This window comes from Pristis pectinata, chromosome 2, assembly GCF_009764475.1.
Source record: "Pristis pectinata isolate sPriPec2 chromosome 2, sPriPec2.1.pri, whole genome shotgun sequence".
Taxonomy (NCBI): Eukaryota; Metazoa; Chordata; class Chondrichthyes; order Rhinopristiformes; family Pristidae; genus Pristis; species Pristis pectinata.
This window is the reverse complement of record NC_067406.1, coordinates 100,043,597-100,101,016: the sequence shown is the minus strand read 5'-3', so window position 1 is coordinate 100,101,016 and position 57,420 is coordinate 100,043,597. Positions and strand designations below refer to the sequence as shown.

General features: G+C 42.0%; 1 protein-coding gene across 1 annotated transcript; it reads right to left on the bottom strand.

Annotated features, from left to right (window-relative positions):
- Positions 1 to 11,488: 11,488 nt before the first annotated feature.
- msmo1 (methylsterol monooxygenase 1) lies at positions 11,489 to 57,181 on the bottom strand. The gene is made up of 5 exons (XM_052043803.1): positions 56,805 to 57,181; positions 33,774 to 33,922; positions 26,700 to 26,826; positions 24,223 to 24,377; positions 11,489 to 12,725 (listed from the first exon to the last, which is right to left on the bottom strand). Exons 1-5 carry the CDS (start codon positions 57,054 to 57,056, stop codon positions 12,518 to 12,520), a joined length of 891 nt encoding a protein of 296 aa, XP_051899763.1. The 5' UTR covers positions 57,057 to 57,181; the 3' UTR covers positions 11,489 to 12,517.
- Positions 57,182 to 57,420: the final 239 nt, after the last annotated feature.

Sequence of the window (57,420 nt, the reverse complement as noted above, 5' to 3'; positions counted from 1 at the left end):
CTTTTCATATTACTTCCTTGTTCGTGAGAAATTTAGGTGGAGTATACATTCGTGCATGTAAAAATACTAGTGCACTTCAACCCATGCAAATTGCTTTTGCATTCATTCAATATACATATTTTTCTCCTTTATTTTCAACTTTAAACAATGAATTCCAGGTCAAAAACTAAATAGGGACTGAACCTGTTGGAACAGATTACACTGGTTCCCACTGTCTGCCTTGCTCAAGACATTATGCCTCCGAAGCACCAGCAGGAACCTCTCCATGGACCAGGAAAATAGACTCCAAGTGGAACTGAACCATCTTCCTGATACTTGTGGATCTTTGTCGCTCCATGTTTTTGCCTTTCCACTATTAAATTACATTTAATTTCAGCGATGGGGACATAAGAAGGATACAGTGACCTTGCGGTGTGTGTGCACTGGTGCATTAGTTTATATCCCAGATGCGGAAATGAATCCTTCCCTGCTGACGTGCGGTCATAAGATCACTTTGTTTACACACAGTATAAAGCCAAACACTTCAATTACTCAAAATGCTGCATTGGAGGAAATTTTGTAACATAATCACAAATAAATCTGATCCATATACCTGTGCTCCAACCTTCTTCATTTATTTCAGGTCGGTGACACAAACCACAGTCTGAGGCTCGCCCAGTCCGCTTCCCCCTCACCCTATAACCTTCTTATTCTCAATGATAGGTATAAAACTAGAGAGGATTGACTTAACATGGGGCTCAAATACCAAAATGTCTCATGATATTTTCCTGCTTTATGTCATTTATATCTGGTGAAATGCCATAAACATACAAGATATTCTCCCACAAACTCTGTTCTTGGTCTTGTTGGATCTGTGATGCTGCATTGATCAATTCCTGACTACCTACATTATTTGGTGGAAAGCCTTTGAGCAATCAGACCATGGAAAATAGAATTATTTGCTTAATATAGTTTTAGCTAATCATTCAGAATTGACTTAAATCTTTTAGAATTAAAACATTCTTCTACAGATACTAGTTAAGCAGCCTGAGAAACAACTATCACTGGCTATTTAGAAAGAACTTTAACTTTATCTTTTAATTTATTATTAATAAACTATTAGGAAAGGGAAAAGAGCTCTTTAACATCCAGTTGGGTAATTAAGGAGCTATTCTCTTGGCAATTACTATCGGAGGGGAGGCAGAACAGGAGGAGGCCATTTGGCCATCTAACTGTAGAACTGGAGTCTTCCCCTGCCTACCTATATTTACAACAGGACCAGAAGTGAATTACCACCACCTCCTGTGCAAAAGTCCTGACAAACGATAACAAAAGACCAAAATTCCCCTTTCTATGGTGAAGAACTTTTATTCAAGATTGAAAGGTTACAATAAGTTTAATGTAATAGCTGACACTACGATTCCTTTCCTTTTTCCTTCTATGCTACGAGGTCACAACTCTTGAGATCGGTCTGCTGACAATCCAATGAAACATGACTTCTCGTGACCGGCCATATCACCTTTCCCCAATCACTGGTATCCTGGTGGCTGACAGGTCTTATCTTAAGGTAAAACACCATGAGCCATAAACAATTCTTATTGCAACTTCCTCTTTGATCTAACACAAAGTTTTTTACCCCCACCTTCTCTCTTGGCTCTAGCAAATTTGCTTCAGCTCTTTTCACCTCACATGTTTGGTCTCTGTATAAGCTATTTAATACAATTTTGAATATATTTTAAAAAATCACAAATATTAAATGCATTCCAATTGATCAAAGACAAGTTCTATAGTTACAATAGTGTTACACATGCAGTGAATTTTAGGTGGTAAGTCAGTTTGAATGGATTACATATTCACAATGGGACTGCATTTCAGGTGGGAAAATACAAATTTCAAAACTTCTCCGTTGTCTTTCAGTTGTCAAAACCAGCTAACCATATTGACATGAAATGCTATGTATAAACGAACAAGTCCTTCAGACTGACTCTAGCACGTTTCTAAAGTTTTATAACTCAATGATTTCTAACAATGGAACCTTTTTTTAGCATTTATGAATACTATAGCCCTGTGGGAGAGTCAAGAACTACAGGAGCTCAGGAATATATCTCCCCTCTCTCACTGTTCTTAAAACTTGTACAATCACAGAGCCCATTGTTCCCCAGAGATAAGATTTCTTTATTAGTCATGTGCATCAAAACACACAGTGAAATGCATCTTTGCGTAGTGTTCTGGGGCAGCCCGCAAGTGTTGCCATGCTTCCAGCGCCAACATAGCACACCCACAACTTCCTAACCCATATGTCTTTGGAATGTCATTATTGGTCAATTTCTGGGGTTTGTGTCACAAACCACTTAGACAGCCGACAGCCTGTTAATGTTGGTACAATTAGGTGCTCCCCTTCAGGTACTATTGTCAAAACCTGTGCTGGCTTTCTATGAGCTATCCAGTTAGACCCAATCTCCAGTTCCTTCTCTGTAATCCCAAGAAATTGTGGAAAATTTATGGCACTGAAGGAGGCCTTTTGCCCATTGAGACCATGCAAGTCCAGTCAAAGAAGACCCAGACACAACAGGAATTCTGCAAATGCTGGAATCTGGAGCAATACACAAGAAGTGCTGGAGGAACTCAGCAGGTCAGGCAGCATCCATGAAGGGAAATAAACAGTCAATGTTTTGGGCCAAAACCCTTCATCAGGACTGGAAAGGAAGAGGGCAGAAGCCAGAATAAGAAGGTGGGGGGAGGGGAAGGAACACACGCAGGCAGGGAATAGGTGAGTTCAGGTGATAAGTGAGTCCAGGTGAGAGGGGAGAGGTAGGCTGGTGGGGGAGGGGGAAGATGTAATAAACTGAGAGATGATAGGTAGAAGAGGCAAAGGGCTGAAGGAGAAGGAGGAATCCAGTAGGAGGAGTCAGTGGACCATGGAATAAAGAATGGAGGAGGGAAGGAGATGAGATTGGCAGCTCATCAAGGTGGGGAAAGGAGCCACAGGAATAAGGAACAACAAAGGAGTGGGGGGGGGGGGGGGGGGGGAGGGGGGAAGAAAAAGTGGTGGGGTTACTGGAAGTTAGACAAATCGATGTTGAGGCCATCAGGTTGGAAACTCCCAAAGGCGGAATACGAGGTGTTGTACCCGGCCTTCTAGCATTAGACCAAAGTCCTGTTGCTCAAAGCTCTTCAAGTGCACGTCCATGTACTTCTATAATGAAGCTTTCTACCTCTACCACATTCGAGGCTTTCTACCTCTACCACATTCAAGGCAAAAAACAGTTTTCTTCATCGCCCGTCTACTCTTTCTACCAATTACTTTAAACCCAAGCCCCCTGGTTTTTTGGCTTTTCAGTTACGAGAAATAGCTCCCTACTTAGTGTATCTAGGTTCCACGTAATTTAATACACCTCAAGTAAGTCGCCACTTAGCCTCCTCTCTTCCAAAGAAAACAATTACATTCAGGTCCCAACTTTCCACATAGCTACGATTTTCTAGTCATTGCAACATTCTCTTTAAGCTCCTCTGTGCCCTCTCCAGTGCAATCACATCTTTCATGTAATATAGTGACCAGAACTGTTCATTGTATACAAGCTGTTGTCCAACTCATGTTGCATACAGTTCTTGCAAAATCTCCCTGATTTTATATTCTAAACTTCAGCTGATAAGGAAAGCATCATGTATGCCTTTTTCAATCACCTTATCAATTTGCCCTGCTAAATTTAGGGACCTGTGGACAGATACCCTAAAGTCCCATTGTTCCTCTGCACCTCTCAGTCTCTTCACAATTATTTTTCATTCCTATGCCTCATTGCTCTTCCCCAAATGCACCACTTGAAGGAACTCTGGATTAAATACCATTTAACTCTTCTTCACTTGACTGACCAGACTATCTACAGTATGTCAGTCTAAAGCTTTCCTCCTCATTGCTAACCTCATAGGCACTTTTTGTACCATCTGCAAACTTCTTTTTCATACCCTTGGCACGTCTAACACTTCGACATATTTTACAGAATGCAAGAGAGCAATCATTGAGTGCTGTGGAACCCTGCCAGTCACGCGGTTACAAAAGCATCACCACCCTTTGCTTCTTGCTGCTGAACCAATTTTCCATCAAGTACTCATCAAATGCCTTTTCAAAATAGAAATTTGAATTTGGTTCAACCGGTCTGCTGACAATGACTTCTCGGCACGCACTGAATGAAAAATTTTTCCTCATCATGTCATCTTTTGTTTTCTACCCATCACTTTATACCTGTGCTGGGCTGCAGCCAACGAATGTGAAGGATAAGCAAGCCAGGTGAACAATGTCAGGAACATGAAAGTGGGTGGAAAATCATGAGATAAAAATCTCCTGGAATTTGTCCAGTCAGAGTTAGCAACCACTTAGGTATTAGACAAATACTCGTGAACAGTTCCTGCCATCACCATACAATATTATGTGGTTTAGTAACAAAAGGATGAACCCACGACAACTTTCATTTATTTTGTGCCCTTATGTATTTCACAAAGGTTGTTAAGTGAAATCTGACACCAAGTCATATAAATATTAACAGGACAGATGATGAAAAATTTGAAATAGGATGGTTTTAAGGATGCCTTAAAAGGAAGCAAAGAAATTTGGAGTGGAGGGGATGAGGAATTCTGGAGGTGAAGCGGCTGGGTTGCTGAAACACTGCCATGGGTGAAGAATGAGGTGGGTGCTGTCCATGTAAATGCGGAACCTAAATTTGTGTTTTCAGATGGCATTGTTGAGAGTACTGAGTTTGGTGAAAACCCAGCAGGTCACGGATAGATTCTTGAGGGACATCAGAGGCAGTGGCAGGAATGGAAGAGAAGCAATTATGGATTATTCTTTGAGAGTGATTGGATAAGTAAGAATGGAATCACACAAGAAAGATTCATCTAATCTGGATGATGGAGACAGCCATTGCAGAAGGACAGTGCAGTCAATCATAACAAAGGCTGTAGAAAAAAAATAAGGAGGACATGGAGGGATAGTTTGTCACTGAATCAGAGAAGCCATTTCATTAATATGATGGATCAGAAATCTGATTGGAGAACTTTAAACAAGCTACTCTGGAAAACATGGGCACAGAATTGGTAGGCAAGAGCAGACTAATGGACTTTAGAGTGAAAGGAGAGATTGGAAATGTCAATATTTTTCCAGAGTAGAAGGATCAAACATTTTTTTTTCAGGGAAAGCTGATAATAGCAGTTCTTAATGGTGACAAGAAAACAGTTTCTGAGGGAAGGACATGAAATTTTCTCTGATTACTTGCTATGGCCCTCATGACTGATGGTCAGTTAGTGGTCTCCACAAGATGCTACCTGGGTGACCCTATGAATCCAGAGCGAGCACAGTCAGAGACAGAGGTATTTCAGCCTCAATTGTTCTGATCAAAGGTTGTTGACCTGAACTGTTAACTCTGTTTCTCTCTCACTATCTGACCTGCATTTTCTATTTTTATTTCAGCATCAGCAGTGTGAGCCCATGTCATCTGTTCCAAGGTCAGCTCCAGTTCTGTGAAAAGCTATCGATCATTGTGCTCAGGGTTCTCGTATAATTAGCAAAGGGGTTCACCCAAATAAGGTGTCTGAATGAGCAAGGACATCCAACACTGACCAATTTAATAAATGCCAGAATGCTGTAAATCCACATCTGTGACATACACATCTTCTCCACACTAATGTCCTCTATCAACCCACCTTCAGAGCACCACATTGCCCCCTGACAACAGAGATCCAAGGCATACCCTGGAAAATATGGATCACTTTCCATATCTCAGGAGTCACCTTTAAGTGAACATACATACTAATGCCAAAATTCACCACCACCTGCACAGTAGTCTTTGACCATCTGAGGAAAGGATAAGTTGAAGACTAAGACATCAAACACAACACATGGTCTGTCAGATAGTGGTGATCCCGACTCTCTTGAACCTTCAGACACATGGACTACCTACCACAGTTACCTCAAAGCACTGAGGAGAGGTGCCACCTATGCTGTCTCTGTGAATGCCTCCAAATCCTTTGGTTGAATATGTGAATCAACATCAGTGTCTCTCCCAAGCCAACGTCAAGGCTGCCAGCCAACTTCAACAACGTTTGCAGGCCTGGCACCATTCTACCAAGGTACTCTACTCCAAGCTCCATCATTGCATACGTTTTTTCAGGACAGAGGAAGCACTTCAAGGATGTTCTCAAAGCCTCCTTGAAAAAAAATGTAACATCATCATCATCAATTTGTAGGAATCATTGAGCCACAGCAACACAAAATATAAGATCACCTGGGGACTCAGTAAGTTTGTTCAGCAGGAGGACACAGCCAAAATGGTGGAGGGTGTACAAAACCTCCCAAACAACTCACCTGCCCTGTCAACCACCCACTGCCCCATCTGTGGTAGTCTGCTGATCCTACATAGTGCTCTTCAGCCACCTCACAGCCAAAGAACTAGAGTGAAAGCAAGTCACCCTCAACTCATGGGACTGCTTCGGAGGTAGAGAAGACAACTGGGCTGGGATCCAAGGTGAACTCTAAAAATAACTGAATGGAATAAATGTTCAGTTAGGATCAGGCAGTTATGAGATTTAAAAACTTAACATCCCACCAATCACAATTACAAATTAATACTCCCACATCATGTCACATTCAAATCAAATTTAAGCAAACTCACTAGAGCAGAGCCACCTCATGGCCAGAGCATGAATTCAAATGTTTGGTATAAAATCTCAATTTTAGTAGCGGTTAGCATAACGCCATTACAGCCCCAACGACCCAGGTTCAATTCTGGCCGCTGTCTGTAAAGAGGTTGTACGTTCTCCCCGTGACTGTGTGGGTTTCCTCCAGGTGCTCCGGTTTCCTCCCACGTTCCAAAGACATATGGGTTAGGAAGTTGAGGGCACGTTAAGTTGGCGCCGGAAGCGTGGCGACACTTGCGGGCTGCCTCCAGAACACACTACGCAAAAGATGTATTTCACTGTGTGTTTCAACGTACATGTGACTAATAAAAGATATCTTATCTTAGGCAACTAATGTCGAATGACATTTAACACTGCCACCTACTGGTGCTGTGAGAAATGTATGCCTGTCGACATGAGGTTTTCAATATATTTTCAAAAGGAATATGGTAACTGTCTAATACAATAGACAAAATCAATGTAGAAGTCAAGACTGCACTAAAACCCCTGTCCCTTTACTACATTATTGCTATGTGGTTGAAAGGGACTAGGCTGAATTTACAATCTCCAGTCATGAATTAAACTGGAATTTTGTGTCCTTAGAGTATTTTAACAAATATTTAAATACTGTGTAATCATATCAACTCATTGACTAAATATTCAGAAACTGGTGAAACTCTTGATCAATAAAACCTTACAAAAAGGAGGAATTTTGCAACATGTTTGCCAATGACTTCTCTGTGTTGGAGTCACTGCATGATCGATACTGATCATGCACGATCGATACTGATCATGCACAAAAAAATTACAGCTGGTACGAAAACAGAAGACAAACAGCCCAAATGAATTTAAGAATAGAATTATACAGCACAGAAACAGGCCCTTCAGCCCAACCCGTTCGTGTTGACCAAGATGCTCATCTAATCTATTCCCATTTGCTCGCATTTGACCCATATTCCTCTAAACCTCCACGTACCTGTCTAAATGTCTTTTAAATGTTGTTGTTCTACCTGCCTCAACTACTTCCTCTGGCAGCACATTCCACATACATACCACCCTTTGTGTGAAAAAGTTGTCCCTCAGGTTTCTATTTAATCCTTCCCTTCTTGCCTTAAAACCTATGGCATCTAGTTCTTGATTCCTCAACCCTGGGAAAAAGACTGTGCGCATTCACCCTATCTATGCCCCTCATGATTTTATACACCTCTATAAAATCACCCCTTATTCTCCTATACTCCAATGAATAAAGACCCAGCCTGCTCAACCTCCCTCCAAAACTCAGTCCCTCGAGTCCTGGCAACATCCTTGTAAATCTTTTCTGCATTCTTTCCAGCATGATCGAGGAAAAGTGGATTGGGATAAGTTGTTTTCTGGCAAGGATATGTTCAGTAAGTGGAAGGCCTTCAAAGGCGAAATTTTGAGAGTGCAGAGTTTGCATGCTCCTGCCAGGATTAAAGGCAAAGTTAAAAAGCATAGGGAACCTTGGTTTTCAAAAGATTTATAGGCAACTAGGAACAAATGAGGTACTCAAAGAGTATAGAAAATGTAAGAAAATACTAAAAAAAGGAAATCAGGAAGGCAGATAATGTGAAGGTAAACCTAAAGGGTTTCTACAAGTATATTAAGAGTAAAAGGATAGTAAGGGACAAAATTGGTCCCCTAGAAGATCAGAGTGGTCATCTATGTGTGGAGCCTCAGGAGATGGGGGAAATCTTAAGCAATGTTTTTTGCATCAGTATTTACTCAGGAAACGGGCATAGAGGATATGGAAGGAAGGGAAACAAGCAGTAGGGTCATGGAACATATAGAGATTAAAGAGGAGGAGGTGCTTGCTGCTTTACAGCGAATAAAGGTAGATAAATCCTCCAGGCCTGACAAGATATTTCCTCGGACATTGAGAGAGACTAGTGTAGAAATTGCAGGGGCCCTGGCAGATATACTTAAAATGTCCTTAGCCACGGGTGCGGTGCGGGAGGACTGCAAGGTAGCTCATGTTGTTCCGTTGTTTAAAAAAGGCTCTAAAAGTAAACCAGGTAATTACAGGCTGGTGAGCCTGACATCAGTAGTAGGTAAATTATTGGAAGGTATTCTTTGGACAGCCAAGGGCTGATTAAGGATAGTCAGCATGGCTTTGTGCGTGGTAGATCATGTTTAACGAATCTTGTAGAGTTTTTCAAGGAGGTTACCAAGAAAGTAGATGAAGGCTGTGGATGTTGTCTATGTGGACTTTAGTAAGGCCTTTGACAAGGTCCCACATGGGAAGTTAGTTCAGAAGGTTCAGTCAATAGGTAACCATGGAAAGGTTGTAAATTGGATTTGAAATTGGCTGTGTGGGAGAAGACAGAGAGTGGTAGTGGATGATTGTTTCTCAGACTGGAGGTCTGTGACTAGTGGTGTGCCTCAGGGATCTGTGCTGGGGCCATTGTTGTTTGTTGTCTATATCAATGATCTAGATGATAATGTGGTAAATTGGATCAGCAAGTTTGCTGATGACACTAAGATTGGAGGCGTAGTGGACAGCGAGGAAGGCTTTCAAAGCTTGCAGAGGGATCTGAACCAACTGGAAGAATGGGCCAGAAAATGGCAGATAGAATTTAATGCAGACAAGTGTGAGGTGTTGCATTTTGGAAGGACAAATTAAGGTAGGACATACACAGTAAATGGTAGGGTACTGAGGAGTGCGGAGGAACAAAGGGATCTGGGAGTTCAGATACATAATTCAATGAAAGTGGCATCACAGGTAGACAGGGTTGTAAAAAAGGCTTTTGGCATCCTGGCATTCATAAATCAAAGTATTGAGTATAGGAGTTGGGATGTTATGGTGAGGTTGTACAAGTCATTGGTGAGGGCAAATTTGGAGTATTGTGTGCAGTTCTGGTCACCTAACTATAGGAAGGATATCAGTAAGATTGAAAGAGTGCAGAGAAGATTTACTAGACTGTTGCCGGGTCTTCAGGAATTGAGTTACAGAGAAAGATTGAACAGGTTAGGACTTTATTCCTTGGAGCGTAGAAGAATGAGGGGAGATTTGATAGAGGTTTACAAAATTATGAGGGGCACAGACAGAGTTAATGCGAGTAGGCTCTTTCCACCTAGATTAGGAGAGATAAGTACGAGAGGACATGGCTTTAGGGTGAAAGGGAAAAGGTTTAGGGGGAACATTAGGGGGAACTTAGAGAGTGGTGGGAGTGTGGAATGGGCTGCCATCTGATGTAGTAAATGTGGGCTCACTCTTGAGTTTTAAGAATAAATTGGATAGATACATGGACGGGAGAGGTCTGGAGGGTTATGGACTGGGTGCAGGTAAGTGGGACTAGCAGAATAACGTTTCGGCACAGACTAGAAGGGTCAAATGGCCTGTTTTCTGTGCTGGAGTGTTCTATGGTTCTATGATGGTATCTTTCCTGCAGCAGGGCAACAAAAACTTAACACAATACTCCAAGTGCAGCCTCACCAATGTCTTGTACAACTGCAACATGACAACCGAACTTCTATACTCATTGCTCTGACTGATGAAGGCCAACGTGCCAAAAGCCACCTTCACCACCCTGGCTACCTGTGACACTACATTCAAGGAACTTTGTACCTTGTAATCTTGGGTCCCCCAGGGACCTACTGTTTAATGTGAAAGTCCTGTCCTGGTTTGACTTCCCAAAAATGCAATACCTTGCACTTATCTGAATTAAAGGTTATTTGCTATTCCTCGGCCCACTTACCCAGCTGATTAAGATCCCGCTGTAATTCTTGATAACCTTCCTTTTTGTTTATGATACCACTTTAGTGTATAACTTATAAACCATGCCTTGTACATTCTCATCCAAATCATTGATATATGACAAATAACAATAGGCCCAGCACCAACCCGAGGCACACCACTAGTCACGGACCTCCAGTCTGAAAAACAACCTTCCAACATCGCCCTTTGCTTCCTACTATCAAGCCAATTCTACAACCAGTTAGCTAGCTCTCCCTGGATCCCATCCAATCTAACCTTCCAGAGCAGCCTACCACGTGGCCTTGCTGAATTCCATATAGACTACATCTACTATCTTGCCCTCATTGACCTTCTTGGTTACTTCTTCAAAAGCTCAATCAAATTCATGAGACATAATCTCCCACACACAATGCCATGCTATCCCTAATCAAGCCCTGCCTTTCCAAATGCATGTATATTTTATCTCTCAGAATCCCCACCAATAACTAGCCGACCACAGATGTTAGATTTAATGGTCTACAGATCCCAGTTTTTTCTTTGCAGCCCTTCTTAGATAAAGGCACAATATCAGCCACCCTCCAGTCTTCTGGCACCTCACCGTCACTAAAAATGATGCATATATCTAAGCCAGGGCCCCCACAATTTCTTCTCTAGCCACCTGTGTTCTTGGATAGACCTGATCGGGTCCCGGAGATTGTGTACATCGATAACATCCAATGACACCCAGCACCTCCTCTCATAGTGTTCGCCCATCTCCTGTGGCTCCACATATAAATGTCCACTTCAGTTTTTGAGGGGCCCTGTTCTTTTTCCCTTAATATAAAATCTCTTTGTATTCTCCTTAATCTTCTCTGCCAGTTATTTCATGTCCCCTTTTTGTCCTCCTGATTTCCTTCTTAAGTATACTCCTCCATCTTCCATACTTCTCCAGGGATTCACTGCCTGTACCTGATTTTATGGTGCAAAATTAAACCTCTTAGGTTTATTGCCAATCGACTGCATACCATTTGTATATTACTATTTAGGAATTACAGATGATTACCATGTCCATACATATCATGTACATAAAGTGATTGGGAATTCCCTTAATTATTCATTCTGGTTTAACATTGTTTTAAACCTGTCACTGTTGCAATGGAGAGAAGGCTTTATTGGAGGTTTAATGCAAATTAAATACAAATAGACTTTTCAACATATTCATGTTCAAATATTAATCTAAGGACCACAGAATATAATACTAAACCATCTAGAAGCTCTAAATAATAAATACATTTTTATATTTATGAAGAAAATCAGCAGGATTGAACAAAATTCAAACTACTTTTAGATAATAAAAACTGAATGAGACGTTTTTGTAACAATTCATGTTTTACACTCCCCCCCCCCACCCCCCCACAACTAGTGGGCACAAATGAGGAAAGGACAAAACAATTGCAAATCCCAGTGATATAATCTCTGAATTTCAATGTATTCTAGTTTTATCATTCAAGCACTTACGCAAAGATATCATGGATAAATGATACATTTAACGAGAACGCAACTATCCCATTTTAAAAAATGTGTAAGTTTGACCAGTTTAAGACACATTCTTTCTCACTATATTCACATCCAAGAGTTCAAAGTGATTATTAGTTGTGGTCCAAGATAATGCAACTGCTGATTTAAAATGTAAGTACCTGTTTTTGGACACATCAGGTTGCATTGTGTCATTGAGATTTGGAGCAATCAGTACACAAAAATGCAATTCACAATTCAGTAGTTTGAATAATTAGACAGTGTATCATTTTAGACTTTCTATTTTATATTTTATTTAGTAAATTTATTCTAAAACAATAGCAGTGATTCAAGTATGAAGGTTTCAGTTCCTTGGGCCTCAGGATGTGGAATTTGTATCTCCAGATCTCAAAGACTCCTGGAGACATACAAGAGATATAAACTGGCAATATAGTGCAGCAAAGAGCTCCAACACTGCCTAAATAATACCTTTCATGGCAGGAGTGGACTTAGGGAAACCTTGGTGGATGTCTAGGGCATTACATTCCTCCCAGTTTCACTTGTAAAACATTTTCATTTTCAAAGAATGGTTATAAATGCTTCTGAATGGAAATGGAAATTTGGAAAGAAACTGCTGAACAATGAGTTACATGCTGATGGACTTCACTGTGTTTTCTTATCTTCTAGTTTTCCTTTGTTTGCCACCTTTGTGTAGTAAGCGTTGAACTGTGAGTCAGTGCCAAAGATTTTGTCCCAGTAGGTGAAAGTTGAAGCATAGTTTCCAACAAAGTTCATGTGGTGAAAATCATGAAACCGGGCTCCAGCATAAAAGGGGATCAGATGCAATGGATTTATAGGGATGTCGTAACCACTGAAGATAGAAACAAAAAGTAATATGTTAAAATAACACCACACAAGAATGGCACAGAACCAAATTAACTACATTAACTAAAATATCCATTTCTCTCTTCCCACTGTTTAACTTGATAAGCATCTCTGGCATTTTCTGTCTTTGTTTCACATTTCCAGCAGCTGGAGAATGTGGGATTTTATAGCTGTATTATTTAATACTGAAAGAATGACAAGTTTTCAGAGAAGATCCAACTGTCTCTCCTCTTGCTCAAGTTATGCATGTGAAAGGAGAAATACAGGAACAGTGGGAGACCTACACAGAGAGTAATCAAATTTTATGTAATAAGGTGAAAGAAGAAGAATTTTAGACAGTTTTCTAGATCATTATGTTGAGGAACCAACTAGGGAAAACATTATTAATGATCTTGTTTTGTGCAGTGAGAAGGGTTTAATTGATAATCTTGTTGTCAAGGAGTCTCTTGGAATTTTACAATGAGTTTTAAATTGATGTAGTTCAGTACAAAACTGGGGTCTTACACCTAAATAAAAGAAACTATTAGAATGCGTGAGGAGAGTTAGCTATGGTTAATTGGTAGAACACACTGAACATGACAGTGGACGGGCAATGATTTGCCGCTAAGGAAGTAATACACAAGAAAAATATTCCTTTCAGGCACAAAACCCCAGAAAGAAAGTTGATTCATCTCTGGCTGATCAGAAAAATTAAAGGGTAGTATTAAATCAAAAGAATTGGCTAAATAAATTTGCTGGAAATAGCAGGGGCCTGAGAATTGTATTACGGATTAAGTTACTATTGGTGAATGTCCTTTTAAGACATAGTATAGTAGTGTGTGTGTGGGGCGTGATTATGACAACAACAGGAGATAAGGACGTGCTGACGTTTTTTTTGGAAGAGAGAGAGCGAGAGAGCAAGCTAGAGAGAGTACTGCCTGCTAGTCTCTGTATCGATGGAGGAAAAACAATAAGTGTCTGTCACTACAATCCACGTATGGATTTTTGGAATAATCCAGTGGAGTCCACTTTGTCGTTAACCTGTAGAAGGAAACAGGTATTTGTGTGGATAGCCACGATTCGAATGCCTTTCGGGGTGGCAGATACTTCGGCAGAACAAAGGAATGGAGATCAGTGATTGAGGTGTCGTATGGGTTCCATCGTGGAACATTTGGATTTCGTAATTACTCTATTTTCTCTCTACATTTCCTCTTCAGTCAACGATGGTTGTTGAAGAAGCCTTTGCTCACGTTTCACCTTATGGCTTGCTGAACTGAACTTTGAGAACTATTCGTGGACTTGGAGTTTGGGAATTTGCCACACATACACTTTGAGTTTAGTTTTGGGGTTAATGTTTAAGATCTAACATTTTTACTTTTATTTTTCTTATTATCATAAGTAGTTATTAATTAAATAGTTTTAACACTTGTACATGACTGTGTGTTTCTTTTGTTGCTGGTACGTGACAATTGTGTGCATTTAGAACTCAGCAAAGGAGGACCAAGAAATTGATAAAGAAAGGCAAGACAGAACATGAGAGAAGACTGGTAAGAAATATTAAATAGACTGTAGAGCTTTTAGAAGCATGATAAATGGAAAAGACTAGCAAGGGCAAATGTCAGCCCCAGTGACAGACACAGGAGTATTTTTAAATGGGGAATAAGGAAATGCACAAGAATTAAACAATCACCTGTGTCTGTCTTCATAGAAGAAGACACACAAACCTGCCATATATATCAGAGAATATACATTAGGAGCTGAAGCAAATAGATATTAGTCAAAAAAAAAGTAGGTGAGCTTGAGGGCTAATAAGTCCCAAAAACCTAATGATGGACATCCCAGAGATTTGAAGCAAGGTGGCTTTTGAGAGTGCGAATCCTCTGGTTATCACCTTCCAAGATTCTTCAGATTCTGAAATTGTTTCCCTGGTTTGAAAGGTAGCAAGTATGACCCCACTCTTTAGGAAAGGAGGGAGGATGAATACAGGGAGCTCCTGACTTGTTAGCCTAGTATCTGGAAAATACTGGAAATTATAATGAAGTAATAAATATTATTCTTGATATTATTCAATGACAGGACTGAGCAAAGACAACATAGATCTATGAAAGGAAAATCACATTTGACTAATTTGTTGTATGTTATTAACGATGTGACTAATATAATAGAAAAGGCAGAAACAGTGAATATGGTGTATTTACATTTGCAGTAGGCTTTCAGTAAGCTCCCACGCAGGAGGTTAGTTAACAGGGTTAGAGCACATGGAACTGTGGGTAACGTACTTAAATGGATTGAAAATTGGTCACTGGACAGGCAACCAGTTTCAGATAGGCCATTGTTACTTGTGAGGTAACACAGGGATCAGAGCTTAAGCTCCAACTATTCATGATCTATATGAATAATTTGGCCGAGGGGATAAAATGACATATTTCCAAATTTGCTGATAATACTAAACTAGGTGGTATTGTGAATACAGAGGAGGGTGTAGAGACTTCAAGAGGACATGACAAGTGGGTGAGTGGTCAATAACATGTTAGATGGAATATAATGTGGAAAAATGTCAGGTCATCCCCTTTGGTGCACATAACAGAGAAGTGGAGTGTTTCTATATGGTTTGAGAACTGTCGATGTTCAAACAGACCTGGATATGCTTGTTTGTTTTACCAGTGGCTTAAAGCCAAAACATAAGAGAAGTATGTGCGTAGGAGGATAAATGCTACATTGGCCTTTATTATAAGAAGGTTTGATTCTAGGAGTGAGGAAGTCTTACTGCAATTATATAAGGCCTTCGCGAAGCAGCACCTGGTGTACATCAGTACCACACCTGGCTCTGATGCACAGCCGAGGAAGGTGGAGTCTTAGGAGAACCGTATTGATGGGAGACTCGATAGTTAGGGGGACAAACAGGAGATTCTGTGGATGTGAACGAGATTCCAGGATGGTGTGTTGCCTCCCAGGTACCAGGGTCAAAAATGTCTCAGAGCAGTTGCAGAATATTCTCAAAGGGGAGGACAAGCAGCCAGAAGTCGTGCACATCGACAACATAGATAGAAAAAGGCACGAGGTGCTGCAGAGTGAATATACAGAGTTAGCCAGAAGGTAAAAAGAAAAGACCTCTGGGGTTGTAAGCTCTGGATTACCCCATGCCATGCACCAGAGAATAGGAGGATAGGAAAATGCATGCATGGCTGAAGAGCTAGTACAGGAAGGAGGGATTCAGTTTCTTGGACCATTGGGATCTCTTCCGAGGCAAAGGTGACCTGTACTAAATGGACAGGTTGAACCTGAACTAGAGGGGGAACCGATATCCTGGTGGGGAGATTTGCTAGAACTACTCGGGAGGGTTTAAACTAGTCTGGTGGGGGTGTGGGTGGAAACCAAAGTAGTAGTGTAACAGGTGAGGAAGAAGTTGAAGCAAATATAGAGAATAAAGCGAGCAAGTCCAGTAGGCAGGCCAGGCGGGAACAGGACAGGTCCAATAAACTAAGCTGCATTTATTTTAATACAACAAGCTTGACAGGAAAGGGAGATCAACTCAGGGCATGGATCGGCACATGGGACTGTGATATAACAGCTATTACAGGAAAATGGCTGAAGGATGGGCAGGACTGGCAGCTCAATGCCCTGGGGTACTGATGCCTCCAGCGTGATAGAGGTGGAAGTAAGAGAGGAAAGGGTGTTACCAAATCACAGCAGTACTGAGAGGGGATATTTCAGGGGGGGAGGGGGAGGTGGTGGGATGACATCCAGCCAGGTTATATGGGTAGAACTTAGAAATAAGAACATTATATTATAGTGAGAGGGAATTAGAGGAGTAAATATATAGGGAAATCACAGATAGGTGGAGGAATAACAGGGTTGTGATAGTAGGTGATTCTAACTTCCCTATTATTGGCTGGGACTATCATAGTGCCAAGGGATTAGATGAGGCAGAATTTGTTATCTGTGTCCGGGGATGTTTTCCGAAGCAATACAAAGATGGACCTATTAGCGAAGGGACTAGACTTGACCTCCTCTTAGGAAATGAGGCTGGGAAAGTGGCTGATGTGTCAGTGGGGGAGCACCTTGGGACCAGTGACCATAATTTTATTACATTTAAATTTGTTTTGGAAAATGATAGGACTGGTCCACGAGTTACAGTCCCAAGCAAAAAACAAACTGCTGGAAGAACTCAGCAGGTTGGGCAGCATCTGTGGAGGGAAATGGATAGTCAACATTTCATCTGGACTGAAAGAGTATAGGGGAGAAAGCCAGTATAAAAAGGTGAGAGGAAGGGCTGGAGCAAGAACTGGCAAGTGATAGGCAGATCTGGGTGAGGAGGGGTTAAAGGCAGATGGAGGAGGGAAGAGTGGAAAGAGTGACAGAGCTTGGGAGGTAATAGGTGGAGGCAACAAAGGGCTGCAGATTATGGAATTGGATAGGAAAGGAAGCAGCGGCTTCGTAGCAGATAAGGGAGGTGGGGTGGGCAGATAGAAACAGTGGGAAAAGTCCTATATTGGAGCAAGCTAATTTTGATGGCATTAGACAGGAATTTGCAAAGGTTGATTGGGATAGGATGTTTCTAGGTAAAGTAACATCTGGCAAGTGGTAGGCTTTTAAAAGTGAGATAGGAAGGGTTCAGAGACAGCATGTTCCTGTTAGAGTGGAAGACAAAGCTGGCAGGATTAGGGAACGCCATTTGACGAGGGATACTGAGGCTCTGGTCAGGAAAAATAAGGAAGCATGTGTCACATATAGGCAGTTTGGATTAAGCAATTCCCTTGAGGAGTATAAAGGGACATAGGAGTACCCTTAAGGAGGAAATTAGGAGGACAAAAAGAGTACACGAGATATCCCTGGTAGATAAAGTAAAGGATAATCCCAAAAGATTCTGCAAGTATATTAAGAGGACAAAAGTAAGTAATCCCCTTAAGGATCAGCATAGTCATCTTTTTGTGGACTCTCGGGAGATGGGCAAGGTCTTAAATATGCCTCTCATCAGTATTTACCATAGAGAAGAACCTGAAAGCTAGTGAGTTCGAGGAAGAGAACATTGTTATCCTGAAATATATCAACATTATGAAAGAGGTATTGATGGTACTGAAGCACACAAAGGTGAATAGATGCTTGGGGCCTGACCAGATGTATTCTAGGACATTGTTAAGGCCCTGGCAGAGACTTATGTATCTTAAGTTAGCCAAGAATAAGGTACCAGAAGACTGGAGGATAGCTAATGTTGCGCCTTTACTTAAGGAGGACTGCGAGGCCAAGCCAGGGAACTAAAGTCAGTGAGCCTTACACTGGCAGTGGGAAAGCTGCTGTTGGGGATTCTGAGAGACAGGATATATTTGCATTTGGAAAGGTAAGGACTGATTAAGGATAGTCAGCATAGCTTTGCGTGTGTAAATTTGTCTTCTGAATTTGATTTGAGGTTTTGTTTGAAGAGGTTACTAAGAGGATTGAGGAGGGGAGCATAGTAGATGTTGTCTACATGGACTTTAGTGAGGCCTTTGACAAGGTCATCTGGATGACGTGGAATCCAGAGTAAGCTAGCTAACTGGATATAAAATTATCTTGGTGTTAGGAAGCAGAAGGCGGTACTGGAGGGTTGCTTTTTCAGGTTGGATGCCTGTGACCAGTGGTGTGCTGCAGGGATCAGTGCTCAGTCCCCTGTTGTTTGTCATATCTATTAATGATTTGGTCAAGAATGTCGGCAGCATTATTAGTAAGTTTGCAGATGACACCAAAATTAGTGGTATAATGGACAGTGAAGAAGGTTATCTAAGGTTACAACAGGATCTAGATCAACTGGGAACATCTGAGTTATATTCCATCTGCCAAGTGCAAGGTTATGCATTTTGGGAAGTTAAACCAGACTGGGACACACACAATGAATGGCAGGGCCCTGAAGAGTGTCATTGGACAATTTGACCCAAGGGTACAAGCACATAGTTCACCGAAAGTGGCAACACAGGTAGACAGGGTGATGAACAACGGGTACGACATGCTTGCCATTATCAGCCATGGAATTGAGTACAAGAGTTGGGACATCACGTTACAGTTGTACAAAACGTTCATTAGACCATACTTGGAGTACTGTGTGCAATTCTGGCCACCATGCTACAGGAAGGATGCAATTAAGCCAGAGAGGGTGCAGAATAGATTCATAAGAATGCTGCCTGGACTGGAGGGCTTTGCTTTATAAGGAGAGACTGGATAGGCTGGGACCACTTTCTAAGGAGCGAAGGAGGCTGAGGGGTGACCTTGTAGAGGTTTGTAAAATCAGGAGGGGCAGAGATAAGGTGGATAATCACAGTCTTCTTCCCCAAGGTAGGGGAGTCTAAAGCTAGAGGGCAGAGGATGAGAGAGGAAAGATTTAATGGGGATCTGAGAGGCAAGTTTTTCCACAAAGAGGGTGGTGAGTATATGAAACAAACTGTCAGAGGAAGTGGTAGAGACAGGTACAATTACAACATTTAAAAGACTTTGGACAGGAACATGGACAGGAAAGGTTTAGAGGGATATGCGCCAAACACAAGCAAATGGGACAACCTTACATAGGCACTTTGGTTGGCAAGAAAGAGTTGAGCCTGTTTCTGTGCTGTTGGTGCAGGCCGTTTCTGTACAACTTTTGTAGACAGCATGCAATGAAGACTGGTTCCAGGGATGGCAAGTTTGCCATATGAAGAAAAATTGAATTGAATGGGATTATATTCTCTAGAGTTTAGAAGATTGAGAAGGGATTTCATTGAAATTTACAAAATTCTTCAAGGGCTTGAACAAGCTAGATGTAGGGTGGACATTTGTCCTGGCCAAGGAATCTAAGACCAGGAGGAATCAGTTTGAGTTTTAGGACTGAGATGAGAAGAAATTTCTTCACTCAGAGGGTTGGAATTCTCTACCCTGGATTAATGTGGAAGTTTGGTCATTGTGTTCATTCAAAATGGAGACTGATAGATTTCGGGACATTAAGGGAATTAATGGATGGAGGGACAGTTCGAAAATGGTGTTGAGGTAGAAGATCAGCTGTGATTGTGATAAATTAAAGAATAGGCTTGAATGGCCTACTCCTGCTCCTATTCTTATGTTCTTAAGTAAATTAACTCTTTTAAAGAAAGGGCAGTTCAGGCCAATGTCTAGCAAACACTAAGTCCCTTACTACTTTCCTAGACATGGTGTTAATATATTAATGTACATTGAGAGCAAGAGTAAATAGGTCATTTTCTGAACGGCAGGGTGCCTCAAGAATCAGTGCTTGGGCTCTGCTATTTACAAGATAAGAGGACTAAAGGTAATTTATCCAAATTCGCTGATGATACAAAGACTGGTGGGGAAAGTACACTGTGAGGAGGTGCACAGGGCTTTAGACCTGTTTACATGACTGAATAAGAACGAGGCAGATGGAGAATAATATGTGGAGATGTGAAGTTATTTTTTTAGGAAGAATGGAAAAACATATTGAAAGAAAGTGGTAAATGCAAGGATTTAGAAGAGTCTGGATAACCCTATAACAAAATCACAGAAAATATACAGATGCAGCAGACAAATGGGAAGATGACTATGGTACCAAAATAAGGAACTCATGTTGTGATCACACCTGCACACCAGCAATTTAGGTCTTTTTTTTGTCAAGGAGGGATACCTATGTCTTAGAAGCATCCCAACAATGATTCAAGATAGATTTCTGATATAGGAAGGCTGTCTTATGGTAGCTGTTGAGTGGATGGGCCTATAGTTTCAGAAGAATGAGAGGTGATCTCAATGAAAACACACACAATTCTTAAGATGGTGCAAGGTGTTTTTCTCCTAACTGAAGGGTGTCAAATTAAAAGATTTGTGTTGGCTATTTAGAACTTGGGTGAGAAGAAACTTCTCTGAGAGTTCACAATTTACTCAGAGGAACAAGACGAAAATCAAAAGATTTGTTGCACTGGGAAATCGAGGAACATGAGAATCAGGTGAAAAAAATGTTGATGTGGGCAAGCTGACATTCATTTTTTTTTAAGATTACAGATCACATCAAATATGCCAGTAAAATAACTTATTAAAATGGATCTATGCAAGCAAAGACCCTCCCTAATGTGCAATATGAATATTACAAAAAGGTCTCCCAAAATATACACATGTGGTCATCAACATCTTTGAAAGCAGGTTTGCTTTACTATCCCACAGTCACAGATTGAAAGTTCTGGGTTGAGTCAATGGTTTGGTATGCTTACTTTTACTTGCACCAGCCTATTTTACATGATCATATTGGGAATTAAAACTGAAAATCACAAATTACAGGGCACACAACTTTAAAATTAGGAAGAGCATGAAACAATGGGGAGGGTTTAAACTAATATGGCAGGGGGATGGGAATCCATGCAGAAAGACAGAGGGAAGCAGAGCAGAGACCAGAGCAAAGGTTAGGAAAAAGGAGTGGAGTACAGAAAGGTCAAACGCAAAGGACACAAAGGTTACGAGATTCTAAAAGGACAAGTGTGTAAGGGCACTTTATCTGAATGCCCATAGCATTCAAAACAAGGTCAGTGAACTAGTGGCACAAATCAGTACAAAGGGGTATGATTTAGTGGCCATTACAGAAATGTGGTTGCAGGGTGGAGATAATTGGGAATTAAAGGGTATCAGGTAATACGGAAGGATAGGCAGGAAGGTAGGGGAGGTTGGGTAGCGCTCTTAATTAAGAATGAGATCAGGGTGATTAGTAAGAGACAATACAAGATCTAAGGAGCAGGATGTTGAGTCCATCTGGGTAGAGATTAGGAATAGTAAAGGGAAAAAAAAAGTCACTGACGGGAGTTGTCTATAGACCACTGAATAACAACATTACAGTGGCACAGGGAATAAACTAAGAAATATTTGATGCATATAAGAATGGAACGGCAATTGTCATTGGGGACTTTAATTTCCATGTAGATTGGGTGAATCATGTTGGTTGAGGCAGTCTTGAGGAGGACGTCATAGAATGCATCATGATAGCTTTCTAGAACAGCATGTTACTGAACCTACTAGGGAAAATGCTACCTTAGATCTGGACCTTTGCAATGAGACAGGTAAAATTAACGGTATTGTAGTTAGGAATCCTCTTGGAAAGAGTGATCATAGTATGATTGAATTTCTCATACAAATGGAGGGTGCAATAGTTCAATCTAAGAACCACTGTATTATGCCTAAACAAGGGAGACTACAACGGGATGAGGGAGGAATGGTTAGCGTAGACTGGAAACACAGGCTATATGGTGGGACAGTTGAGGAACAGTGGAAGACTTTCAAAGAGATTTTTCATGGCGCTCAACAAAAGTATATTCCAGTTAAAAGCAAGGACAGTAAGGGTGGGGACAGCCAGCCTTAGATAACTAAGGAAATAAAAGGCCGCATCAAGTTAAAAGCTCATGCATACAAAGTCGGTAGGGGTGGTGGGAAACTGGAAGATTGGGAAAACTTTAAAAAGCAACAAAGAACTACAAAGCAAGCAATAAGGGAAGGGAAGATAGAATATGAAAGTAAACTAGCACAAAATAAAAACAGATGGTAAAAGTTTACATAATTATATAAAGCAGAAAAGGGTGGCTAAAGTGAACATAGGTTCGTTGGAAGATGTGAATTAATATCGGGTAATGTGGAAATGCCCAAGGCCTTGAACGACTATTTTGTGTCATTCTTCACGGTGGAGGACACACCTAACATTCCAAAGAGAGATGTTATGGATGTGATGTGAGATGAGGAATTTGACACAATTGCTGACACTAAAGAGGTAGTGATGAGCAAACCAGTGGGCCTAAAGTAGATAAGTCCTCTGGTTCTTATGGGAGGCGTCCCAGGGTTCTGAAAGAAATGGCAGAAGTTACAGTAGAGGTGTCTATGATAACTTACCAAAATTCTCTGGACTGTGGGCAGACAGCAAATGTCACACCACTGTTTAAAAAAGGATGTAGGCAAAAGGCAGGTAACTATTAGGCCAGTTAGCTTAACGTTTGTAGTCAGGAAAATGATTGAAGCTATCGTTAAGGAAGAAATAGCGAGACATCTGGATAGAAGTGGTTCCATCAGGCAGACACAGCATAGATTCAGGAAGGGCAGGTCCCGTTCTTTGAGGATATAATGAGCGCAGTGGATAGAGGGGAACAGGTGGATGTTGTGTACTTGGATTTCCAGAAGGTGTTCGATAAGGTGCCACATAAAAGACACCTATAAGATAAGGATGCATCGAGTTGGGGGTAATGTATTAGCATGGATAGAGGATTGGTTAACCAATAGAAGGCGGAGAGTTGGGATAAACTGGTTGGCAATCAGTGGTGAGTGGGGTGCTGCAGGGGTCAGTGCTGGGCCTGCAACTGTTCACGATATACATTAATAATTTGGAAGAGGGGACCAAGTGCAGCATATCTAAATTTGTTGATGACACTAAATTGAGCGAAAAAGCAAATTGTGCAGAGGATGTGGAGAGCCTGCAGAGAGATATATAGATAGGTTGAGTGAGTGGGCAAGGGTCTGGCAGATGGAGTACAGTTGATAAATGCGAGTTCATCCACTTTGGAAGGAAAAATAGAATATCAGATTATTATTTAAATAGTGAAAGATTGCAACATGCTGTTGTGCAGAGGGACTTGGAAGTGCTGGTGCATGGATCGCAAAAGGTTGGTTTGCAGATACAATACGTTATCAAGAAGGCAAATGGAATGCTGGCCTTCATTGTTACAGGGATTGAGTTTAAGAGCAGGGGAGGTTATGCTACAAATGTACAGGGTACTGGTGAGTCCACACCTGGAGTACTGCAAGCAGTTCTGGTCTCCTTACTTGAGGAAAGATATACTGGCTTTGGAGGCAGTACAGAGGAGGTTCACCAGGTTGATTCCAGAGATGAGGGGGTTAGCCTATGAGGAGAGATTGAGTCACCTGGGATTATATTCGCTGGAATTCAGAAGAATGAGAGGGGATCGTATAAAAGCATACAAAATTATGAAAGGGATAGATAAGATTGAGGCAGAAAGGTTGTTTCCATGGGTAGGTGAGACTAGAACTAGGAACCTCAAGATTCGGGGGAATAGATTTAGGACGGAGATGAGGAGAAATTGCTTTTCTCAGAGAGTACTGAATCTGTGGAATTCTCTGCCCAGGGAAGCAGTGGAGGCTACCTCATTAAATATATTTAACACACAGTTAGATAGATTTTTGCATAGCAGGGAAATTAAGGGTTATGGGGAAAAGGCAGGTAGGTGGATCTGAGTCAACGGTCAGATCAGCCATGATCTTATTGAATGGCGGAGCAGGCTCGACGGGTCAAATGGCCTTCTCCTGCTCCAACTTCTTATGTTCTAATTCAAGTGAAGAAGCAGTAGAGTTGTGAAATATGTTAGCGAGGAGGCATTGAAGCTATGACATTATGGGTTGAAATAATAAAAATGTTGCTGGAAATAAGAGATAATAGCTTAATATCCTGATAAATAAAGAAATAATTCTTATATCCTGGTTAATCAACAGTAGGCAACTTACATTATATATAAATACAACATATTTAAACTTACCTATGAACATCAATCGTTTCTAGGAGGCGGATAGCAACCCAAGCCCACAGCAGCATCACATGGTTACAGAAGATCATGATTCCAATGAAAAAGCCTGCTCCAAGGATAATGGTCTCCAATGGATGAGCGTATTCAGCTTGCATGCCAAATGGAGACTAAAATAAAATATTTTAATAAATATGGCTGTCTTAATTTCTGATAAAATTTATTATTAGCACATGTAAAAAAAAAGGTACATTTCATGGATTTAATATCTACAGTCTATTCCATCACGTACAAATTGCTCTATCACATAGCCTTCTAAATATAACAACATATGTACAAGCATACAAATTAGGAGCAGGAGTAGACCACTCATCAGCATGAGCCTAATCCACCAATCAATAAGATCAAAGCTGATCTGACTATAACCTCTGGTCTGCATCTACCCCAAATAATGTTTTACTCATTTGCTTATCATGAATCTACCTACATTAAAAATATGCAAAGATTCTTCTTCAAAGAGTGCAGGAAGCAGACAGGTCCAAAGACTGACAACACAAATTTTGCCTCATTTCTGCCTTAAGTGGGCAACCCCCTATCCTTAAATAGTGATCCCTGGGTCTAGATTCTCTAATAATGGGGAATACCCCCTCTACATCCACTCCACTCAAGACACTTCAGGATTAAATCAAATCCCCTCTCACTCTTCTAAATTCCAGTAGGCTTAGATAAGCCTAGCCTGTCTAAACATTATTATACTATACATAGTACTATGTGTTGTGGTCTCAACAATGCCCTATATAACTTAAGTGTAACTTCCCACTTTTGTATTCAATTTCCCTCACAATAAAAAAATGACAATCCATTAGCTTTCCAAATTATTTGCTGTACCTGCATATTACCCTTTTATGAATCATGCACAAGGACACCCAACTTAGAAATGTAATCTCTACCTTGATTTTACCATTATGCTTACATTTTTCTTGCCAAAATCGACAGCTTCCCCAATTTGCCAGATCTTTGCCCACTTATATAACCCACCTTTTTGTAACCCTTGTAAATTATGCCCTCTTCACAACTTACTTTCCTACCTATCTTCGTGTCATCAGCAAATTTAGCAAGCATACCTTCAGTCCATTTATACAAATTGTAAGAAGTTGAAGCCCCAGCATCAATTGTTATTTAGCTGGCACAGGAAAATTCCACAATCGTTAATGCCAACTAACTTGAGAGAATGGATATTGTAGAGTTTGCTTATGCATTTACATATTTTTTCTGCATTTGTTAAGCTAACAATTTGTTTTATACAGATCATGCTTTAATTCTGTCAGCAGCAACTGTTCTACTACTTTGGTCTTCAAATAACCTTCAGACCCTTTGCTAACGAGGAAGATTTATTCTTTTATCTGTAAAGGATTTAACAGTTCCTTACATTGAGTGTTCTGAGCATTTTTATGTCTGGAAACGAGTGCATTTGTTTAAATTCACAGAAACTCCAAGCTCTCTCAAAAATTAACAATTTTCTATGTGTTTTTAAATTTTACACTCATACCTTGAGCCCGCTAAGAGATACATTTTTATTGTCTTTCAACATTTTAGAAAGTTGTAAAGAAACTTCCGTGCATTTCTTCCAAAGAAAACATTGAAAGCAAAGTTTCCCAAAAGACATTTCATGGTAGTGTTCTTTGTATTAAACTGGGATCTAAGTTTCTAAGACAGCAAGAAAGAAAAACAATTTGGTTGCTTCATATTCATTTAGTTAATTCTGACACCAATTCATTGCCAACTTAGCAGTGACCTCTTCCAAAGTATGTCAGAGTTTGGTTGAAACAATATGGCTATGTTTTTTCCCCACCTCTCAATATATAGCTGAGAGGTTTTAAAAAAAAGCGATATTGTAAGCATGTAACAGTTTAGCTGCAAACTATAGGAAAATCCTGCAGAGACAGCCTAAATTTAAGAGGAAAACAAAAAAAAATGGATATGGCCAATAATACATCCAATATTTTCAGGAACTGTCCAGCAGCTAAAGACTAAAAAGATGGCTCACCTCCACCTCCCAAGACTAATTAGACATGGACAATAAACACTAGAATTTCAAGAGACACCCATATTCCAAGAGTGAACAAACAAAATGGAAAGCTAAAATGTAATTGCTTTTCTTGTTTCAGTAAAACAAAAGTCTTTCAATTTCTAAGATTTAAAAATTTAAATTCATATATTTAATAACACACCAGTGAAAGCTAACCATAGTAATAATAAAATAACTACCAATCAGCATAAAAACCTAAAGCTTGGGAAATGAAATTCAAGATTATAAATCCACCAATGTGTTGCAAAATATGAACTAGGGCAGAAAATAATCTCCATTGGAGCCTTAGGTTTAAAGAGAAATTTATGAAGTTTAACAGGAAAGTTTAATTACAATTTGGTATAACTCTAACTAAATCAAAGAGTGAGACTTTTCTGCAAATAGAATACAGCTTTGAACTTACTGAGAAATCATGGTGCATCTTGTGAATATATTTGTAGATTCTTCTATGATGTAATAATCTGTGCAAGAAGTAATGCCAGGTGTCCTCAATAACTGCACAACCAAAGCACTGGGCTAGCAGCACGTACCTGAACACATTCACAGGATATATACAGAAGTATGTTTTCCAATTAGTACAAGAAAAGTATGTTTTCCAATTAGTACAAGATCCACAGACAATAGTCAGTTCAAAAACTTTTAACTTTAAACTTTTAACTTTAAACTTTTAACTGCACGGGCAGTTTAAAAAGGGGGAGGGAAAAAAAAAGAAAACAAAAACGGAGGCTTCGTGGGCTTCGCTTCGGCGGACTTCGGAGCAGATGAGTTTTTCTTTTTATTAAGTTTTAAGTATAAGGCTTAACTTTTAATAGGGTTATAATTTACTAGGGTTAGTATTTTTTTATAAGTGTTTTAAAAGTTTCTAGTGGTCGAGTGGGGGCTGGACTGCGCAGGTGCGGTGCAGGCAGTTTAAAAAGCAAACTGCCTATACAGCGGGCAGCGTTGGAGCGGGCAGCGGAGTGAGTGGGAGCAGAGTGTTCTGGGCTTTGGCTCAAGGGGCTTCGGCGTAAAGGGGTAATGCAGGTGAGTAAGCTGGTAGGTAGGCAAAAGTAAGGTTACCTGTTATCTGTGATAAATATTTAAGTAGAGAAACTGGGGAAAAAACAAGGTATTAGTTCAGATGGAGGACATGGTGGTGTGCTGCAGCTGCTTGATGTGGGAACTCATGGACCTTGCTGCGGTCCACGATGGCCACATCTGCAGTAAGTGCTTGAGGCTGGAGGAACTTTGGCTCAAAATCGATGAGCTGGAGTTGCAGCTTCAAACACTGTGCAGCATCAGGGAGGAGGAGAGTTTTGTAGATTCTGTTCATCAGGAGATGGTCACCCGCCTTAGAGCAGGTACTTCTGGAGCCCAGGAAGTAGATAGAAGGGTGACTGTCAGGGGAGGGAAAAGGAAAAAGAAAACGAACAGTCAGATAGAGCAGAGGACCTCGGAGGCTGTTCCCCTCAATAACAGGTTTTACGCTTTGGAGACTGTTGAGGGAGATGACCTGCCAGGGCCTAGCAGCAGTAGCCAGCTCTGTGGCACTGGGACCGGTCCTACTGCTCAGAAGGGAAGGAAGGAGAAGAGGAAGGCGGTAGTGACAGGGGACTCGATAGTCAGGGAAACAGATAGGAGGTTCTGTGGCAGTGAGCATGAATCCCAGATGGTATGTTGCCTCCCAGATGCCAGGGTCTGGGATGTCACTGATCGGGTCCACGGGATTCTAGGGCAGGAGGGAGAACAGCCAGAAGTCGTGGTTCATGTTGGGACCAACGACATAGGTGGGAAGAGGGATGAGGTCCTGAAAAGGGAGTTTAGCGAGCTAGGCAGAAGGCTGAAGGACAGGACCTCGAGGGTAGCGATCTCGGGATTGCTGCCAGTGCCACGCGATAGTGAATGCAGGAATAGGAGAAGATGGCAGATAAATGCGTGGCTGAGAAGTTGGTGCAGGAGGGAGGGTTTTAGATTTTTGGATCATTGGGATCTCTTCTGGGGAAGGTGGGACCTCTGAGAGAGGACGGGTCACACCCGAACTTGAGAGGGGCCAATATCCTTGCGGCCAGGTTTGCTAGGGTGGTTCAGAAGGGTTTAAGCTAGATTGCGAGGGGGAAGGGAACCGGAGGAGTAGGTCAAAGAAGGGGATGGGGAAAAGTCAGATCTGACAGGTAGAGAGGCTTTGAGGATGAAGAGGCAGAGTACAGGCTATGAAAGTAGTAAGGTGGATGGGCTGAAGTGCATGTATTTGAATGCGAGAAGCATCAGGAGTAAGGGATGAGTACATGGGACTATGATATTGTGGCTATTACAGAGAAATGGCTAACATCGGGGCAGGAATGGATATTGAATATTCCTGGTTTTCAGTGTTTTAAAAGGGATAGGGAGGGGGCGGAAAGAGGAGGAGGGGTGGCGATACTGGTCAGGGACACAGTTACAGCTGCAGAAGTGTAGATAATGTAGAAGGATCCTCTCCAGAGTCAATATGGGTGGAAGTTAGGAATAAGAAAGGGGCAGTTACCCTTCTGGGAGTATTCTATAGGCCCCCCCCCCGTAGCAGTAGGGATACTGAGGAGCAGATTGGGAGGCAGTTTTTGGAGAGATGCGAAAATAACAGGGTTCTTATAATGGGAGACTTCAACTATCCAAATATTGATTGGCACCTACTTAGTGCCCAGGGTTTAGACGGGGCAGACTTTGTTAAATGTGTCCAGGATGGATTCCTGACGCAGTAAGTTGACAGGCCGACTAGAGGGGATGCCATATTAGATCTAGTTTTAGGTAATGAACCGGGTCAGGTGACAGATCTATCGGTGGGTGAGCATTTGGGGAGCAGTGACCATTGCTCCATAACCTTTAGCATTGTCAGGACAACGATAGGAGCAAAGAGGATGGGAAGATATTTAATTGGGGGAAGGCGAATTATGAGGCTATAAGGCGAGAACTTGGGAGGGTAAACTGGGGTGACATTTTTGAAGGGAAATGTACTATGGAGATCTGGTCGATGTTCAAGGATCTTTTGCAGGATGTTAGGGATAAATTTGTCCCAGTGAGGCAGAGAAGGAATGGCAGGGTGAAGGAACTGTGGGTGACGAGAGAGGTGGAACAACTAGTTAGGAAGAAGGGGGTAGCATATGTAAGGTGTAAGCAGCAAGGATCGGACAGGGCTCGTGAGGAATAAAGAGTAGCAAGGAAGGAGCTTAAGAAAGGGCTGAGGAGAGAGAGAAGGGGACATGAAAAGGCTTTGGCAAGCAGGGTTAAGGAGAATCCCAAGGCTTTTTTCTCATATGTGAAGAGCAGAAGGATGGCTAGGGTAAAGGTAGGTCCGATTAAAGACAAAGGTGGGAGGATGTGCCTGGAAGCTGTGGAAGTGGGTGAGGCTCTCAGTGAATACTTCTTTTCAGTATTCACCAAGGAGAGGGGTCTTGATGATGCTGAGGACAGTGTTGGTAAGGTTAATGTTCTAGAGTATGTAGATATCAAGAGAGAGGATATGTTGGAGCTGTTAGAAAATATTATGACAGATAAGTCCCTGGGGCATGACGGAATATTCACCAGGCTGCTTCACAAGGTGAGGGAGGAGATTGCTGAACCGTTGGCTAGGATCTTTGAGTCCTCGTTGTCCATGGGAATGGTACCGGAGGATTGGAGGGTGGCAAATGTTGTCCCCTTATTCAAAAAAGGTAGTAGGGATAGTCCAGGGAATTACAGACCAGTGAGCCTTACGTCTGTGGTGGGTAAGCTGTTGGAAAGAATTCTAAGAGATAGGATCTATAAGCACTTGGAGAAATATGGACTGATTAGGGACAGCCAGCATGGTTTTGTGAAGGGAAGATCTTGCCTCACAAACCTGATAGGGTTCTTTGAGGAGGTGACCAGGAAGATTGATGAGGGTAATGCAGTGGATATGGTCTACATGGATTTTAGTAAGGAGTTTGACAAGGTTCCACATGGTAGGCTTCTTCAGAAGGTCAGAGGGCAAGAGATCCGGGGAGGCTTGGCTGTGTGGATTCAAAATTGGCTAGCCTGTAGAAAGCAGAGGGTTGTGGTGGAGGAAGTGCATTCAGATTGGAGGGCTATGACTAGTGGTGTCCCGCAGGGATCAGTTCTGGGACCTCGGCTTTTTGTGATATTTATTAACGACTTAGATGAGGGGGTAGAAGGGTGGGTTAGCAAGTTTGCAGATGACACAAAGATCAGTGGTGTTGTGGATAGTATGGAGGGCTGTAGAAGCTTGCAGAGGGATATTGATAGGATGCAGAGCTGGGCTGACAAGTGGCAGATGGAGTTTAATCCAGAGAAGTGTGAGGTGGTACACTTTGGAAGGACAAACTCCAAGGCGGAGTACAAGGTAAATGGCAGGATTCTGGGCAGTGTAGAGGAGCAGAGGGATCTGGGGGTTCATATCCACAGATCACTGAAGGTTGCCTGACAGGTGGATAGGGTTGTTAAGAAAGCTTATGGGATGTTAGCTTTCATAAATCGGGGGATCGAGTTTAAGAGCCGCGAAGTGATGATGCAGCTTTACAAAACTCTGGTTAGGCCACACTTGGAGTACAGTTCTGGTCACCTCATTATAGGAAGGATGCGCAGGTGTTGGAAAGGGTGCAGAGGAGATTTACCAGGATGCTGCCTGGATTGGAGAGTATTGATTATGGGGAGAGATTAAAGGAGCTAGGGCTGTTCTCATTGGAGAGGAGGAGGATGAGGGGAGACATGATAGAGGTATACAAGATATTGAGAGGAATAGATAGAGTGGACAGCCAGCACCTCTTTCCCAGGGTGTCAATGCTCAAAACAAGAGGACATGGCTTTAAGGTATTGGGTGGGAAGTTCAAGGGTGATGTCAGAGGGAGGTTTTTCACCCAGAGAGTGGTTGGTGCATGGAATGCATTGCCTGGGGTGGTGGTGGAGGCTGATATATTGGACAAGTTCAAGACGTTGTTAGATAAGCATATGGAGGAATTTAAGTTAGAGGGATATGTGGGAGGAAGGGGTTAGCTAGTCATAGGTGTGGTTTGAAGGGCAGCACAACATGGTGGGCCGAAGGGCCTGTATTTTGCCGTATTGTTCTATGGTTCAAAACCTTAGAACAACTGTGGAGTAACAGTGTTTAGCAATGATAGAATTAATCCTTTATACTGGATAAAAGATGCACTCTCCCATAAAATCCAATCTGAAATTCTTTCAAAAAATATTTATATGTAATACAGCTAACAAGTGAGGAAGTTTAGAACTACTCCAAACAAGTCTGGTTGCAAAGAAGAAGCCCTGTGTAAATTCTCAAGTGGAATGGAGTAAGATAAAATTAATCTCCCACTTCACTATGCCCTCACCACCACACCAAATAGATTTTCATTTAATAGAGCCAAAAATAAAGTCTACAGATATAGTTCAGGTAAAGTATGTTTTTATGCAAAGCAGCAATCTCTCAACTGCTTGGGCTAAATTGACTCAGTAAACTGCCCCAGCTGAGATTAGATGCCAGTCTATGCAGAGTGGTAGCACACTGAAGGCTGTATTTCTCGTATCTCAAAATTAAAGTTTAGTTAAAATATATATATACTAAGAAATACAAAGCAGTGCTTTGAAGCAGGGCTTGAAATAAAAGTGTCCTGTGAAAGATGGGTCAGTACAAGATGTGCATAAGTGAATATTGCTGCCTAGCACATTCCAGGCTACAGGAGCGCGTGCTAAGGGATGCACTGAAACTTAGTAGAACCAACACATGGGGCTTGTGGCGAAGAACAGAAATCTAAGATCCTACCACCACTGGGCACTGAAGGGCTGGGTTCTATGTAACAACCCCACGAACACAGAAAGGCTGTATTGTTCAAAAAGGCCACGCGCAGCATTGGTGCTTTGTACATGGAATGTATGACACTGAATGAACGACACTGAATGAACGACAATACTATGAATGTAAAGTAAGCACCCTGCAGGTTATAGGTTGACATCCCACTCTAGGGATCAGAGCACTTAATATAGACTGAAAGTAATCACTGTCCAGTCATTTTTTTTAGATTTAACATTTAAGTGAGGGGTTGTCTGTTAGCTGAGGTAAATGTGAAAGATCCTACTAAGCTGTTTGAAGGAGAAGAACAAAAAAGTTATCTTCAATATCCTAACCAATATCCGTCTCTCCGTTACTGAAACAGATTACGTGACCATTTATTACATTGGTGTTTACTATATACAAATAGGCAGTAATTTCCTTCACTAAAACACAGATTACAATTCATTATTTGCAAAACACCTTGTGACAGATGGCGAAGTCCGACACCTTGGCTTGGCAGATTGTCAAACAGCATGAACGTCTCTGATATTCAGAAAAATTCAAGAACAATTAAAAATTAATGATGCCAGCAACTAATTAAGAAGTAAAAGCGAGATGAATGTGAGGCTTAAGGACAATTGCACTGGCATAATAGGCTCCTTCTACGCTGCAAGTTCTTTATAGTGATTCCATCACCTTTAAAAAAAAATTTAAACAGAAATGATACCACAAAAGAAACATTTTCCAATCCTTGGTAATTACAGATCTGTGATTGTAACATCAATAGTAGGGAAGTTATAGGAAAAACTTCAGAGGGGCAGGATTCATGATTACTTGGAAAGGCAGAGTCTAATCAGAAATAGCCAGCATGGCTTTGTCAAGGGCAGATCTTGTCTGGCCAATCTGAATGAAATTTTTGAGGAGGTAACAAAGTGTTTGGACAAGAGCAGTGCAGTAGTTGTGGTTTATATGGACTTCACCAAGGCTTTCAACAAGGACCCATGTGAGAGAATGGTCCAAAAGCTTTGGGCCCATGGGATCCAGGGCAAGTTTGCAAATCAGAGGCAAAATTTGCTTGGCAATGGGAGATAGGGGGTGATGGTAGGGGGTTGTTTCTGTAATTGGATGTCTGTGACTTATCATATTTTACAAGGATTGGTGCTGGTTCCAGATTGGAAAATTTCACTGCATGGTGACCAGAACTGCATGCAGTAATCCAGCTGAGGGAGGATGTGATAGCATTGTAGAGGGTGCAAAGGATACCTACCAGGATGTTTATCCACCAGGATGTTGCTTTGGATGAGCGTTTTAGTTATGGGGAGAGACTGGAAAGGCTAGGTCTGTTTTCTCTGGAGCAGAGGAGATTAAAAGGGGATTTGATAAAGGTTTATAAAATTATGAGTGGTGTTGATATGATAGCTTGCAGGAACCTTTTCCACTTACCAGAGTAGAGTACATAGATTTAGGGTAGATCTGAAGGGGACCTTTTCACCCAGCAAGTCCTGAGTACCTGGAATGGACTGCTGGAGAGATTGGTGGAAGCAGAGTCACTAACAGCATTCAAGTGGTGTAAGATAAGCATTTGAATCACCTAGGCACAGAAGACTATGGGCCAAGTGCTGGAAATGGGATTAGCACAGATAGATACCCACTGACCAGCATGAACATGGTGTACGACTCCACTCTGAGTAATACCAAAAGCAAAGGAAATAAATTAAGTACCATCTTGGCATGGTGTCCCAGGTGTAGGGGATGTTGAAGTATTCAGTGAAGTAATAGGTCCCACAGATCATGGGTAACTGGATGCAGAAATGGTTGAAGAGCAGCACCTTGAAACATTTCCATTGCTTCTCCCATGTTTCTGGTTTATCCTGGAAAAGAAAGGAACAATGCAGAAGATAACATGAACACCTGATAAACCTGTATTAAAAGAGGAGTGACGATTAACACCTAGCCCATTCAATCCATTGGCCAAGTCTAGTGTACATTCAGCTCTAAAGGCTTGTTTATTTTGGGAGACTAAGCCAGTTATCTTCATGAGTACATTTAAACAGAAATACTTTTCTCTCAGACTTTGCAAAAGCACAACTTTTGGATTTTACATATATACACACACAAGCTATATTAATATAGTGATATTTACTACCTAGCTAAATTCAGGTTTCAAAAGATGGAAGTATGCTATAACTAGTGACCCCGTGGGTGACAAGTGTCCACAGTTATTTCTACTACTCACTGCGGTAACCCACCGAGAAGATATGCTTGCCCCAACAAACAAACAGCTACCAACACTCACCATTGAAGTTCATATATTCATAACGGCAAGATCAATCCAATTGTAACATTAAAGCTCCATAGGAAGGCTTGATGGGTTAAATGCTGTAAGAGTGTTTTCCCTCATGGGACAGTCTATGACTGGCAGCACAGTGACAGCAGCTATTCTGGCTGTGTCTCACAGCTGCAGTGACCCAGGTTCAATCCTGATCTCTGACACCATCTGTGTGGTGTTTGCACATTCCCCTGCAGAGCACATGGGTTTCCTGTCTCCACCACCCACTCAGACGGTGCCTTCCAGATTGCAACCACCATCCGGATGAAAAAGAATTTCCTCTAATCCGCTTGCTCCTCACCTCAAATCTATGCCCTATGTTTTAGATGTCTTTGTTATGGGGAAATCTTTTTCATCATCCACCCTATCTATGCCCCTTATTATCTTGTATACCTCTATCAGGTCACCCCTCAGCTTCCTCTGCTCAAAGGAAAACAAGCCCAGCCTATCCAGTCTCTCCTCGTGAGTGAAATGTTCCATCGCAGGCAAAATCCTTGTAAATCTCTTCTGCATCCTCTCTCGTGCATTCCCATCCTTCCTCCAGTGTGGTGACCAGAACAGCAAACAATACTCCAACTGTGGCCTAACCAAAGTTTTATAAAGTTGTAACATGACCTCCATGCTCATATATTCTATGTCCTGGCTAACGAAGGTCAGCATCCAGTATACCTTCTCATCACCTTATCTACCTGTGCTGCCAGCTTTGGGGACCTATGGGCTTGTACACTGAGGTCCCTCTATTCCTCAGTAGACTCAGGGGCCTACCATTCATGATGTATGTCCTACCCTTATTCAGCCTCCCGAAATGTATCACCTCGCACTCATCAGGATTATATTCCATTTGCTATTATTTCACCCACTTTACCAGCTGATCAGTATTGCTCTGTAACCTGAGCATCCTCCTCACTATCATCAACACCACCAGTTTTCTGGTCATCTGCAAACTTGCTAATAATACCTTCTACACCCAAGTCATTAATGTACATGACAAACAGCAAGGGTCCCGGCACTAGTACAACACTGGTTACAGGCTTCCACAAAAGCAACCCTCCATCATCACTCTTTGAAATCTGTAACTACAATGTTTGTCTTCTTAATGAATACAAATGAGAAATATTCATTTATGGCCTGACTCACATCCTCAGGCTCCATGCACTGATTACCCATTTGGTCTGTAACTGGTCCTACTCTTTCCCTGGTTACTCTCTTATTCTTAATATACTAATAAAATGCCTTGGGATTTTCCTTAATCTAGTATGCCAGTGATATTTCATAACCCCTCTTTGCTACCCTAATTTCTTTTTTTTTAAAAAAAGTACCTCCCTCCCCCCCCCCCCCCACACACACACACACACACACCCACACATTCTATAATCCTGAAGGGCCTCATCTGTTTTCAGTGTTATATATCTGCCATATGCTTCCCTTTCTTCTTTATCAAACCCTCGACATCTCTTGATATCCAGGGTTTCCTGGATTTGACTTCCTTGCCCTTCACCTTTACAGGAAATTTCTGGCCTTGAACTCTCACGATTTCACTTTTAAAAGACTTTCATTTGTGGGATGCAGATTAATTCGCAAGTAGCTGCTCCCAGTCTAGGTTTGCCTGGTACTACCTTATGATATTGAAATCACCCTTCCCACTATTCAGGACCTTCATTTCCATTTCTTTATATAATGATCTTGAAACTTAAAAGTTATGGTCACTATCCCCAAAAATCTCACCCATAAACAGTTGCTTGACGTCAGTCGCCAAGATTAGGTCCAGTGCCCCTCATCTACACACTGGCTCAAAACACCCTCCTGGATACACTTTAAAAATTCCAGCCCCTCTAGGCCTTTCACACTTAAGCAATTCCAGTTAATACTGAGGAAGTTGAAATCCTCTTCTACTATAAGCCTATTGCTCCTACACCTCTCTGTAATTTGCTTACATATTTGTTCCTCTATCTTCAACTGAGTATCAGGAGGTATACGTACCTGCAGCAAAGTCATTGCACTTTTACTTCTATGCTCTACCCATGAAGTCTCACCTGGAGCCTTCTAGGACATCTTCATTACTACATTGACAGTTTACTTAATCAATTTGGCAAGGCCCCCTCCTCTTTTACTTCCTTCTTTATAACAGCTGAAAATTCTATTTCCTGGAAAGTCAAGTTGCCAGTCTTGCCCCATTTTCAACCACTTCTCTGTAACATCATATTCCCTTGTGTTGATAATGCTCCATATCATGGTCCTTGCATCAAAATTTATGTAATTTTGCCTTTCAATCCTCCCACGCACCTTTGCATGCCCACTTCTGCTCTCCCTACTGGACTGTTTTAGATTTACTTCTACATTTGGTGATACTTCCCCTCCCAATTGTACATCTATTCTGCACCTCATTACCCTGTCAAGTTAGTTTAATCCCTCCCCAACAGCACAAGCAAACCTCCCTGCAAAGAGGTCATTCCTTTCGAGTTCAGGTAAAAACCGTTCAGCTTGTACAGCTCCAATTTTCCACAAAAACAGTCCCATTAATTCTAAAATCTAAAACCCTTCCACCTATACCATCCCTTTAAGCAATGCATTCATCTGCTCTTTCCTCCTATTCCTATACACACTAGCATGTGGCACCAGAGGTAATCCAGCAATTACAACCTTAGAGGTCCTGCTTTTTGATCTATAACCAGCTCTCTAAATTTGTGTTGCAGGAACTCATCTCTCTTTTTACCCATGTTGTTGGTACCAATGTGGACCACAACTACTGGCTGTTTACCCTCCCTTATAACAGCCTGCAGCCACTCTGAGACATCCCCGACACCAGGGAGGCAACATAGAATTCCAAAATATCACTTGCGGCCACAGGTACATTTGTGTGCTCCCCTTGTCCATCATATCCCCATCATATCGCTCTCCTTGTCCTTCCTCACCTCCCTTAGCAGCAGAGCCTGCTGTGGTTCCACAAATTTGGCTGTTGCTGATTCCTCCCCCCCCCCCCAAGAAGCTACCTCCCCCAAAAGTATTCAACTGTCCAGATGAAGGGTCTCGACCCGAAACATCAACTGTCCATTTCCATCCACAGGTGCTGCCTGACCTGCTGAGTTCCTCCAGCATTTTGTTTTTTGCTTTTTATCCAACACTGTATCTGTTGAGAAGGGGATGATCAATGGGGATTTCCTGCACTACCTGCCTGCACTTACTGCTCTGCCTGGTAATCACCCATTGGCTCCTCTGCTTATGCAGCCAATAATTTTGGGGTGATCAGCTCACTAAATGCTCTCTCCACTATGTTCTCAGCAGGATCCATAGTGAATCCATCTGCAATCACAGCTATCCCATACTACATTTATTACAAATTTAATGATTTTGTTTACGAGAGGGCCTTGCCAAGCCACTGGGGGAGAGCAGCCTCCTGCTGGAAGAATGTGCCAGGTTATGCTAAATGAAACAATGTGCTCCCAATGGCATACATCCAATGAGCACAAGAGGCTCACAGTCAGCCGGAAGTCCGCTTCAAAATTATAAGAAAGGTGGGTAAAAGGCTAAGGATTTCAACATTGATATGTAAAGTGTTAAATTTTGATATAAAATTGAAGCTGGTCTCAATAAAGTCTAGATAAAGGAATAAGATTCACAAATCATTCGAAGTAGATTAATAAGGTCATATAAAAAGGCCAATAGCAATGGGATTCATTTCCACAGGAATATAATTAAAATAACAATGAAATTGCATAAAACTTTGATAGATCCTTGCTGATGACACTTATTTCAGATCTCCACTTTATAAAAATGATATAATGGTGAAGTGCCTACAGAACATCAGGAAAAACAAACCATCACAGGCAGCCCACCAGCACAGCTAGTATTGCTGCTGTCTCACAGCTCCAGTGACCCAGGTTTGATCCCAACCTCTGGTGTACAGTATGCCTGTTCTCTATGTGACTGCGTGGGTTTCCTCCCACATCCCAAAGATGTGTGGATCGATGGGTTAATTAGCCACTGTAAATTGACATGGTGTGGGTGAATGGTAGGATATACGGGAAGTTGATAGGAATGTGTAGAGGAAAAAAAACGGGATTAGTGTAAATGGATGTCTGATGGTCAGCGCCGACTCTGAGCCAAAGGGCCCTTTCTGCACTATATGACCATGACTCTGCCCCAAAGATATAACTGAAGGGTAAACTGATAAAATTCATTAAAATTATGAATTGGCACAAAAGGGCATATGTAGAGAAAATGGCTTGGAATTGCATTTGTAAATACAGCTAAGCTATCACTGTTAATGTGGTGCTCTTTACTTAAAGATAACAGCAATTTTTTTTGTGTGGGCTTACACAGTTAAACATGGGAATTGCAGTCAGGTAATACTCTGCTTCTCCACAGGATGTGCTGTTGTAGTCGTCATAGAGGCAAACAACACAATGAATAATTTGTCATCAACTCTCATATTTTAAACATTATTCTCAATGTTAAAGCAAATGAAAATGTATAACTTGCTGTAAGTGTGTATCTGGGGTTTTTTTTAAAGCAGCATGCAATCATAATAACTGCTGAATAAGCTTCATGGCACTGAAAAAAACTACTTTTATGTGTGGAGTCTCAGTGATGCATCAGAATAACCAAAATCCAGAAACATGGATGAAATTGGGAGATGTTAGAGAAGTGGAAACTTCATGTCCATGTGTCTTGGTCAGCAGATATACATGAAGTCCAAAGCTCAACTAAGGTTAAAAACAACAATAAATGGTGTGAAAAGTTTATTTCCCTTTGATATTTGTCAGAATGATGGCACCTGATTCAAAGTCACACTGGAACAGGGAAAACTCTGTGCAAATTTGAGGATGGGGGCAAATCCCAACTCTTTGCTGCTGACTGCAAAGTCTAGATGGCTTGTGGAGAATCCAAAACAAGATTCACAAATAACTTCAAAAAGGAATATGGGGGAATTTCTTTTTAATATTAAATAGGGATTAGGTTGTGGAACATATTACCACATAGTGGAGTAAGTATCATTGATACATTTACTAGGAAACCATCTTATTGAAGGATATGTTGATAGAATTTGATAAAGAGGAGTAAGAGGAAATTTGTGTGCAATATAGTCTATTTGGGCCAAACTACTGTTTCTATGATGCAAGAGTCTATGGTCTAGAAATTGTAATGTACCTAAAAATGGGTAAAGTACAGTGGGACAGTGAAAATTCATTCAAAAACCCACTACTACAAAACTCTGTAGTAAATGAGACCCAATGCATCATGCAATACTAAATAGGCTTGCACAGGGTGTAGTTCATGATCAGCCGCTGAGGGTGGCGAAGCTGGAGACCTATGGGGAGGAGGGTAGTTGTGGCTGGAGCTTGTTATGGGTGTGGAGAAGTTGTGTGCCAAAGGGAGAGCCACACAATGGGAAAAAGACCTCTCTGATGTGGGTTCCTATTGCCAGATCTGCTAATGCTCCCTCTATGTAATGTTGAAGTAGCTCTCACAAGCCTTGTGAATGCCTTCTCCTTCATGATTGGCCTACCAATCCATAATGTCACGAACCAGCAACAAAAGAAACACACTGAGCATGATTTAGTGTTTAAAAACTATTTTATTAATCACTACTTATGATAATACATAAAATAAAAGTAAAAATGTTAGTATGTTAGAATTCAAAAATGTTAAACCTCGAACTTTAACCCCAAAACTAAACTCGTCGTGTGTGTGTGTGACAAAGTCCAAAACTCCCAGTTCCGGAATGGTTCTTAAAGTTCAGTTCCGCAAGCCATAAGGTGAAACATGAGCAAGGGCTTCTTCAACAACCACCGTTGTCTGAAGGTAAGATGTAGACGTAGAGAAACAGAGAGAGTAAATACGAAATCCAAATGTTCCATGATGGAACCCAAACGACACTCCAGCGTTTACTCAGTAGTGACTTCCTCACCCCGAAAAGCATCCGAATCGTGGTCGTCCACACACAAATACCTGTTTCCTTCTACAGGTCAGCAACAAAGTGAACTCCACCGGATTACTTCCAACTTCCATACATGGATTTCAGTAGCAAACACAGTTATTGTTTCTCATCCATCGATAGAGAAAACAAGCAGGCTGGTGTCTCTCTCCCTTCTCTCTCTCTCTCTCCTTCTTTCTTCTTCTTCTAACTTCTTCAACAACGTCATTACGTCCTTTATCTTCTATTGACGTAAGCACGCCCCACACACACATACACTCTCTATCTTAAAGGGACTTTCACTGTCCGTAACACCTCCCACCTAAAAAAAAATTTTCCCAAGAAAAATTTACCCGCGCATACAGTTAGTAATGTTAATAATTATCATGCTACACAACTACAGACTATCAGATTAGTACAGATACATGTTTCCCATTTAACATCGGGAAAGACAATCAGCAATCACATTATCTTTGCCTTTAATGTGAGTTATCATGAGATCAAACTCTTGCAAAATTAAACTCCAGTTTAACAGCCTTCTGTTCTTGTTTTTGACTCGGCTCAGAAACACCAATGGGTTATGATCTCTATATACAGTCAATGGTTTCTGAGCGGTGCAAACATATACACTGAAATGTTGCAAGGCTAAAACAAGCGACGGTAATTCTTTCTCTATGGTGGAATAATTCTTTTGATGCTCATTAAATTTCTTTGAAAAGTAAGCTACAGGATGGTCAATATCATCAAGGTCACCCTTCTGCAATAACACAGCTCCTGCAGCTTCATCACTGGCATCTACTGCTAATGAAAATGGCTTTTCAAAGTCAGGTGTTTTGAGCACAGGATGGTAGCATAAAATGGCTTTCAGCTTCTCAAATGCTTCTTGACAAGAATCTGTCCAAACAAACTTTACTCCCTTCTTCAGAAGATTAGTTAGGGGAAGAGCAATATCAGCAAAATTTTTACAAAATTTTCGGTAATATCCAACCATTCCCAAAAATCTTCTAACAGTCCTCGTACCTGTGGGAATAGGGAACTCAGATATTGCTTGAACTTTTGCCTGAACAGGAGCTTGCTTGCCTTGACCTACAACATAACCAAGATACGTCACAGTGGCATGGCCAAATTCACTTTTAGCCAAGTTAACTGTAAGGTTAGCCTTGGAAAGTCTTTCAAACAACCTTTCTAACGCAGAGATGTGATCCTCCCATGTATCATTCCCAGTCACTAAGTTGTCAATGTAGGCATCTGTATGTTTTAACCCATGAATCACTGAATTAATCATTCTTTGAAATGTTGCCGGAGCATTTTTCATTCCAAATGGCAAAACATTGTATTCATACAATCCAGAAGGGGTTACAAAGGCTGAAATCTCCCTTCCTCTATCTGGTAATGCAACACACCAGTACCCTTTTAATAGGTCAATCTTTGTAAGAAATTTTGCCTTTCCCACTCTATCTATGCAATCATCCACCCTAGGAATAGGGTAAGCATCTGACTTTGTTACAGCATTCATTTTCCTGTAATTTGTGCAAAATCTAACAGTTCCATCAGGTTTAGGTACAATAACACAGGGCGAACTCCAATTTGAAGTAGAATGTCTAATAATATCATTTTCCAACATGTACTTTAGTTCCTGATCAACAAGTTTATTTTTTTCCACATTCATTCGATATGGGTGTTGTTTGATTGGTTTTGCATCCCCAACATCAACATCATGGGTAATTATCGATGTTCTGTTTGGAACATCTGGGAACAAATTTTTAAATTTTAAAATTAATTCTCTCATCTGTTGTTTTTGTGAAACTTGTAAATGGTCCAACTTCGTTTCAAGGTTCTCCATGATATTTTGGTTTTTTAGTTTCGATGGAACAATATTTGGTCTAAATTGGCCTTCCTCAACATCAACATCAGGCATTCTAGAAACAACCTCTACATCATCCACCAAGGCCACAACTGAATCCCTCTCATAATAAGGTTTTAGCATGTTTACATGACAGAGTTGTGTTTTCTTGCATCTATCTGGTGTTTTGATTATATATGTTAGATCAGTCACTCGAGATTCAATAACATAAGGTCCAGAAAAACGAGATTGCAAGGGATTATTTTGGCTAGGGAAAAATACCAACACCTTTTACCCCACTGCGAATGTCCTAGGCCGAGCACGTCTATCAAAATATGTCTTCATTCTTATCTGGCTGGTTTTCAAATTCTCTCTCGCTAGCTGGCAGACTCTCTCCAACCAAGTTTTAAATTTTTGGACATAGTCCAACAGACTCAAGTGCACTTCCTCATTAACCCATTGCTCTCTCAACAACTCCAAAGGTCCTCTCACCCTATGGCCAAATACAAGCTCAAACGGACTAAATCCTATTGACTCCTGGATTGATTCTCTAACGGCAAACAAAAGTAAATGAATACCTTCGTCCCAATCCTTTGTGTTTTCAAAGCAATAAGTCTTCAGCATATTTTTGAGAGTAGAATGAAATCTCTCCAGAGCTCCTTGAGATTCTGGGTGATATGCAGATGATACAATCTGCTTTGCTCCCAGCTCATAGACTAGTTGTTGAAAAATTTTTGACATAAAATTACTACCTTGATCAGATTGGATTTCTTTTGGCAAACCAAACAAGGTAAAAAATTTTAAAAGAGCCTTTGACACCGTCTTGGCCTTAATATTTCTAAGGGGTATTGCCTCTGGAAATCTAGAAGTGGCACACATGATGGTTAACAAATACTGATTTCCAGTCTTAGACTTTGGTAAGGGGCCAACACAGTCCACAATCACCTTCGAAAAGGGTTCACCAAAAGCAGGAATTGGCTTCAACGGAGCCACAGGGGTTTTTTGATTTGGTTTACCTACCATCTGACATGTGTGACAGGTTCGACAAAACATCACCACATCTTTTCTCAAACCAGGCCAATAGAATTGTTTCAAGATCTTCCCTACAGTTTTATTCACACCAAAATGACCACCCAAAGGCATACTATGGGCCAGGTTTAAAATTTCATCCCTATAAACTTTTGGAACAACAACCTGATGAATAACTTCCCATTCCTCATTAACAGGAACATGAGGAGGTCTCCATTTCCTCATTAACACTCCATTTTTGACATAATATCCAATTGGCACTTTTTCAATCTCCTCACGAGGGTGCTTTTTCTTTCAATTCTGTCAACTCAGGGTCCTTTGTCTGTTCCACCATAAAATCCTTCCTCGACAAAGACAAATCTTTAAATTCAGGCTCACTACAAGGATGTTGATCCTCCAGTGAAGACAGAAAAGTCTCAGATAAGGCATCATAATTTTCTTCCTGTTTAGGACTGTCACAAGGAACCACATCAGACTGCACCATACTGTCGGTCTTGGCTAATTCTTTAGCTCTAGCTCGAGTCACCGCACATGATGGGTAAACATCTGGATCATTCTCAGACTCATCAATCCTTGGTTTGGTTGTTAACCGTACCACAGGAACAATTTCTCCATCTGCAAGGTCATTTCCCAATAACAAAGAAACTCCTTCCACTGGCAACCAAGGTCTTATCCCTATCTCGACTGGTCCTTCTACGAACTTTGACTTTAGAATCACCCTGTGTAGAGGGACAGACATGGTGTCATCTGTAACGCCTCGTACTAGATTTACTTCACCAGTGTCACTTTCTTCACCAAAATTTAAAACACTGTCCAGCAAGAGAGATTGACTAGCCCCAGTATCTCTAAGAATTTTCACTGGCACCTGGGGTGACTCATCATTCAGTGAAACAAAACCCTCTGATACATAAGAACAGAATTCCTTTCTCACCTCCTCCAACTTTTCCGCTTTTCCCTCTTGCAAGGACTGATCTTTAACAGCATCTCCTAAACCTTTTTGATTTTTAATTGCCTGAAAGCAAGCATTGGGCACAGCTTCCTTCCTTTTCTTCAAAAGGGCACAATTAGATATCACATGGCCAGGTTTCCTACAGTAATAACAAGTACGCTCAACAGGTTTCTCCAGCCCTGGCTTCTTTTCATCCTTCCCTTTTTGATAACCTCCCAATTTAATCTCCGGTTTACCTGGATTGTCCTTGTAACTCTTTTGAAAGGTTTTAGGTTGTCCCCATTTGGATTTATGGGTTAAAGCATAATCATCTGCCAACCTAGCAGTTTCTTGTAGAGTTTCCACTGCCTTTTCATTTAAATATGTTGTTAATTCAGCTGGAACACATCTTTTAAAGTCTTCCACTAGTATCAATTCTTTCAATTTATCAAAATCCCCATCTACATTTTTAGCCATGTACCATCGTTCAAAACATATTCTCTTTCCATTGGCAAATTCCATATAAGTCTGATCTGCAGATTTCCTCAAATCTCTAAATTTTTGTCTATAAGCTTCAGGTACCAATTCATAGGCCTTCAATATAGCTTGTTTTACCTTGGTATAATCGGCTGCATCCTCAGCAGACAAAGCAGAATAAGCTTTTTGAGCTTTACCTTTAATCACACTCTGTACCATAAGAGCCCATCCTTTCCTTGGCCAGTTTGAACTCAAGCAACCTTTTCAAAATGTTGGAAATACTGATCAACTTGATCTTCTTCAAAAGGAGGGACTAATCGAACCTCCTTGCTGGCTGAAAAACCATCATCAGAATCAGATTCCAAACTCCTACGCTTCATTTGTAACTCATGCTGCCTCTTTTTCTCCTCGTTATCCAGCTCCATCCTCCTCAATTCCATCTGCTTCATTGCTAGATCAGCCTCTATCTTCATCTGAGTTAGCTCTCGTTCCCGTTCAGCCTCTAACTTCATCTGAGTTATCTCTCGTTCAGTCTCTAATCTCTTTTGCTCGGCCTCTTATGTTTTTTTGTCCCAACTCCACCTTCAGTTGTGTTTGTTCTAACTCCATCTTTGCTATCTGCACCTGTCTAACAGGTGTCTCTGACTCACCCCCAGAAAACTCTTCTAACTGTTCTAATTCTTCCTCCTCCAGATCCTCCAACTCCACTGGTTGAAAAGTCACATCAGAAATCACTGGTTTACTCCCAGGAAACTCAACTACCTCACTCAACTCAAACACTTCCTTCTCCAAATAATAGTCAACTATCATTCTATGAATAACTGCTTTACTCATAGACTGCTTTACTTCTTGTAAGGTTTAGCTTTGTAGCAATCTTTATCAAATCATCCTTTTTCGCCATCTCCAATCCCTGTAGGGTTGGTGACTCCAAAAATGCCTTAATATCCATTGCTGCTGGTTTCCACACACACAAGCCAATTAAAAAGAATTTATCAGACCTCCCTCAAAAATCTTTGGATTGAATCTCGAACAAATCTTGTTAATCTGGGGAACGATCCCAGACGACACTCGTTAATCTTTGGATTGGATCCCGGACGAATCCCAGACGAGCCCCCAATTTTGTCACGAACCAGCAACAAAAGAAACACACTGAGCATGATTTAGTGTTAAAAACTATTTTATTAATCACTACTTATGATAATACGTAAAATAAAAGTAAAAATGTTAGTATGTTAGAATTCAAAAATGTTAAACCTCGAACTTTAACCCCAAAACTAAACTCGTCGTGTGTGTGTGTGTGACAAAGTCCAAAACTCCCAGTTCCGGAATGGTTCTTAAAGTTCAGTTCCGCAAGCCATAAGGTGAAACATGAGCAAGGGCTTCTTCAACAACCACCGTTGTCTGAAGATAAGATGTAGACGTAGAGAAACATAGGGAGAGTAAATACGAAATCCAAATGTTCCATGATGGAACCCAAACGACACTCCAGCGTTTACTCAGTAGTGACTTCCTCACCCCGAAAAGCATCCGAATCGTGGTCGTCCACACACAAATACCTGTTTCCTTCTACAGGTCAGCAACAAAGTGAACTCCACCGGATTACTTCCAACTTCCATACATGGATTTCAGTAGCAAACACAGTTATTGTTTCTCATCCATCGGTAGAGAAAACAAGCAGGCTGGTGTCTCTCTCCCTTCTCTCTCTCTCTCTCTCCTTCTTTCTTCTTCTTCTAACTTCTTCAACAACGTCATTACGTCCTTTATCTTCTATTGACGTAAGCACACCCCACACACACATACACACACACTCTCTATCTTAAAGGGACTTTCACTGAGTCCGTAACAATAAACTGTGCAACACAGGTACCAAAATCACAGATTTTGATTTCAGGTGTGCATTGGGGGCAGCACAGTAGCATAGCGGTTAGCATGACGCTATTACAGCGCCAGCGATCGGGGTTCAATTCCCGTCGCTGTCTGTAAGGAGGTTGTACGTTCTCTGGTGTCTACGTGGGTTTCCTCCGGGTGCTCCCACATTCCAAAGATGTACGGGTTAGTAGGTTAACATGGGTTTAAATGGGCAGCACGGACTCATTGGGCTAGAAGGGCCTGTACCATGTTGTAAATAAAGTTTTTAAAAATGTTTTAAAGTTTTTAGTTTTTAAAATTGCATTCAATTGGTACAGCCAGATTGCTCCACTTGTTCACACATCAGGTTCACAGAGATCTCAGGAGGAAGACTGAAGAACATTCGTGGAATTTATCGGAGAGGATCACAAACCTGCAATAACTGATTTTTTTTATTGAAAATAAATCACATTGAGCATCAGAAGTTTGTACCAAGCCATAATTTCTAAGCCTATACTAGTTTGAGGGTATTCTAAAGAATCTGTGTGGTAATCTATGTGTGGAGCCACAGGAGATGGGAGACATCTTAAATGAATACTTCTCGTTTGTACTTACTGGGACGGACATGGAAGCTAGTGAGTTCAGGGAAAAGAACAGTGTTACCCTGAAGCATATCAACATTAGAGAGGAGGTGTTGGTAGTCCCTAAGTGCATAAAAGGTGGCCTGGGTCCTGACCAGCTGTATCCTAGGACATTGTAGGAAGCAAGGGAGGAGACCGCTCAGACCCTGGCAAAGATTTTTGCATCGTCATTAGCCATGGGAGAGGTACTGGAAGACTGGAGACTGCTGTGCCTTTATTTAAGAGGGGCAGCAAGGACAAGCCAGGGAACTACAGGCCAGTGAGCCTTACATAAGTGGTGGGAAAATTACTGGATGGGATTCTGAGGGACAGGATTTATTTGCATTTGGAAAGGCAAGGATTGATTAGGGATAGGCAGCATGGCTTTGATCGTGGGAGTAGGAGGAGGTGAGCAAGGGGATTGACAAGGGCAGGACAGTGGACATTGTCTATGTAGACTTTAGCAAGGCCCCTGGCAAGGTCCCGTATGGTAGACTGGTCCGGAAAGTTAGAATATATAGGATCCAGGGTGAGATAGCAAATTGGATACAAAATTGGTTTGGTGGTAGTGAAAGGTTGCTTTTCATATTGGAGACCTGTAACCAGTAGTGTACCAGATATCAGTGAAGAATCTCCTTTTCTTTGTCATTTATATTAACAATTTGGCTGAGAATGTAGGTGGCATGATTAGTAAGTCTGCAGATGGCACCAAACTTGGTGGTATAGTCAACAGTGAAGAAGGTTGTCTAAAGTTACAAAAGGATATTGATCAACTGGGAAAGTGACCGGAGGAATAGCAGATGAATTTTAACTCAGACAAGTGTGAAGTGATGCATTTTGGAAAGTTAAATCAGGCCAGAACATACATAGTGAATGGTGGAGCACTGGGGAGTGTTGTTCAACAATGGGACTTAGGGGTACAAGTACATAGTTCCCTGGAAGTGGCAACACAGGTAGACAGAGTGGTAAAGGCGGCGGACGGTGTGCTTGCCTTCATCGGCCAAGGCATTGAGTATAGGAGTTGGGATGTCATGTTCCAGTTCTACATATCATTGATTAGGTAGCACTTGGAGGATTGTATGCAGTTCTGGTCACCATGCTAAAGAATGTGATTAAGCTAGGGAGGGTGCAGAAAGATTCACGGGACTGGAGCCCTTGAGAGATGGGATAGGCTGGGACTGTTTTCCCTGGAGCAAAGGAAACTAAGTGATGATCTTATACAGGTGTACAGAATTATGAGGGGCATAGATAGTCACCGTCTTTTTCCGGGGTGGAGGAGTCTAAAACTAAAAGGGATAGGTTTAACATGATGGGGGGAGATTTAAAGAGTATCTGAGGGACAAATTTTTCCACACAGAGGCTGATGGGTAAATGGAACAAGCTGTCAGAGGAGGTGGTCGAGGCAGGTACAACTGAAACACTTAAAAGACTTTTATGCAGATACATGGATAGGAAAGATTTAGGAGAAATATGGGCCATTGCAAGCAAATAGTATTGATGTATGTAGGCATTTTGGTTGCCATAGACCAGTTTGGCTGAAGAGTCTGTTTTCGTGCTGGATTACACTATGAATCTATATTTGATTGGATGGAGTTAGCAGAAACACAATCCACTGCAGGTATACACTGCAAGTTATTACATTTGGGGAAGGAGTTTAAAAAAAATTGAGTGGTGGAGGGGTGTTATTCTGACTGGAGGTCTGCGACCAGTGGTGTTCCTCAGGGATCAGTGCTGGGACCTCTGCTGTTTGTGATATATATGTGCCTTGGACAAAAATGTAGATGGGTCAATTAGTAAGTTTGCTAATGACACAAAAATCAGTGGAGTTGTGGATAACAAAGAAGGTTGTCAAAGGATAGAGCAGGATATAGATCAGTTGCAAACATAGAACACTACAGCACAGTACAGGCCCTTCAGCCCACGATGTGCCGACATTTTACCCTGCTCTAAGATCTATCTAACCCTTCCCTTCCACATAGCCCTCCATTTTCCAGCATTCATGTGGCTAAGAGTCTTTTAAATGTCCCTAATGTATCTGCCTCCACAACCTGCGGGTAGTACGTTCCACGCACCCACGACTCTCTGTGTAAAAAAAAACCTACCTCTGACATCCCCCCTGTACCTTCCTCCAATCATCTTAAAATTATGCCCCTCGTGTTTCGCTCTGGGAAAACCTCTTTGACTGTCCACTTTATCTACACTTCTTATCATCTTGTACACCTCTATCAAGTCCCCTCTCATCCTCCTCGCCAAAGAGAAAAGCCCCAACTCACTCAACCTATCCTCACATGGGCAGAGGAATGGCAGATGGCATTTAATCTGTGCAAGTATGAGGTGTTGCATTTTGGGAGGTCATATGTAAGGGGAAAATATACAGTAAAAGGCAGGACCCTTAGAAACAATGATATACAGAGGGTTCTTGGGGTGCAGGTCCATTGCTCACTGAAAGTGGCAACACAAGTAAATAGGGTGGTAATGAAGGCATATGGTAGTGGAGGCAGAAATGATAACAGTGTTTAAGAGGCATTTAGACTGGCACATGAACAGACTGGGAATGAAAAGGATACAAATCATGTGCAAGCTGATAGGTTTAGTTTAATTTGGTTGACACAGACATTGTGGGTTGAAGCCTGTTCATGTGCCGTACTATCCCATGTCCCAAGCTTCAAACAGGCTAATTGGGTGTTTCCATTGTAGAATGGTTATGATTCATTCAACTGCAAATAACTAAATAAAACAATGAAATAACTGGTTGTTGAGTACTTCACTTCATGTAAAGAATGGTTCTGAATCACTTGGAAATGGGTATTTGATTGAAAAACTTAACTAACAATTAGTTAGAGCCCACCGTATCACGCAGACACCTACCCACTTCAAACTGTCTGATTTGGTGTTTCCAATGTTAAGTTGGAATGTTTCATTCACCTCATACTGAGGAGAAACCAATCTTCCTCTACTCTGTGGCACAACATTGAGACACTTAAGAATTACTACGTGCTTAACACTTTATTCTTGCCTTTTGTCTTTTAACAAAGTGCTTGTTAACCAAACTCTTGCCATTATGTAGTTAGTCTAACTATTCATATTTGTGAATAAATAAAATCAATGTGCACATTGATTTTATTTATTCCCAAATATAAATAGTTGGACTAACTACATAATAAAATCTCTAATTGACCAGGTTTAAGCAGGAATTTTACCTGAGTTCTTCTCAAACTTACTCCACCACAATCATTGCAAATGAATGCCCTTCCATATTCCCTGCCTTATCTGATGTGCCTCAGTGCTGCAGCCTCAGACTGTTGTTATTTATCCACCTGCTACTCTTCTGAAAATTACGTCAAGTTTTATATCCACAGAATTATCTCCCAACATTAACATGCTGTCTTTCTTAAACAGCTTTCCTTTTTAAGACCTTTAAATCCAGCTCTACTCAAGTTTTGGTCACCTCACTTAATATAACTCCTTATACATGGTTATGGCACAATAAATTGTGCATTCGTTTGAAAAAGCCCTCCTTTAATGAAAAGGCTCTGTACAAGTTAATATAACCCGATGAATTGACATTCCATCCACCAGTGAAGCACAGCATTTAGAAGATGCAATTTGTCAGGATCCCTTTGGCAACAATTCAGCAATATCCTGGCCAGGAGGTTTGCTAGTGCTACTCAAAAGGGTTTAAACTAGTTTTGTAGGGGGACGGGAACCAGAGCACTAGTTCAGAAAGTGGAGGGATCAAGAGGAAGGTAGATGTCATGGCCAGTAAGTCTGTAAGGAAGAACAGGCAGGAGAAATAGACATGGTGGGATGGACAGGCTGAAGTATTTATTTTAATGCTAGGAGCATTAAGGGCAAGGGTGATGAACTTAGAGCATGGATCAGTGCATGGAACTATGCTGTTGTGGCTATTACAGAGATTTGGTTGAGAGAGGGACAGGACTGAATGCTTAATGTTCCAGGGTTTCTAAGTTTTAGAAAAAGACAGAGGGGTGTAAAAAGGGTGGGGGGGGGGTGCTTTTAATCAGGGACAATATCACAGCTGCACTAAGACGGGACATAATGGAGGGCTCATCCACTGAGTCTATATGGATAGAATAAATAAGGTGTAATCACCCTGATGGGATTACACCACAGACCCTCCCCCTCCAACATCCCCCATCCCCCACCCCCCATAGTCACCAGGACATTGATGAACAGAAATGCAGACAGATTAGGGAAAGGTGTAAAAACAACATGGTTGTTGTCATGTGCAACTTCAACTTCCCCAATATCGACTGGGACCTCCTTAGTGCAAAAGGTTTAGATGGAGCAAAATTTGTTAGGTGTATCCAGGAGAATTTCTTAAATCAGTTTGTAGATAGTCCAACTAGAGGAGTGGCCATACTGGACCTGGTGTTGGGAAACGAGCCTGGCCAGGTGACTGACCTTTCAGTGGGAGAACAGTTAGGGAACAGTGACCACAACTCCTTAAGTTGTCAGATAGCTATAGATATGGACCCTGCAGGAGAGTATTAAATTTGAGCAGGCCAAATTACAAGAGTATTAGGCAGGAACTCAGGAGAGTTAACTGGGAAAAGCTGTTTTTGGCCAAGTCCACATTCCACATGTGGAGGGTGTTTAAGACCAACTGCAAAGAGTACAGGACAGGTATGTTCCAGTAAGAAGAAAGGACAAGGTTGGCAAGGTAAGGGAACCTTGGATGTTGAGAGAGGTGGTGAATTTAGTCAAGAAGAAAAAAGAAGCATATGTAAGGTTTAGGGAGCTAAAATCAAATGGAACCCTTGAAGATTATAAAGAAGCTAGAAAGGAACTCAGGAAGGGAATTAGGAGAGTCAGAAGGGGCCATGTGAAGTAATAGGCAAGTAAGATTAAAGAGAATCCCAGGGCATTTTATGCATATATCAAGAGCAAGAGGATAACTAGGGAGAGGACAGAACCACTCGAGGATAAAGGAGGAAATATTGATTGGCACCTGCTTAGTGCCAAAGGCTTAGATGGGGCAGAGTTTGTTGTGTCCAAGACGGATTCCTGTCACAGTATGCTGACAGACTGACTAAAGGGAATGCCATATTAGATCTAGTTTTAGGTAATGAACCAGGCCAGGTGACAGATCTATCAGTGAGTGAGCACTTGGGGGACAGCGACCACTGCTCCATAACCTTTAGCATTGTCAGGACAACGATAGGAGCAAAGAGGACGGGAAGATATTTAATTGGGGAAAGGCAAATTATGAGGCTATAAGGCTAGAACTTGAGAGCGTAAATTGGAATGATATTTTTGAAGGGACATGTACTATGAAGATGTGGTCGATGTTCAGGAATCTCTTGCAGGATAAATTTGTCCCAGTGAGGCAGAGAAAGAATGGCAGGGTGAAGGAACCATGGGTGACAAGAGAGGTGGAACAACTAGTTAGGAAGAAGGAGGCAGCATACATAAGGTGTAAGCAGCAAGGATCAGATAGGGCTCATGAGGAATATAGAGTAGCAAGGAAGGAACTTAAGAAGGGGCTGAGGAGAGCAAGGAGGGGACATGAAAAGGCTTTGGTGAGTAGAGTTAAGGAGAATCCCAAGGCTTTTTTCTCATACATGGAGCAGAAGGATGATGAGAGTGAAAGTAGGTCCAATTAAAGATAAAGGTGGGAAGATGTACCTGGAAGCTGTGGAAGTGGGGGAGGTCCTCAATGAATACTTCTCTTCAGTATTCACCAAGAAGAGGGGGCTTGATGACGCTGAGGACAGTGTTGGTAAGGTTAATGTTCTAGAGTACGTAGATATCAAGAGAGAGGATATGTTGGAGCTGTTAGAAAATATTATGACAGATAAGTCCCTGGGGCATGACGGAATATTCACCAGGCTGATTCATGAGGTGAGGGAGGAGATTGCTGAACCGTTGGCTAGGATCTTTGATTCCTCGTTGTCCACGGGAATGGTACCGGAGGATTGGAGGGTGGCAAATGTTGTCCCCATATTCTAAAAAGGTAGTAGGGATAGTCCAGGGAATTATAGACCAGTAAGCCTTACGTCTGTGGTGGGCAAACTGTTGGAAAGGATTCTTAGAGAAAGGATCTATTAGCATTTAGAGAATCATGGACTGATTAGGGACAAACAGCATGGATTTGTGAAGGGAAGATCTTGCCTCAAGCCTGATAGGGTTCTTTGAGGAGGTGACCAGGAAGATTGATGAGGGTAGTGCAGTAGATGTGATCTACATGGATTTTAGTAAGGAGTTTGACAAGGTTCCACATGGTAGGCTTCTTCAGAAGGTCAGAGGGCAAGGGATCCAGGGAGGCTTGGCCGTGTGGATTCAGAATTGGCTTGCCTGTAGAAAGCAGAGGGTTGTGGTGGAGGGAGTGCATTCAGATTGGAAGGCTGTGACTAGTGGTGTCCCACAGGGATCGGTTCTGGGACCTCTACTTTTCGTGATATTTATTAATGACTTGGATGAGGGGGTGGAAGGGTGGGTTAGCAAGTTTGCAGATGACACAAGGGTCAGTGGTGTTGTGGATAGTGTGGAGGGCTGTTGAAGCTTACAGAGGGATACTGATAGGATGCAGAGCTGGGCTGAGAAGTGGCAGATGGAGTCCGATCTGGAGAAGTCTGAAGTGGTACACTTTGGAAGGACAAACTCCAAGGCGGAGTACAAGGTTAATGGCTGGATTCTGGGTAGTGTGGAGCAGCAGAGGGATCTGGGGGTTCATATCCACAGATCACTGAAAGTTGCCTCACAGGTGGATAGGGTAGTTGAGAAAGCTTATGGGATGTTAGCTTTCATAAGTCGTGGGATTGAGTTTAAGAGCCACAAGGTAATGATGCAGCTCTACAAAATTCTGGTTAAACCACACTTGGGAGTACTGTGTCCAATTCTGGTCGCCTCATTATAGGAAGGAGGTGGAAGCGTTGGAAAGGGTGCAGAGGAGATTTACCAGGATGCTGCCTGGATTGGAGAGTATGGATTATGAGGAGAGACTAAAGGAGCTAGGACAGCCAGTGCCTCTTTCCCAGGGCACCAATGCTCAATACAAGAGGGCATGGCTTTAAGGTAATGGGTGGGAAGTTCAAGGGAGATGTCAGAGGGAGGTTTTTCACCCAGAGAGTGGTTGGTGCATGAAATGGGGTGGTGGTGGAGGCTGATACATTGGTCAAGTTCAAGAGATTGTTAGATAAGCATATGGAGGAATTTAAGTTAGAGGGATATGTGGGAGGAAGAGCTTAGATAATCTTAGGCGTGGTTTGAAGAGCCGCACAACATGGTGGGCCGAAGGGCCTGTATCGTACTGTATGATTCTATGGAAACATGTGCTTGGAGGTGGAGGATGTGGGCGAGGTCCCAAATGAGTACTTTGCGTCAGTATTTACCAAGGACAAGGAAGTGGAGGATAGTGAGATCAGTGTGGAACATGCTAATATGCCAGGGCATTTTGAGACAAAGAAAGAGGTAGTGTTGGATCTTTTAATGAGCATTAAGGTGGATGTCCCCAGGGCCTGATGGGATATCAAAGTCAAAGGCAAATTTATTGTCATATGTACATGTATGCACAGGTGCAATGAAAAACTTACTTTCAGCAGCATCAGAGGCACATAGCACCACATAAGCAGCATTCACAAGAAAAACATAAATTATACACAATTTTTTACAAGAAAGTACACAATTAGAACAAAAAAAAAGTCCATTTTAGTCCAAAGTGATCAAAGTGGTCATAGTGTTGCTAAACAGTAGTGTTTCTAACCTGTAGTGTTTAGGGCTTTGCCAGTTGGTTCAAGAACTGAATGGTTGAAGGGAAGTAGCTGTTCTTGAACCTGGTGGTGTGGGCTTCTGTACCTCATATACCCCAGGTTATTGAGAGAGCAAGAGATGAGATTGCTGGGGCCTTGACCAAGATCTTTGTGTCCTTTCTAGCCACAGGTGAGGTCCCAGACGACTGTCAAGTAGCTAATGTTGTTCCTTTGTTCAAGAAGGGAAATAGGGATAATCCTGGAATCTATATGCATCAGTGGTAGAGGAGCTATTGGAGAGGATTCTTAGCAATAGGGTTTATGAGCATTTAAAAAACCATGGCCTAATTAGGGACAGTCAGCATGGATTTGTGCAGGGCAAGCTGAGTTTTTCAAGAAGGTGATTGATGAAGGTAGAGCTGTGGATGTTGTCCACATGGATTTTAGTAAAGGCGTCTGACAAAGTCCCTTATGGGAGGCTCATCCAGAAGATTAAGATGCATGGGATCCATGGTGACTTGGCCGTTTGGATTCAGAATTGGCTTGTCCATTGAAGACATGAGTAGTGGTTGATTGGACTTGTTCTGGCTGGAGGTCCATGATTAGTGGTGTTTGTAGAAGATTGCCAAAGGATACAGCAGAATATATATCATTTTCAGATATGGGCAGAGAAATGGCAGGTGGATTTCAATCCAGCCAGGTGTGAGGTGCTGCACTTTGGGAGATCAGATGTAAAAGGACAGTACACAGTTAATGGCAAGACCCTTAAGTGTTGATATACACAGGGATCTTGGGGTTCAAGTCCAATGCTCCCTGAAAGTGGTTGCACAGGTTGATAGGGTGGTAAAGGTGGCATATGGCCTGCTTTAGGCATTTAATTACTAGTTTAATTAGTTCATCACAACATTGTGGGCCAAAGGGCCTGTTCCCATGCTGTACTGTTCTATGTTACTGCTAAAGTTGTGGCTTCTATTATCACCTAATGGGGCAAGAAAAGTAGGTACATGGGAATGCTACCATTCACAAGTTGCTTGCTATATAACTTAAAAATTTCATTATTTTTTCACCGTCAAAATCCAGAAACACTCAACAATTGGGTGAACACCTTCACGTCAAAAGTTGCAATAGTTCAGAAGAGGTCTGTTCTGTTTACCACCTTACTGAAGGGCAATAAAATGATGGCCTTGCTGATGATGCCCAGGAGAAAATATAAACGTTGAAAGATATACTGGGCAGGAGGTTGCCGGTCCCGGGCCGGACTCGCCACACGCCCACACAGACCTCTTCCAGATGCGGAGGCCTGAAGGGCCCGATCCCCGGCACCGAAGTGGAACAAGAGTACCAGAGGCGACTTGGTCTCTGCAACACCCGTCGGCCCTTTGACAGCTCGCCGCTATCAGAGGCCTTTTAACCATTTTGAAATGTCTCTGCTGGTCAGAGACACTAACAGAGCGGTGGCGGCCCCGTCTCTGACCATTCCAGGCTTCCGCGTTGAGCCGGAAGGCACAGAAACCCAAAGACGAGCCGACCGGCGGTGGGTTGACAGCCGGTGGCCCCTCAGTAACTCGATGATGCCCGAAACCTTAAACAAAAACAAAAGATGCTGGAAAGGCTCAGCAAGTCAGGCGGCATCTGTCGAAAGAGAAAAGTTGCTGCTTCAGGTCGAAAACCTTCGGCAGATTTCCAGCATCTGCAGGGAGTTTGTTTTGGATTTCGTGCCCATTTCATGTTACTATCTCAGTGTAGGGGTAAACAAAAGGCATCTTATAAGTACAAGCCGGGCTATATCCACGCACTCAGCTCACGTCAAACATCTGTGCTTGAAGTTCACAGCAACCACACATTATTTATCAATTATTTCACTCTAAAACAACTTTACAAATAGACCGTAAGACCAAATACTGTTGGATTTTATTCGGGAATAGGACGGTTCGTCCCAAAGTGAAGACAAATGGCTTTAAACTGGACACGGCTGCCGGGGGTAGTAAATTCCATCTGTTAGATGGGCAGCGGCGGCAAACAGCAACAAGCCACCCCCACCGGCCCCTTTTACCTGCTGGATTTTGTACTTCTTCATAGAAGGTATGAACTGAAAGATGAAGCCAGGTAAACAGAAGAGGAAATACACGAGTTCGTGAACGAGGAGGGAACCCCAGGTTGCGATCTGAAACTTGGTGTAATGGCTCATCATGTGATTCCAGGCGCTGCGGAAAGGTCCCTGCAGCGGGTTTTCGGGGAGCAGCGAGTCCACATATTCCACCGCCAGACGAGCCGAGCTCAGGATGTCTCCGCCACTGGCATTCATCGCTGCTGCTTTGCCAGGCTCCCGGCACCGCACAACTCAACGGTGCTGCGCCGGGCACCGGCCCAACCTCTCGGGTTGTTTAAGTTACATTTCGCCGCATCAGCTGTTACTTCAGGACCGGTCGCTCATTGGCTGCCAGCGGAAGACCGTTCTGACGTCAGAAAGAAAGGCGGCTCGCGATTCGCCGGCTCGGTGGACCGATGTAAGGAGACCGCGGGCGTCAGCCAATAGCGGAAAGAGCAAGGCCTTGGGGCGCGGGCGCAGGCGCACTGAGCAGCGCCTGGGGTGACCGGCGTTACTTTGGCAAAGGGGCGCGTTGGAGATAGCAGCAGGTTCACTTTCCACAGCTGATGCCCGACCTCCT

Coding starts and splice junctions, on each gene's coding strand:
- msmo1 (XM_052043803.1), bottom strand. CDS start 57,056: ATGAATGCCAGTGGCGGAGACATCCTGAGCTCGGCTCGTCTGGCGGTG. Junction 26,827..33,773: donor TGGGACACCATGCCAAGATG/GTACTTAATTTA, acceptor GAATGTGTTCAG/GTACGTGCTGCTAGCCCAGT. Junction 24,378..26,699: donor AGATGCACCATGATTTCTCA/GTAAGTTCAAAG, acceptor ATTTTATTTTAG/TCTCCATTTGGCATGCAAGC.